The sequence below is a fragment of the Phyllopteryx taeniolatus genome, chromosome 4, assembly GCF_024500385.1.
Source record: "Phyllopteryx taeniolatus isolate TA_2022b chromosome 4, UOR_Ptae_1.2, whole genome shotgun sequence".
Taxonomy (NCBI): Eukaryota; Metazoa; Chordata; class Actinopteri; order Syngnathiformes; family Syngnathidae; genus Phyllopteryx; species Phyllopteryx taeniolatus.
Window position 1 is genome coordinate 24,705,874 of NC_084505.1, and position 72,089 is coordinate 24,777,962.

At 39.5% G+C, this 72,089-nt stretch overlaps 3 protein-coding genes across 9 annotated transcripts in view; all 3 read right to left on the minus strand.

Moving 5' to 3' along the window:
* Positions 1 to 636: 636 nt before the first annotated feature.
* coro2aa (coronin 2Aa) lies at positions 637 to 40,879 on the minus strand. 2 transcript variants are annotated; one of them, XM_061770828.1, is made up of 12 exons: positions 40,722 to 40,879; positions 17,097 to 17,297; positions 16,346 to 16,462; positions 14,468 to 14,617; positions 13,009 to 13,188; positions 11,992 to 12,108; positions 7,824 to 7,928; positions 6,690 to 6,786; positions 5,351 to 5,463; positions 5,185 to 5,275; positions 3,623 to 3,852; positions 637 to 1,080 (listed from the first exon to the last, which is right to left on the minus strand). In XM_061770828.1, the coding sequence occupies exons 1-12, from the start codon at positions 40,734 to 40,736 to the stop codon at positions 946 to 948; spliced, it is 1,551 nt and encodes a 516-aa protein (XP_061626812.1). In that variant the 5' UTR covers positions 40,737 to 40,879; the 3' UTR covers positions 637 to 945. The 2 variants fall into 2 exon arrangements, with proteins under 2 accessions (XP_061626812.1, XP_061626814.1); XM_061770830.1 differs by lacking the exon at positions 40,722 to 40,879 and adding an exon at positions 28,313 to 28,497.
* A 2,218-nt stretch (positions 40,880 to 43,097) lies between these two features.
* uso1 (USO1 vesicle transport factor) lies at positions 43,098 to 67,358 on the minus strand. 5 transcript variants are annotated; one of them, XM_061770842.1, is made up of 26 exons: positions 67,095 to 67,358; positions 65,485 to 65,571; positions 63,241 to 63,305; positions 62,862 to 62,938; positions 62,642 to 62,653; positions 61,511 to 61,611; positions 58,164 to 58,266; positions 58,030 to 58,085; positions 57,826 to 57,946; positions 57,059 to 57,237; positions 55,977 to 56,117; positions 55,808 to 55,896; positions 54,927 to 55,081; positions 53,695 to 53,900; positions 52,971 to 52,991; positions 49,737 to 49,847; positions 49,244 to 49,362; positions 48,963 to 49,144; positions 48,274 to 48,395; positions 48,058 to 48,196; positions 46,699 to 46,868; positions 46,169 to 46,234; positions 45,988 to 46,086; positions 45,796 to 45,900; positions 45,051 to 45,266; positions 43,098 to 43,587 (listed from the first exon to the last, which is right to left on the minus strand). In XM_061770842.1, exons 1-26 carry the CDS (start codon positions 67,158 to 67,160, stop codon positions 43,513 to 43,515), a joined length of 2,883 nt encoding a protein of 960 aa, XP_061626826.1. In that variant the 5' UTR covers positions 67,161 to 67,358; the 3' UTR covers positions 43,098 to 43,512. The 5 variants fall into 5 exon arrangements, with proteins under 5 accessions (XP_061626826.1, XP_061626830.1, XP_061626827.1 ...); XM_061770846.1 differs by lacking the exon at positions 45,796 to 45,900; XM_061770843.1 differs by lacking the exon at positions 62,642 to 62,653 and having other exon boundaries at positions 67,095 to 67,357.
* A 1,323-nt stretch (positions 67,359 to 68,681) lies between these two features.
* g3bp2a (G3BP stress granule assembly factor 2a) overlaps positions 68,682 to 72,089 on the minus strand; it is a 16,914-nt gene continuing 13,506 nt past the window's right edge. For both annotated transcript variants that reach the window (XM_061770847.1, XM_061770849.1), the window contains exon 13: positions 68,682 to 71,518. In XM_061770847.1, coding sequence (XP_061626831.1) covers positions 71,243 to 71,518 — 276 coding nt within the window. In that variant the 3' untranslated portion in view covers positions 68,682 to 71,242. The remainder of the gene's footprint in view (positions 71,519 to 72,089) is intronic.

Consider the following 72,089-nt stretch of genomic DNA (forward strand, 5'->3'; position numbering starts at 1 on the left):
AAAAATGAAGACTATGACAAGAATGATTTCATAAACTTACTAAAATTACGAGAAAAAAGTACAAATATGACGTGAACAAATTTAAAATCTTAAGAAAATTCAACAAAAAAGTTGTATCATATGGAAAACAAAACTTTTGCAATCTTACATTTTTAAACTTCAAGGGAAAAAAGGAAATTATTTTCCATATTACTTTTTATTCTCTTACTATTCTGAGCTTAATTTCTTTTGAGGAAAAAAAGTATATTCTCATAATATTCTGACTATCTCATAAATTAAGTTTTTCCCCCCCAGCTTTATTCTTAAACTCTTGTGGGGGGGGATAATTACGAGATATATGAGATTTATTTATGTAAAAAAAAAAGTGTGAATATTACAAGAATTTAAACTTTTATGAGGATAGATATAATCCAAATGTGGACAATATAATGCACATTTTAAATATTGTCATATCAGAGAATTTATTTTCACAAGAATAGTTTTGGATTTTTCCAATTACTCATCAAAATTACAAGCTTAGGCTTTGAAATAGTCCACGTTTATTTTTAGAAACTTCACAACTTTTTGCATGCAAATTCTTTAAAAAAATTTTTTTTCCCAGTGTACTTTTTGGAACATTGAAGTCAACAAATAAAATGTTTTTGGGTACAATCACGCATTTTATTTATTTATTTTTTTTTTTAAAGCAGAAAGCATTCCATCATTTTTTTTCCTGCCTTTCCGCTCATAAAAATCATTACAAAAACAAACAAAAAAAAAAGCTTAAAAAGTTGCATAGCTGCGATACAAAATAAATGTGTGCAAAGTTCTTAAAAGCGTATGGGTAAGAATCACTGAGTGTATTTACATCAACAATATGTGCACCTCGTGTGTGTGTGTGTGTGTGAGTCGGCTACAGGAAGAGTGTGGTTGTATTTGGAAAAAAAAAAGATGCCGCTAAAAGTGTTAAAGTGAGTTCTGCTGAGAGTTTTTCATGTTGTTGATCTCCAGCTCCAGCTGCTTGATGTGCACGTCCCTCTGGTGGAGCTTCTCCACCAGCCGCCGGATCTCGTCCTGCTGCTTGTGGAACTTCACGCGAAGCTGCAGACCACATCAACATCGGGGGGGATTACGTCGCGTTCCAGGGGACGTGCCGCGGTACCTCGACAGACGAGTAGCCATTGACCGATATGTTGTTTTTCAGGGCCGATGCCGATTATCGGTAGTCGAAGAGGCCGATAACCGATATTTGGAGCCGATATTCAGTTGCAGTAAAAAATCAAAAGTAAAGATATTGGTGTTAAATGTTTGAATAATACCAACTCCAACACTTTGTTTAAATACTTTTATGAATATACTTATTAAACTTTTTTTTTTTTTTTTTTTTTTTTTTAAATGTTAGGCAATAGACATCTTTGTTTAAGAATTCTAAGAAAAAGTGCAGGGAGCTCCCAAAGTTAAATGAAAACCTAAAAGAAATAAATAGGTCCCTAAAGTTTTCCAAAATGTCAATATAACCAAAAGATTATTCTTTAAAGTTCAAACAACACAAAAGGTGCAGGGAATTCCCAGGGTCAACATGCTGCTGACATGCTCTTAGAAAGTTAACAGAGAATTCCAAAAAATAAATAAATAAAGGCTGATGCCGATATGCGTCAAAATTACAGATCGACCGATTATGGGGAAGCCCGATCATCGGTACCGATATTTGGAATTTTGACATATATCGGCAACTGTATTTTATTGTATTGATTGATTTAAATCTGACGTGCCGCTATCAAGAAATTAATTTCAAACTGGGTTATTTCGGCTCAGATGCAGCCACGCCTCTCTCTCTCTCTCTCTCTCTCTCTCTCTCCTGCCATTTCTGTCCCCAACATGTATCCACCCACGGCGCCATCTGATTGGTTAAGCAGCCGCAGCACGGAGCCCATCTGAAGCCCTGGCTCGAAACACTCAGCAGAAGAGTGTGCGTTTACATGAAAAACTCTACAGCTCACGACTACCACAATAATGTAACGTTAAGGGAGGCGTAAACACAAGCGGCAGCTCTGCTAGCTCCGAGTACCTCCGACATTGCCGCGAATCACCTGAAATGTTGGTTTTGATGACATCGATGTGGAAACAGTCAGTGATTGTAGAAGCCTGTGTGTGTGTGTGTGTGATTGTGAGAGAGGAAGCAATTCAATTCAAGTTTGTTTTGTTGAAGTACGCTGAGATGAAGGCCGACTAGTTTTTAGCGTAACGTTAGCTCACCGGTCCTGCTTTAAATGCTGAGCAGACTCAACGGGGAGATTGTGTGTGATGTTGAGAATAACATGAGTTGCGTGAAAGACATTCAAAACTCTACAACTCGCGACTACTAACGATGCTTTGCGCTTTCTGATCCAATGATCTGAAAATTCAAGTGAAGATGAGATTCTACGGGCTATTTAGTGTTTAACAGTTGCTTTAATCTCTTGCAACAAGGCTGCTGATAAAATGGATCTAGAAATAGTGACAGTAGGAAGAAGTCTATATGTGAGAGAGTAAAATTCAGTGATTTATCTGAACAAAATGGTGGGACATTGTAAATACTGCGTGAGCTCATTAAAGCCCTAAAGGCGGTTTGTGTTCAGTCGGGAGTTTTATTGCACACGGCAACTATTATGCTTTTTATGTAGCTTTTGTCATATTAATCGTTAATAATCTAGCAGCATAGTTTTCAATGACAGGGTCCCTGTTATTGCATGTTCAAATATAACATTGAATAATGAAGTCAACTTCAGGCTACTCAAATGCTGTAATAAATTAAGCACGGTGAGTTGAGCATATGTCAGCATGTTTAACACTTTCCAAATATCGGTTATCGGCCTTCTTAACTACTAATTATCGGTATCAGTCCTGAAAAACCCATATCGATCGATCGCTAGTCAAAATACCGAATATTGGTGCCGATCATCGGTCCAGCTTGAGTTCCGAGCACTTAGATGGTGGCAGCAATTTCATTTTGGAAGATAGTGAACAATTCCTCAAAAAGGGCCCAAGTGTGCTTGCTTCAAACTGTATACTGCCACTTCCAGTTTAAGTTTACTTTAAAACTAAACATAAAACAAATATAATTGTGCATTGTATATTTAACCAAAACCACATAAGTTTAACTTACAAAAGTCTGTTAGCTAAATGCTAACACATAATGACCACATAATAGGAAACTCTAAAGATGAGCTAACAAAATTAGCATGAATATTTGGGGGGCTGGAACGGATTAAAGCCATTTATTTTGATGAGGAAAGATGATTTGAGAAGTGTTTTGAGTTACGAACGTGGTCACGGAACAAATTGAACTCATAAGTCAAGGGACCACTGTAGTTGGGGAAAAAATATTTTAGCATAGTAAAACAAAACCAGATGTCATGGAAGTAAAGTGGCAAAAAATGCCCACATTTTTGGGAGAATCACAATTTTGTAAAAAAACAAACAAAAATCATCATTAATATCTAAATCACTAAAGATAAAAATCCCCTCCAGCGGTAAAACTTGAAATGAATCTCCTGCAAAATGACAACAGTGGAGTTAGCCCATTCTCGAGCCCAGTGGCTCTATTGTCAATCAAACTCCGCGCCCATGTGACATCACCCGAAGAAAAAGAGTTTATCGCTACCTCATTTTCAGTCTTGGGCGGCGAGCAGAGCAGGAAGTCTTGTCCGTTGCTAACCGCCGTCCTGCCGTCCTCGGCCACGCCGTTGTTGTCTGTCTTGCCGCCGCCGCAGTCTTTGGCCATCGGCCGCTCCCTGATGTACGCCCGACTGCGAGGCCGGCCCGGACCCTTGAGGGACTCGCCGTCCGATTGGCCCACCGGATGGCCGGGCTTCAGCGACATCAGCACCGGGCCTGCACACCGGACGGGAGGAATTGAGGAACATTTTGGATTCGGGTATGATGACATTCAGTCACGTGCTATTTGTGCCACACGCAAAGTTGCAAAAATTGACAAAATTAAAAATGTTGAGAGAAAATGTTTTTAATATTAGCAGAAAAAAATTACAAAAATAATTTCTAATACCTGCAAAACGTCATGAATATAAACACATTTCTACAATTACAAAAAGTCAGTTTGTTATGAGTCCGAATCAATATATTAATAAATAGCAGAAAAAAGTTGAAATATTTGAAGAGGAAAAAAAAAACCACAAAATTTGAAAAGAAAAAAAAAATGCTACAAGAATAAACTTACTCGTAATAAAACCAGAAAAAAGAATGAAGAATGAAGCCTAAATAAGAGCGATTATGAAAACAAGACATTTACAAATGAAAAAAAGCGACTATTATATAAATAAACAACATTTTACAAGTACCCCCAAAAATATTACCAGAAACATATAGGAATATTGCGAGAATACACTAAAATGTTTACAAGAAAAAGCAATAATTTACAAGACAAAAGTCAGCATTTCTGAAAGAAAATTGTAATATTACCAGAAATAGAAAAGATGAAAAAGAAAAAAATTGAAAAAGTCAGAAATATTACGAGAATAAAATCACATTTTTACCAGAAAAAAGTTGTAATTTTACAAGAAACTCATATGAGGAAAACAAAAATGTACTTTACAAAATTTACAAGATACTTTAAAATGTTACCAGAAAAAAAGGAAATATTACGATAAGAAACTCCAAATGTTATGGGCAATTTAAAAATGAAGTATTATCAGTAAAAAACAATGCGAGAATAAACAAAGTTTGAGAAGAAAATTATTGTTTAAAAAAACAAAACCCTAAAAACGTCCCATCTTAAAAGAACTAACTTTACAGAAAAATACTGTAAAATGATGAGAAAAAATGTGTATTATCAGAAAGAAAGTTAATATCTCAGTATAAACAGAATTTAAGAAGAAAAAAACATTGTAACATTTTCCAGCTCAAAATTTGAGAAGAAAATGTACTGTAAAACTATGACAATAAAAATGTGCAGTATCAGAAAAAAAGCTACAAATTTACAATAAACCCAAAATTTTAGAAGAAAAAAAAAAATCATTAAAATGACTAGAATTTATTTTAATAATTTCACGAGAATAAAAAAAAAAGTAACATGAGAAAAATGTACAACATTACCAATATTTTTTTTTTACAAGAAGAAAACAAAACAATTCACGAGGCACGATATTGTAATATTATGAAAGAGTCATACAATATGGGCCTAAAAAGAATTCCTAAAATGACTGTGACCTCTGTCGATGCCGCTGAGCCACTCGTCCGCAGTCAAGGCAGCCTTGTTGCCCGCCGTCATCGGATAGATGTCCTCCTGGTACGACTCCGACTGTATGCGAGAAAATATAACGCCACTTACAAAAATGTTTGCTTGTAGTGAGACGGCCAAGCCCTCTTTATTTACCCTGCGAGGTACGATCATGGACAGAGGCTCAATCAGAGTCTTGATGGTCACCAGTTTGTAGAACCGAAACACTTCGCATGAACTCACGTCCAGACCTCTCTTTGGCATCACACCTGACAACAGGAAATGAAAGTTAGTATTATTGTTATTATTTTTCTCGTGAAATTATCAGCGCATGGGTCTGTGTCCTGGCTGCTCAGTACAATATAGTCAACACTAGCTTCAGAATAGTAATAACAATAATAATAGGGCAAATGCCTGTTTTTGACGTAAAAGTCGACAACCATAATAATATTACTGCGTTTATTTAAATTTTAAAAAAAGATTGTAAATGTATAAGAATGAAGTGGGAATATGAAGAGAAATTTTTTTTTTTTGTAAGAATACATTCAGAATATTTTGTTATTATTTAAAAATAAGACAAGAAAAAATATGGTAAAAAAAAGGGTGAACATTACAAGAATTATCTCAAACTATTTTAGAGATTTCTTTATAACTCCATGCAAAAAGTCAAAATCTTACAAGAATAAGAATTTTTTAGATTATAATTTACGAGAATGAACTCAAAACGTTACAAGAAAAAAAGACGGAACATTACCAGACTGAACATAAATTCCATATTTCATCGCAGCATTACCAGAAAGAAGTCAAAATTTAAGTATTTCAAGAACGGACCCAAAATGCTGCAAGAAAAAAAGTCAGAATATTACGCTAATCAACTTTACAAGAAAAATCCTTATATTATCTGAGAAAAAAAATAAAAAGGCAATTACAAAAAGACACAAACTTTAATGGATTCAAAAATGTTATTACTCCAAAAATGTAATAATCCAAGAATAAAAATACTAAACATTATCATTAAAAAAAAAACTTAAACATGTACAAAAAGAAACTACAAATTGTACAAGAATAAATATCTTAATGTTGCTTGAAAATAATTCAGAATATTACAAGAATAAACAAAAAATGTCACGGTCAAAAAATCTTAACATAAAAAATTTTATTTCACAAGAATAAAAACCTTAATACTATCAGAAAGAAAAGCTGGCATTAACTCAAAATCTTACGGGAAAAAGTCACGACAATGAATCCAAACTATTGGGAGGAAAACAAATTCTGATTATTACAATAACAACAAATAAATACAAAATACAACAAAAATCATATCAGAATAAGGTTGGAGTGATGCGTCATTTCCAAAATGTTGATCTGCTTTGAATATCCAAACACTGCTGGCTATTTGCACAGCATATTTACCTGCAGGTGCATTGGAGTCGATATAGCAGGCATATATATCTTCAATGGTGTTCAGACAACAGGAGGGCGGTGTGTTCCTTACCCATCCCTTTCTGAGGTAAACTGGAGCGGTACTCCGTCAGGTAGTGGATGTACGGCTTTTCCGAGGTGATCTCATAGTACCTGATGTTCCCGTCCCCCTGAAGGAGACACGAGTGCCTCTTAGCCAACTCAAAGTGTTTGCTTATACAGCGGTACCTTGACTTACTAGTACCCCAATTTACGACTTTTTCGCGTGATGAGCCGTCGCGCGATTGATTTGTTGTTGGTTTGTGTTGCGAGCAAAAATTCGGCATATGAGTGAGCTTCTGGAACGCCACCGCTAGAGGCCGGCAGTGGACTTCACAACAAAGTGTAACATGACAGGTAAACGTTATCTTGTATTTAAAAATAAAAAGGTTGAGTGTGCTTGCTTCAAGTTGTTTTTTGCCACACCTGGTTGAAGTTTACTTTAGAACTCAACAAGGAGGCGCTTCGAGGTCATATTTGGAAAAATATGTCACGTTTCAGACTAGGGCAGAGCGGCACATGACCAGACAGAGACAATCATAAGCTTCAGCTTTAGAAGAAGGAAGTGACAAAAAAAAAAAAAAGAAAAATCACAGCTTTTGTGGCTATTTTTCAAATGGTACTCAAGTTGTAATCATGGAAATTTCCAAAAGCAACTGAAATATAATTACTCATTTTCTTCCAGTAATGTGATGGATTACAATTAGATACAATTTGTAATTAAATTACATATTCTCGTTCCATGTAATGAGTTACTCCCATCACTGGTTTAGTTAACTGTTAGCTTATGTGGCTGTGGCCTTTTCCATTCTATGCTTGATGGAGGCTGTTTGTGGTGGTTGTTTCAAAAACACAACATGTAATTCTTTTAGTTTTATAGTTAGTTTTCGAGTAAACTCCATCTGGTAGGGGTAATCAACAGAGTATTTAGTAATTATGTCAGCCAAGCTGCCGCTTGTTGTGAAGTGAGTGGCGCCACCTGCCGCCATAAAGCCCTCGTATCTTGAGTTTGGGCTATTAAAAAAAACAAAAACAAAAACAAAAAAAACTCGGCTGATCGATGGCTCGTATCGCATAAAACTTGTATAGCTGGTCACTTGTATCTCAAGACACCACTGTACCACTTTTTATATTGTAGAGAGCGTCAACGATCCTGCGGGATGCCCACCTTCCCAGCCAGGTAAAGCATGTGCGTGTCGGGGTCGTAGAACGGAAAGAGGAACCCCGACGAACCATCCAGGTTTTCCTCTAACAAAGGCACTGAGAGGTCGTCCTGAAAAAACGCAAAAATACTTTATTTGCATACAACTTTTCATACGACACAGAATATGAAAACTGTGACAGTTATGGTAAACACAGTTACATGAATACAATATTTTATAGCCATAGGAAAGCCGGTAAAATTAAGTCAAATAAAACAAAGTAATGCGCAAAAAATAAAAATAAAGTAACATGGTAAAATAAAACAAAAGTTTTGAAAAAAGTAAATTAAAACAAAGGTGGGAAATAAAACAAAGTCATGTTTTTTTTAATGCAGTAAAATAAAACAATAAGGTGGTAAAATCAAGTACTAAAGTAAATTAAAGCCAAATAAAACAAAGTTAAGTGGTTAAGAAAATTAAAACAAAGTACAAGGATAAAAAGGTGGAAAAATAAACTAAAACAAACTAAGTTGGTAAAACAAAGTAAAATAAAACAAAAAGTCAGTTAAAAATAAAATACAACAAAGTAAGGTGGTAAACTCAAATAAAACAAAGTAAGGCAGCATGTGCTAAAATAAAATCAAGTAAAACAAAGTACAGTGTGGTTATAAAAGTGAAATAAAACAAAGGGGGATATAAAGTGAAATAACACAGAAGGGTTGTAAAATAAAACAAAATATGGTGGAAAATTAAGTACAACAATATTGTTTTTAAAGTATGGGAGGTAAAAAAAGTAAAATAAAAAAACCCAGTTAAAAAGTAAAATGAAATCAAATCAGGTGGAAATAAAGTGAAATAAAAGTGAGGCAGTTAAAAAGTAAGGTGGTAAAATAAAATAGTATGGTGGGTAAAAAAGTAAAGACAGATGAAAGTAAACCCACACACACCCCTGCACACATACACACAAACCATATTTACAATGAAGTGTAGTGGGTAAATGATGGTCTGATATAAAAAGAGAAAAAGCAAAAGCAAACGCTAAATCCATAATCCTTCACTTGGGACATAATCCTCCTTGCGCATCAAAACACCAACTGACCCCTACTACACTATCCTGTACTGTGCTGTAATACAGTGGTGCTTTGAGATACAAGTTTAATTTGTTCCATGCCGCTTGTAACTCAAAACACTTGCATCTGAAATCATTTTACCACGTTGAAATGAATGGAAATGCCATTAATATGTTCCAGACCCTCCCCCCACAAAAAAAAATATGTTTTTTTTAATCAGGAACAATATCATTCTCTAAAGGTGTGCTTTATAAAAACATAGACAAATAACGATATTCAATAAAAATTAAGAAATTAAACAGTTTAAACAGCATGTGTAAGCGTGTTGCTCCATCGTTTGGATTCAAATATCTGTTGCTTCTAAAACTATCAATGCTAACTGTTAGCATGTCAGCATTTTGCATTGTTGGTTAGCAGTAAACTAAGCAGACTTTCCCTTAGGCAAAGCCATGTTGTTTTAAATACACAATGCGAAATTCTCTTTGTTTTATGATTAGTTTTATGGTAAACTTCACCTTGGAGTGGCACTAAAGAGCTTGAAGCCTCTTTTTTTGACAAATTGTTCACTATTTGCCAAACAGCTGCTATTGTGAAGTCTCAAAGCAACGCTGTATAATACTGGATTCTCAAATGGTGTTTTGTTGTAGTTACTTGTGTGAGTGTCCTTGAATGTGTCCACTAGATGTCAGAGTTGTGTTACTAAAGTACTTAACCTTCTCTTCTTCGTACTGGAGTCGGATGTGACTTTAATGAGACGGTACATCAAGGTGTGTACTGACTCAGGGTGCCGATTCGACACTTGGTTCCCTTGCTAAGCATAAATCTGGATTATTATTTTCATTATTGTTGTTGTTTTAGTAGTACTGGGACGTGATGTCACTGGACACAGAGGCAAAATTAGGTCAGAGGAATATAATCTGCAGTGGACACTGAATACATGTGACAGACGTCCTCATCAGTACAAATTGCTGAAAAACATTTCTCCTAGAGTCAAAAGCATACATTTAGGCATACTGTGGCGCAAGTAAAATACAACTGAATAATAAGGTGGTAAAATGAAGCCAATAATACAAGGATGTACTATAAAATTACATTATTGTATTTCCCCTTTAGAGATCATGATAATGTATGATAATTTTCTTTAAAAAAAAAAAAAAAAAAAGTTAGGTGGTTAAATAAAAAAATATAAAGTTGTCAACTTAAGTTAAATAAAACAAAGGTCGTAAAATTGAGTGACATACAATGAATTATGGTGTTAAAATAAAACCAAATAAGGTATTCAAATTAAGTGGAAAATAAAACAAGGTACAGTGGTAAAATCAAGTTAAAAAAAACAGCACAATACGATAAAATAATGTGGTCAAAAGAGGTAAAATAAAGGTTCTTGTGGAGGTAAAATTAAGCAAAACTAAATGAACGCCGTAGTAAAAGTAAAAAAAGCAAACAAAGGTGGTGAAATTACCGTAATTTCCAGAGTATAATGCGCCCCCCCCCCCCAAAAAAAAATCTATGGTGTGCATTATACATTATACAAGTATAGGGGAAAATGAAAAAAACTTTCCCATTTTATAAATGTATGCCGCCATCTAGAGGTTATGAAGAAGTGGTACACGTTCATTTCAATATGCCACTGCCACCTAGAGGTTATGAGAAAGGTGTAAACTTTCATTCTAATATGCCAGCGCCACCTACAGGCAATGATAAAGGTTTAGCCTACACTTTGATTCCAATATGACAGCATATATGTACAGTTGTACTCATGTTTGCATACCCTGGCAGAATTGGTGAAATCTTTATTTTTTAAAATGTATTTAATTATTATTTTTTTTTAATACGACAGATGACTGAATAACAACCATCATTATTTCTTTATGGTTAAGTTTTGTTTGATGATAATGCTTTTCTGAAATGCTTGACAGTTTATTTTGAATCCCATTAAAATAAAACTAAATGTTTTTCGCCTGGCCCTTCATGTTTTCTTTAAAGAATTGTACCCATCTTACAAATTCTGCTCGGGTAATCAAACATATGAGCACAACTGTGTGTGTGTGTGTGTTTTTTCTCATTTACTAAATAAAAGTAGGGCTGTGAATTTCAAAATAAGAACAAGCAAATTAAAAGAAATTATTACATATTCAAATAATGTGCTTAACATGAATTATTATTTGAAAAAAGAAAAAAATACAGTTAATGCTTCATGTTTTGATCATACGGGTAGAAGCAAAATCATGCGTTGTAAAAATGCATTATACATGGATAGAAGGGTTTTCCAGAATTTTTAGGTCAACTTTGGGGGTGCGTATTATACATGGGTGTGCATTACACACGAGAAATTACGGATAAGTAAAATGTTAAATGAATGGTGGTAAAATCAACTTTAAAAAACACATTAAGGTGGTAAAGCAAAAGATGAAGGTGAGTAAAAAGGAAAATAAAACCCTGCACAGTGGTAAAGTACAATAAAATAAAACAAACTGTAAAAAAGTAAAACAGAGTAAGGTGGTAAAAAAAAGGGAAGTACGATGGGCTGAATAAAAAAGGAAAGGAATTTTAAAAAGGAAAATACAACAAGGCAAGGTGTTGAAATTAAGTAGAAGAAAACAGTGGTAAAATATAGTAAGGGTGTAAAAGTAAAAAAAAAAAAAAAAGGACATTAAGGTAGCAAAATTAAGTCATAAAAAAACAAGGTTAAGAAGTTAAGTAAAATAAAACCAAGAATGGTGGTAAATAAAATAAGTGTTAAAAAGTACAATGTAACAAGGTAAGATGGTAAAATAAAATAAAGGCAGTTAAAAAATTAAAATAAGACAAAAAGGTAAAACAAAATATAGGCATAGCAAAAGTTTTTTCGTCTGTTTGTTTCAAGTTAAGGTAGTAAGAAAGGTAAACTAAAAAAGGAAAGTTGATAAAATAAAGTAAAATAAAACAAATTAGGGGGGTAAAATAAACTAAAAGCAACATGACAAAACAAAGTAAAATATAACATGATAGTAAAAAAAAAGTAAGATGAACCAAAGTAACACAAAAATTGAACAAGAAATTACAAGCCCAACCAGTGTACCGGTACAATTACAATACCTCACCCTTATAAGAAATAATGGAACAGAAGCACGTTGGTCCTTACCAGATCCCAGAGTGCAATCTGTCTGTCATTCCATCTGGACGTGCCTGATGTGAGCAGCTTGTTCACGTTGTCCAGGATCAGCACCTTGCTGGCCTTGTGCGTCTTACAGTTGGCTTCCTGACAACGAGCACAGCACAGACGCGCTTCATCTCCACAAATAAAACTTACGTCACAGCGTTTCATCCACGTTGTCGGAAGAAAGTAAAAAGTGAGTGTGCAGTCCAAATGTTTGACTGGAGAAGTGTGTCTCGCGTCTTAAACATATCCCGCCCTACAGTGTCGAAAGCACTGACGTTCTGTGTAGCTGGCACTGACAAGGAATCAGAGGAATTACTGCACTGTTGTGTCGAAAGCAATATATGTTCTGCATAAATGACACTTACCGTAAACTAAATGTGGGGATGAAGTTGGGAAGTCCTCCTCCCTCTTCTGAGGAGTTAACAGCGCCGTAACATAGTTGGGATGGAGTTAATTTTAACACTTGACAGCCACTTCTTCCACCATGTTGTGTCGAAAGCAATTTATGCTCTTAATAAACACCACATCACTTAAACTGAATGTGGGGATGAAGTCTGGAAATATTCGGCTTTGTGAGGTAGGCAGTATGAGAAATGTAACGAAGAAGAATGGTAGAAAATTCAACACCCGACATGGACTCCTCCTAACCTGTTGTACGGAAAGTAAAATCGACATTCTATATTAATGGACACAAAATGAGGGGGATGACGTCAGGAAATATTTTGCTTCCAAAGGTAGTATTAGAGCCAAAATTGAATCTGGAAGGTGTGAAGTTTAACCACTGATTGACTCACTTCTTCCGGCGAGTTGTGTTGAAAGCAATTTATATTCTGTACTAATGGACACGGAAAGATGGGGGATGAAATTAGGGAAGATTCAAAGGTAGTATCACAGTTGTAACTGAGGTGGGACGAAAGTAATTAACGTTCTGCATAAAACTATAACTACGGTGGCCAGGAAGGTTCAAGAAGATTGGATTCCCATAGATTCCAAGATTACCTGCAGCAGAGTCCCTGAGCGTGGCTCTATGAGCCGCACTTTCCTGTCCTTGCACGTGGTGGCCATGAGACTGGCGTCCGTGTTGAAGGACATGGACAGCACCACATCTGTGTGGTGGCTGATGGTCCGCACAGGATTCTTGATCACCTGGTCCGGATAGTCCAGGTTCCAGATCATCACCTGGAGGTGAGAGGAGAGATCGAATGAAGCATGGTAAAGCAGCTAAACCTTCACCTTTGGCTTGTTTTGTGACACGCGGCAAGCACCGTAAAATTTGGAAAGAATTTTAATGTGACAGGTCAAATAAAAGCCATCATACGATGCAGTTCACTTCACAGTCGAGAGAGTCAGGCATTGAAGATTGTGTGATGCAATGTTCCACAATCCACAGATAGTAGGTCAGGAAAGCTCAAATCTGACTTAATCCACGATGCACAGCAAGCAGAGTGGGAAAACTCACACTTCTAGGGGAATCTCCAACAGCCTTGGGGACAGGAACAGGCAAATGTGATAAGGCCGAATTCTTACTGGGTCGTGTTGCAGGGTCTTCCTTGTATCAGAGTCAAACACTATGACACTGATTGATCAACAAGGCCTTAAATAGGCTGTGCATCACTGTGGCTGGTAGAACTAGATTGGCTAACATATTGGCTGTCTGTCATGGCAGACTGTAACAGTTTTGTGTGTCTTACCTTTAAATGGGACAGGGAATTTAAATTTGATAGGCAAAATTGGTGCGGTAGTTCAGTCCAGCTTTTTTCACCTCAGGCAGCTGGCAAAGGGGTAGCCTTTTCTAACACAGCAGCACTTTGAATCAGCAATCCATCCTCTCTTCACATCTCGGCTGGATTACTGTTATGTAATTTATGTAAATGTACTTTACTTTGGAGTCAGCCAGTCCTCCCTCATATGTCTCCAGTTGGTTCAAAATGGTGCCGCTCGCCTCTTAACTGGAACATGTTACTAGGGAGCACATAACTCCTATTTTGGCCTCCCTCCTATGGCTGCCACCGCTATTTGTTTTCAAATCTCCAAGTGGTCTTGCCTCATCTTACCTCATTGAGCTGCTCCATACCCGGTGCCTCACGTTAGCTGACCGTACCGAAGTCGAAGTGGATCCATAGAACGGAAAGGGCTTTTTCTGTCACTGGTCCCGAACTATGGAATGAATGACCTCCCGATGCACATTAGACAAGCCCCTTTGTTTCAGCTGCGGTTGTTTTGAAAGTGTTCTATAAATGAAATTTAATTTATTTTTGTTGAAGTTCTGTGGGTTCTAAATAAATGATACAGATTGACAACCGTATTCAATTCGAGTCTATTTTGTGAAGCTGGGGGCGATCTTTATCATGAGATTGCGTCTCCAGTAAAATAGTTAAGACCTGTTCATCTGCATTGCGATACACTCCAGTACGTGCTTGTAGTGTTTGAAACAGAGCGTCAAGTGGTAGCTTGTTACCTTGTAGTCGTATGCCGTGCTGAAGAGGATGTTGTTGGCGGTGGGGTGCCACTCGATGAGGCCCACCCGGCGGCTGTGGCCCTGTAGCTCCTTGAAGGCCACAGTCATGTTCTTGAGCAGACCGTGAGGGGGGATCTCCCACACCTTCACCTTTAGATATACATTAAACACCACAACAAAGAGATTTGAGCTATTAAACATCCTATTACATATTTGTAGTATGTGTTTTAGTATTTGCTATATACAGTGGCTTTTAGCCATCGTTCTGATCTTTTGTTTTTGTCTTGAGTCACAAGCAGAAAATTTGAGTTATGAGTGCTAAATGGTGGCAACGAATTTAGTGAACAATTCAATACAGAGTGCTTGCTTCAAGCTGTTTATAGAAACCCCAGTTAAAGTTTTAACATAAAACAAAGAGAATTACACATTGTGTATTTAACCAAATCCCATTACTTACAAAAGTCTGCTAGCTTAATGCTAACACTCAATAAAAAACGCCGTAGACAGTTTGCAAAAAGTCTTGGCATGGCAGTTGTGCTTTTTCTCACGCTGCATCACACTTTGAAATTAAGGTACTGTTCTCAATCAGCCCTCAGAATGGATTCAACGGAGCAAAAACCGAGCAATAGTGTTATTAGGAAGCTAATTACTATTTAAAAAAGAAGCAAGTCATCGTGGGGCACGAGAATGCCATTCCGGTTTATGATCCCACTCACCCGGTTTGGTTTGGCAAAATCAACCATCAGCACTATCAGTACGATTGTAATAATAATTAATCAAATCAGGCTCCCCTGAAATCCCCTTCACTTTCTTCCATTTTAACATGCTGTATTATATGCGGTCTCTGCCCATGGATAAATTGTGCCGACAGCTTTGTTTACCTTCACCTTAAAAACAGGTAGCCCAGAATGCAACGCGAAAGCTGCACAGCATTTTGGGCGACCATTTTCTCTGATGAACATAAACAATGCTAATGCGCTGGTCATTTAGGTCCAGAATGTAAACAGTACTGTATGCTAAAAGTGATTTGCTGTTGGTTATTGCGTGATAATGAAGTGTTTTTTCACTTATTTAAACGACTTACTCAAATTACTGCAAACAGGTTTTTAAAAATGAACCGCTTTTTGATTCCCCCTCGTAGCTATAACGCGGTATGCATCATAACACAAATGGTGAAGCAACACATTTAGACAGACATTAAAACAATACTTAAAGGCACATATTCTTTATTTTCCGCAAAATACGACTAATATTACTGCAGCTTACTCAGTCATTTAGTTGTGAAACTCTTCTTAGTCATGTGTCCATTATACTGCCCCCTGGTGGCCAAGGCACACACACAACAAGCAGCATAATGTCAATAGGCATTGAAGCATGAACTCATGATGCACACTGTTTAATTCTTTACATTCTATTTAACTATGTTATTACTGTCTGCTTTATTTTAAAAAGTACATTTTAGAGTGCTATTTTTCCAATTATAAAACTTTCTTGTGGGGCTGGAATGGATAAATGGCATTTCCATTCATTTCAACAGGGAAAGACGATTTGAGATGTTTTTAAAAAAGTGTTAGACTCATAAGCCAAAGCACCACTAAGGCAACCATGGAACTGACTTTCCCCCCTATTATTTGTCCAAAATGGTAAAAAAAAAAATTCATAATTGGAACTGCATTTGGAAGTCAACCAACGTAATGCAAACGTCATTTCAGAGGAGGTAAAACACGTTCTGAGGAATGTGTGGGATGATTCCTGGTTCCTCTTGAAGCCTTCTGTGAGGCACCAGAAAAATATCTTGCCTCTACTCCCTCGTATTCAAGGGAATGACGCCTCAGTAGAGCATGTATTCTGTGTGCACATCTGTGTGCAATTCCAAACCGTGGCATCCTCGGAGCTTGAGGCGATGCAGTAGTCGTCGAAGGGATTCCATTTGACGTCCAACACGTTGCCCCTGTGGCCCGACACTCGTGGGTGGTGAGGGTCCACTTTACCCGTCTGAGGAATAAACATCATAAAAAAAGTAACACAATGCACAAGTCAATTCATCATATTACTACTACTTACCCTGTCATTTAGGTCCACTATATGCCCAAAATTGTCTATGATTTACATTTAAAGTGACATTGCTAGATCAAAACACCGTTTGGAGACTGGTGAAAATTAGTGTATTTAAATATTTTACTGATAAAGAAACATTTTCAACATATTTAATACTTTCATCTCAAATATTTTAAATATAAAGCGTGTATAAAACAAACATCCAGTCTGTGAAGAGGATTATGAACATAACAGCAGTAATAATACATGTGAAAATAAATGTAAAATCTAAATACATTTAAATAATGTTGGTATTAAAAAAAAATATTTGAGGGCTCTGCTTCTGAATATGAATGTATTTCCTCACAAAGTTTTATCATAGTCCCTCAGTACCAAGAAAAGCAAGTAGAATTTATTAGTACCGTATTAGTAGTAAGCCTTTTGCTAATGCTGTGGATATTAATAAAGGTATACTATTTATATATTAGTAAAGGTTTTCAGGCTTAATGATGACCCCACAGAGTGTATCATGTACAGCAAATGCCCAATCTTATATACATAAAATACGACATCTTGTGGTACGAACACTCACATGATGAACAGAGAGGACCAGGAAGGCTCCGCCCCCCGCACACTCTGTGATGACGGCAACGAAGCGAGGGTTGACAGCACAGAAGTTGTTGTCCTGGACGCTGCGCGTGATGGGCACGCCGTCGTAGCAGCTCTCCTTGGCGGCCGCCTTGCCGTACACGTGCCGGAACTTGGAGCTGCGGTACTGAGGACGCCATGACATCTGACAACAAAATGGAAGACACTCTATTTATAGACACTGCGGCCAAGAGGAAACAAAGATTACACAACAAATAAAAATCTCCACTACTTGAATACCTCCACCAAGGAAGCACAATAAAACGACTAGGAAAATCAGGATGATATTTTAACATTGCAAGAAATAAAATCAAAATGGAAATAATACACAAATGCAATTTAAATGTTTTGATTTAATGTAAAGTCTTCGTTTCTGAGAATGAAAATATTAGATCACTGTGGGACTTTAATAATAATGTATTGTTAGCATCTCAATACCCAGAAAAATGCTATATGAGCTAAAAAGAAATAGTAGAAACAATAGTAATATCGATCCATCCATCCATTTTCTGAGCCGCTTATCCTCACAAGTGTCGCGGGACTGCTGGAGCCCATCCCAGCTATCTTTGGGCAGGAGGCAGGGTACACCCTGAACTGGTTGCCGGCCAATCGCGTAATAAAAGTAGGTGTAGTAATAGTAGTAATGGAAGTAGTCAGAGTAATTGTAGTCGTAGTAGAAAATATCTGCCAAGGTGACTGCAGCCTAACCAGACAGATCCAATGTAGCAACAAAGTGCTAGGTGTGTGGTGTTCCACAGGGTAGTGTTTTTGATCCCACTTTATTTCATACAGATATTTAATCTCTTCATCATACAAAACCACAACCTTTCCAATGACTGTTTTTCATTTACATAATATATTCACCAGTCCAGTATGACAACTCAAGCACAGCTGATTGGAAAAAACATTATTGTGGGGGAGGGGGTTGAATCATCAAACATCAGCACTTTTGCAACCTTTCAGTGGTTTCCTTCATTCTCGCTAATTAATTTTTTACGTGACATTCATAGTTTTTCTACTAATTCAATCAGTCAGGCAAAGGCCAATCATGACAAGACATTTCCAAGAACAGCAGTACATTAGGAATTTTTTTTGCGTGAGCTCCCCCTCCTGATAGTCGATGCATATGTCATTATGGCACAAGATAAATGAGTCTGGTCCACTGGGACTAAGGCTAGCCAGCCAGCATGTCTGCTTGGCTACTCTTCCTGCATGCCTGCTGCCTGCAGCATGCTCATTACTTATGAATAAAGAGTGGAGGAGCTTTAGCTGGACAAGACGTTGCGAATAAGCAGCTGCTTACACGGAAACTTAAGTCCTGACAGGGAGAAACCTGTCAAACCATACGACTGCCTCCAAGTCACCTTAAACACTTATCGTACTGTCAATTGATGACTTCCTCATTTATGCAAGTGGCCTACAAAACCTTCGGAACATACAGTACCATGCAAAAATCACCACTATGGTTTACTTAGACCATCAGTCATTTTCACATTGTGAACTAGCTAAAAGTTGGCCCTCCCAGAATGTTTGTCATCCTCCATGAACCAAGAAGTACAGCGGCATGACTCAAAATATTTTTTTTTTTGTAACGGCATCATCATTCTGACGATTCTTAGCTAGTTTTACATTGTATTTCTAGTGCCCTCGCCCCTAGCATGAGGTGGTTATGTGCCGAGAGCATGGATACATGCCCGTACACCAGGTGAGATGCAGGGGGGCACAGGAGGGCAACAACGCAGTAGAAGATATACAATCTGACCCTTTCTCTTCCAGTACAATGTCGAGTGGATAGGAGATAGCAGGAGACAGGCCAGTACACTAAGTGGAGGTCATATGAGGGTGGTCAGCAGCAGAGGAGATACCAGGAGACAGGAAAGTACACTACGATGTTGGTTAAGGAGGGCAAACACCAAGCATCTGCTCCTTTGTCTCCCACAGTGTTAAGAGCTTGGAGGATTTGCCAAGAGACAGAAGACTACACCATGAGGTGGTCATAGGATGGCTACAACCCAGCAATAGGACCACAATCTACTCCTTTGTCTTGCAGCACAGCATCAAGAGCGCAGAGGAGATACCAAGAGACAGGCGATTACGCTAAAAAGTGGTCAGAGGTGGACAAAAATCTGGTAGTAGGACGGCGATCTGCTCCCCCCCCCCAGTAGTGTCAAGAGCGTAAAGGAGATATCAGGAGACAGGCCAGGTGGTGGTCATAGGAGGGCGGTAACCAGCGTAGGAGATTCCAGGAGACAGAACAGTACAGAAGTGGGTGGGGGCAACAACCTAGCAGCAGGACCACTATCTGTTCCTTGGTCTCCAAGCACAGTCAACAGAGCGGAAGAGATACCAGGAGACAGGCCAGTCCATGAGGTGGTGGTCCTAAGATGTCAAAAACATAGCAGTAGGACCACAATATGCTCCTTTGTCCCCCAGCACAGTGTCAAGAGTGTAGAAGGGATAACAGGAGGCGGGGCAGCACACCAGAACAGGTGCAATGCAACCCAGCAGCAGAACCACTATGCTCCTTTGAGTTCAGTGTCAAGTGCATGGAAGAGATACTAAGAGGTGGTCAGAGGAAGGCAAATATGCAGCAGTAGGACCATGATCTGCCACTTTAGCCCCCCCCAAGGAGATGGTCAAAAGCGTGGTAGCGATACCAAAAGACATGCCAGTACAAGAGGAGCTGGTCAGAGAAGGGCAAAAATCCAGCAGCAGGACCACTCGCTTCTCCTTTTCCCCCCAGGACAGTGTCAAACACTTGGAGTAGATACCTGGAGACAAGGCAATACACAAGGAGGTGGGTATATACGAGTAATAACCTAATAAGAAGACTACTATCTGCTCCTTTCACTCCAAGCACCAAGTCATGAATGCAAAGGTGCCAGTACACAACGTGGTGGTCCTAGCAGTAGAACAACCAAACCGAACCACAATCTGTTCCTCGGTGCCCCAGCACAGTGCCATATTTGTGGAAGGGGTAACAAGAGGCAGGCCACTAGACCAGCAGAGGTGCCAGCAGCAGCACCACTATCTGCTCCTTCAAGAGTGGGTCTTGAGCTTGAAAGAGAGAGACCAAGAGCCAGGCCAGTATGTCAGGAGATGGTCGGAGGAGGGCAAAAACCCAGCAGCAGGAAGACTATCTGCTCAATTGTCTCCCAGCACATTGTCAAGAGTGTGAAATATATACGAAGAAACAGGCCAGCACACCAGAGAAGGTGCAGCGAGTTGCTAAATTCCAAAGACGAGAAATCTAATTGTGCGCAAGCGCTACTGTAGATAAGAAAGTTAATGGTGATACTTTCAGCTCGAATTAAGCGTGCCACAAAAAGTAAGAAAGAGAGTAGTGACGCTCCGCATCTCAGTTTACGCTCTCCTCTATCTCCTTCCGCCCTCGGGCCGCCATTGAGAAGCTGGAATGTCTCCTCTCGATGCTGAGGGGATTTGTTAGGCCTCCCAGGTAAAAGCGATCCTGGCCGTTGCAACCTACTGAATCAAGTGGAGTGATAGTTTTATTTCTCTCTTCCCGAGCGCAAGTATCAACATACTGGACTTTGTTCCACGCAATCCTTTGTGGAGGTAAATAAGTAGTCTCTCTTGTAAAAAGAGACGCCACCTGCTCCGCTCCACAATAAAAAAAACAACACAATTATTTGAATATGGCCAACGGTCAATCAGGCCTCCTAGTGACTCCACTCCTTTTTCAACTGTGTCATGAAAGCTTGCCCTGACAGAGATTTGTTTACACTTAGCTACGTGAGATAATCCATGGCAGCGTTTAGGTCATACTACAAGCAGCCAGGTCTTTATGCAGAGATGCTGCCAAGGTAGAACACCAAGACGCTTCTTGGCACATCCTGACGTCCAACTGGAATCACATTAATCAGCTCTTCCAATGTTTGAGCGCCGTGTTGTGTTTACTGACATAAAATAAAGAAAAGGGGTCGGTGGGAAGTTATGAAGACCATACAAGCATGGGATTGGCTGAAGAGACGGGCGCAGGAACACGATTTTGAATGTTCCGCACCTGATCATCGTGTTCACTGCTTTTACCGTGAGTGTGCGTATTAGACGCTGTTCTGAATAAAAGGCACCGACACAGAATTGCGGTAATGAGTCGAACCTGGCAATTTTTTTAGCTTGTGTGATGCATTTCTATTTTGTATTAAAAGCACCGACACGGAATGGGGGTAGAAGCCTCTCTTTTCTGCGTTGTTGGTCTGTATACAAAACTGACTCAAAATGGGGGGAACGAAGTCGACCTGGCTATTTGCAGGCTTGCTGTTCTGTATAAACGGCACAGACACGAAATGGGGGTAATTAGTCAATCAGGCAATCTCCCAATGTTTTCCCGTGTCATTGTTCCGTATAAATGGCACGACACAAAATGGGAGGATGAAGTAGACACGATTCTTTTGCCTTTTGTCCGTGTTGCTGTTCTGTATGAACAGACATGGAATTGAGGCAAGTCGTCGACCAAACAATTTTCTAGCTTTTTAATGCACTGCTGTTCTGTATAAATGGCACCATAATGGAATAGGGGGGGAGAATTCGACTATTTTCCGTTTTCTTTATAAGCAACACAGACACGGACAGCTTTTTTTCATGTGCTGCTGTGCTGTATAAACGGCATGAGACGGGAAAGAGGGAGGAAGACGACCGGCAAATTTTCAGCTTTTTCCTATGTCGGTGTTCAGAACGAAAGGCACTTACACAGAATGAAGATAATTAGTCAATCTCCTAACCTTTTTTCACCTTCACGGTTACAGACAATTTTCTTGCGTTTTTCATTTCTTCTTGTTCTGTATAAACAGTAATGACACAAATATGGGAAGATGAGGAAGACCCGAAAGAAATGTCTGGCTTTTTACAGTGACACTGTAAATGGCACTGACAAGGGAAAGGGGGAAAAAGTTGACTGGGGAATTTTCAGGATTTTTCCCGTGCTACCGTTTTGTGTAATTGGCATTGAATTTTTCTTATCCATCTTGTTCTGTATATAACCAAAAAGAGGAATAAGTGGAATCAGTCAGCCCAGCAATTTTCTGCATTTCTTCCATGATATTATTTTGTATAAATGGGTAAAGACAAAAAAAAGCAGGAAAAACGACAATTTTCCATCTTTTTAAACAAAACTGTATTGCCACCGTTTCAGACCTCTTTTCAAATATTTCCATTTGTCGTGTAAACAAACTGTCAAATCAAGTTTTTATCTTCTTTTCCATTAAAACGTAAGTACACCATAGCGAGCAATACCAATATGCATTTTAAGATGCCATTTTAAAAAGCAGGTCGGTATGAGGCAATAGTAGCTGGGATGTTGCAGTCTCAGCAGTGGGCGGGCAGCCCATCTGAGATCCTGATGACGAAAAACACCAACGAGGCTATTTTTACACGCGGCTCCTCGCTGATCCAAAAAAGACCCAAAATAATCCTTGGTGTATTCATTTATTCCAGTACGTTTTGACCACATCTGGTTCTGAAAACGCAAAGAAGAAAAGGACTGTACAATACATCTGCATCTATGTAGGTTAACGCTGCAGTACTATATGGAGCACACCCCATTTAAAGCAAGTGATAATCTAGTACACAGGCGGCCACTCCTCTCTTGGCCAAACAGTTGTGGGGAGTTCAAAGTTTACATGTGATGTCAACACAGGGCTAAATCAGGCGGGGCTATACACATAGTACACTTCCATTCCACTAACCCACATCAATAAGACAAATCCAATTGTCGGCCAGGACTCCCAATCCAAACAACGGTGACCTTTTGCAGCCTTTAATCCAAAAAGCCAACTTCCCCTCCCTTGTCCTTTCACCTTGTGTTTTTGTCAAAACCCCCAAGACGCAGAATGTACAGGTGCTAAACCTTGTGCCTGCCTCAAATTTACTACTCTTCACCCTCGTCAATGTACTTGCACAAAAGCAACTACTATAAAGTCATCAAATCAATATTTTTTTTCAATTTGTTTTCAATAAATCACTTAAAATCAGTCTAGCTCAAAACTACCAAATAATAAATTTTTTTTTTAGGATTTTAGCCCTTTCAACACCAGTTTTACTATTTGAATGATCTAATTTAAAATTTCTTCAGGTGTGTTGTGGGAAATTATAAAATTTAATGTAATTGCTCAAATAATGTACAAGAAATAATGTATCTTTGTTCATCTATTTATGTCAGTGAGGCATAGTACAGACAGAACCAATAAATGCTCTTCTCCAACCCCAATTCCAGTGAGGTTGGGACGTTATGTAAAACATAAATAAAAACAGAATACAATGATTTGCAAATCATGTTCCACCTATATTTAATTGAATACAATACAAAGACAATATATTTAATGTTCAAACTGATAAACTTTATTTCATTTCTGAGCTGCTTCTCCTCACTTGGGTCGCGGGCGTGCTGGAGCCTATCCCAGCTGTCATCGGGCAGGAGGCGGGGTACACCCTCAACTGGTTGCCAGCCAATCGCAGGGCACATACAAACAGACAACCATTCGCACTCACAGTCACACCTACGGGCAATTTAGAGTCTCCAATTAATGCATGTTTTTGGGATGTGGGAGGAAAACGGAGTGCCCGGAGAAAACCCACGCAGGCACGGGGAGAACATGCAAACTCCAGACAGGCGGGGCCGGGGATTGAACCCGGGTCCTCAGAACTGTGAGGCTGACGCTCTAACCAGTCAGCCCACCGTGCCGCCATAAACTTTATTGTTTTTAGCAAATAATGATTAACTTAGAATTTTATGGCTGCAACACGTTCCAAAAAAGCTGGGACAGGGTCATGTTTATCACTGTGTTACATCATCTTTTCTTTTAACAATAAACGTTTGGGAACTGAGGACACTAATTGTTGACGCTTTGTAGGTGGAATTCTTTCCCATTCTTACTTGATGTACAGCTTCAGCTGCTCAACAGTCTGGGGTCTCCGTTGTCATATTTCACGCTTCATAACGCGCCACACATTTTCAATGGGAGACAGGTTTGGACTGCAGGCAGGCCAGTCTAGTTCCCGCACTCTTTTACTACGAAGCCACGCTGCTGTAACACGTGCAGAATGTGCTTTGGCATTGTCTTGCTGAAATAAGCAGGGGTGTCCATGAAAAAGATGTTTTTGGATGGCAGCATTTGTTTCTCCAAAACCTGGATGTACCTTTCAGCATTAAAGGTCCCTTCACAGATGTGTAAGTTACCCATGCCATTGGCACTAACACAGGCCCATACCATCATAAATGCTGGCTTTTGAACTTTGCGTCCATAACAGTCCGGACGGTTCTTTTCCTCTTTGGCCCGGAGGACACGACGTCCACAATTTCCAAAAACAATTTGAAATGTGGACTCGTCGGACCACAGAACACTTTTCATCAGTCCATCTTAGATTAGCTCGGGCCCAGAGAAGCCGGCGGCGTTTCTGGGTGTTGTTGATAAATGGCTTTTGTTTTGCGTAGTAGAGTTTCAAGTTGCACTTATGGATGTAACGGCGAACTGTATTTACTGACACTGGTGTTCAAGTGTTCCTGAGCCCCTGTGGTGATATCCTTTACACATTGATGTCGGTCTTTGATGCAGTGCCGCCTGAGGGATTGAAGGTCACGGGCATTCAATTGCCGCTTACATGCAGCGATTTCGCCAGATTCTCTGAACCTTTTGATGATGATATGGACCGTAGATGATGAAATCCCTAAATTCCTTGCAACTGTACGTTGAGGAACATTGTCCTTAAACTGTTCGGCTATTTTCCCACGCACTTGTTCACAAAGAGGTGACCCTCGCCCCATCTTTGCTTGTGAATGACTGAGCAATTCAGGGAAGCTCCTTTTATACCCAATCATGGCACCCACCTGTGCCCAATTAGCCTATTTATGTTTAACACAACGTCCCAACTTCATTGGAATTGGGGTTGTATTAGATGACAGGAAGTACATACAGAAATTAATGTATCCACTTTTTGTGACAGTTTTGTTCGTTGGTGTGTCGTGAGATTTTTCAATTGTAAAATATGTGCCTTGGCTCCATAAAGGTTGGAAATCACTCATCGAGAGGGTGCAAAATGCATCAACTCAGTATAAATGACATTTTTTTTTAAATCACTAAAAATAATATTTCTGGAAGAGTTTCATGACACGAGCTGCAAAAATGATCACCAAATTAAATAATAATAATAAAACAAGAATAAAAAAGAAAAACACACTCTCACCTACGTTCAAGATGGTTGGACGACACAAGGCACTGATGAAGTGTCAGGGTCACATGAAGGTCATTGGTCGAGACGAGTTTACTCTACGAGTGCTAGCGAGAGTCCTGACCTTTTGTAATAGGATAACTGACAAGCTAATCCAACAGCTGCTTCGAGGAGTACGACTGAATAAATAGACTTACGCGATTTCCCCACTTTTACACGTATTGCTGTTCTGTATAAATGACACAGACACGATTCGGGGGACCAAGTCACCCTGTCAATTTTGCTGTTTTTCCCCTGCATTGTACTTTTATATAAATAGCACTAACAAAAAATACAGTAACTCGACCTGGCACTCTGCAGCTTTTTCTACCCTCATTTGTGATCTTGATAAGTAGCACACAATTAAAGTAATTAGACAACCCGGAAAATGTTCCATCTTTTTCCGATGTACAGTGGTCATTGAAATGAATAGAAAATGCCATTAATGCGTTACAGTCCCCCACAAAACTTGTGCATCATGATTTCATGCTTTAATGAATTGTGTGTTCCTTCTGGTGTTGCACCTTGGCCACCATGGGGCAGTATAAGATATACATGCGCATATACAAGAAGAACACGGTCTCAACTGCTCAGTAAGCTGCAGTAATATCCGTAATTTTTTTCATAGGATAAAGTTGTGTTTGAATACAGTGGTCCCCCACATACTCGCGGTTCAGCACCAGCAGTCATTTACTTGCACAGTTTTTTCTAAATGTCCTTCCTTTTTTGTTTTTTCTTTTCTTCGGGGGGAACCAACCCTGAAAATAGTCATTGGTTGTTCATCCCTGCTTATTCAAGAGTTTTTTTTTTACCAATGCAATTATAACGGATGTCAATTATCTGCAGATCCAGCAATTTTGTATCTTATTCTGTATAAACAACACAGACGGATTTGTATCTAGTGTGTTGTAGTTTCTGTTACTATGTTGAATTGGATGAACGCAACCATGTCTACGTCAGTGTGAAAGACTGTAATTTTTCAATTTGCATTTTTCATAAAAGCTTCCACTTGTGACTGTTTTGAGCCTGTCAGATGGTGTTTGGTTATAAATGAATAACTGGTGGCGTCTACCTTTATCCATGATCAGATAAGTCCGTTTTACAAGCGTACGGCTAAGAGAACATACTGAAAGATGTAATGATTAACACGTACAGGATTGAGCACGGCGGGCGGGGTGTGGGCAGCTTGATTGGCAGAAGTCGTGTTTTAGGCAGTGAATGACAGACAGTCTAGAACGGACAACATTTTTTTATATATTTAAAATATGTCAAGTGAAAATGGAGTTTAAACAAAGCAAAAAGAATGCAGTTTCTGTAGAAATTCCGTGTGAATGATGAAGAGCTGAAATGAAATGCTGTGGAATTGACTGAATTTTACAAATGTCGAATGTGGGACTGAACGTTGAAATAGCTTGAATTAGGCAAGAAATGTGGAAGGAGGTGAATGTGTCAAATATCTCTTGATTAGGGAATTTTATTGTGAAAATTTTGGGAATAGTTCCCAAGATGTCCTCAATGAGTTGAACAGTTTGAATTTGGAATGGTTTGAATTGGTCCATAAATGAGGAAGGGGGAGGTAAATATCGTCGCTGTTGGTTGGAATCCTCGCATAGCATCTCCAAAACCATAATTTTTCAGGAAATGAAAAAAAATAAAAAATAAAAAATAAATAAAAAAAGCAGCATATTTTGTAGTTATTAAAACTGTATCATGAAAGAGAGTGAACCGTTTTTAAAACTTTAGATTGGTCAATAATTTATAAAACTAATAGACCGGCTGATTTTTGCATTGCCTTGCAAGCACAAACTTGAGATAAGAGTGCTGTATGGTGGCAGTAAACTCAATGTAACTCACTTCACAATATGCAGCAGTTTGGCAAATAGTGAACAATGCATCCCAAAAAAAGATGCTTCCAGCTATGTCAAGCCACTCCCAGTTGAAGTTCACTGTCAAACTTAAAACAAAGAGAACTATACCTTGTGTATGTAAAAAAATAAATAATAATAATTAAAAAAAAAGAAAACACCTGCCTAAACAAATGGCCCCACTAGCTTCATCCTAACATAGAAGGGAAAATGCCATTGACATGCTAACTATTAGCATCGATAGTTGCGATTTTGGAAGCCACGGATATTTGAACACAAACGGTGAACCAACACGTAGAATAATCATCTACATCTACGAATAATGATTACTATTACTAATATTATTAAGTTGTGAAACTATTCTTCGTTTGTGTCTCTATAGCATATAGACACAAACTATACTGCCCCTGGTGGTCAAGGTGGGCGCACCAGAAGAAGCAGTACAATGAATTAAATTGCAGCATTAAATCATGATGCTCAAACAGTTTCATTCTTTAAATTCTATTTTATTGTGTTACTACTGTATGCTTTTTTTTTTAATATATAGTACAATATTACAGAGTGCTATGGTCCTTATTAAAAAACACAAACAAACATTTGGGGTTTTTGTGTGGGTGTGTGCGGGGTGGGGGCCTGCAACGGATTTATGGCATTTCCATCCATTTCAATGGGGACAGAGGAGTTGAGAAAATTCACACGAGTACATGTAAAAATAAAACGTCCCAAGCCAATCCAAGCCACGGACCATCGTGGCTGGAGACCACCGGTGATGTCATTGTCATTGATGTGGACAGCGTTCCAGCTTCAGTGTCAACTTCAGGAAGAAGCCGGGACAAAAGTGTGCCTGCGGCTCTACATTTTGAGGACTACACAACCAAAAGTTGGCATGACTGAATTGCGTTTCATCTTGTCCAAGCCCGTCTGGAGTTTCACTCCAGGAGGAAAAAAAGTGCAGCAATGGACTCGCCAGCCAGTAGAGTTAAAAGATCAATAAGCCGACACCAAATTCCATGCAGTGACCTGTCACACCAGGACATGAAAGCACTCACTCGGGAAGGAGAATGAGACTCACCCTGACCGAAGGAGGGGGACCAGCGGCAAGGGGTCCTTGAGGCACGATCTGTTATGTCTCCGGGGCAAAGCGGATCGGCACGGGGCAGAAGAAACATTGACTTTATCTCCACTACATCCACTGCCGCCGCCTTTTTCTAGACACACTCGGCGTCAAGGCAAATGCGTGTGTGGACAAGCAGAGGGAAGACGAGTGCGTACACTCCCTTTGAGAGACAGGGAGGGGGGGAGAGAGAGAGAGAGAGAGAGAGAGAGAGAGAGAGAGAGAGGCAGGTAGTGAAGGCTCCCTCTCCTTGTATAATAAAGTTGTAATAATATGGGAATAAAGTTGTAATAGTACTTGATTAAAGTTGTCAAAATATGAGAATAAAGTTGCAACACTACTGGAATAAAGTTGTAATACTGTGGGAATAAAGTCATAATTCTACAAGAATAAAATTGCAATACTATGAAAAAAAGTCACAATATTATAGAAAATAAGTTGTAATACTACGAGAGCAAAGTTGTAATACTACAAGCATAAAGTTGTAAAACAATGGGAATACAATCGTAATAATATAGGAATGAAGTCATAACACTAAAGGAAGAATGTTGTAACAGTATAGGAATAAAGTCGTGATATAATGGGAATAATTTCGTAATAATATGGGAATAAGGCCGTAATACTAGAGGAATAAAGTTGTAATACTATGGGAATAAAGTCACAATATTGCAAAAATCAAATCGTAATACTATGGGAATAAAGCTGTAATATTTGCGGATTTAAGTTAGAATGTTTAGGGAATAAAGTCATAATATTATGGGAACAAAGTTATAAAAGTACAAAATTAAAGTTGTAATCCTATAAGAATAAAGTTGTAATATCACAGGAATAAAACCGTAATACTACATGATTAAAAACGTAAAACTACGGGATTAAAGCCATAATACTGAGGGAAAAAAAGTAGTAACACTATTGGAATAGAGTCGGAATATTGAAGGAATAACGTTGTATTACTATGAGAATAAAGTCATAATACCACAGGAATAAAGTTGTAATACTACAGGAAGAAAATTTTATACGACAGGAATAAAATCGTAATATGAGAATAAAGTTGTAATATTATGATAATGAAGTCAAAATATGAGAATAAAGTCTATGCTAGGATAATGAAATAATATTACAGGAATTAGGTCAAAATATTATCAGAATAAAGTCTTATACTACGGGTATAAAGTACTACATAATAATATGGATAATGTCATAATACCACGCAGATAAAATAATCATCATACTGGAATAAAGTCCTAGTGTTGTGGGAAAAATTGTCGTAATTTCAAGAGAACAATTTACACTTGTGATATTACGGCGTTATTCTCGCCGTACCTTTCCTCCTAATTGTACTATTAGTTCCAAAGTGTCCGAACCAGTGTCTTTGCAGAGTCACAAACGGACACTCGCCAGGCTACAACGGCCGCCAGTCAAAGCCAGAGGTTACGCAAGAGGCCATTAGGAGAGCGAGCGGAGAAACGACGACATCTGATTGGTCCATACGAGGGCAGTAGAAAAAAAAAAAAAACAACAACAAAGTGGCCTTCACACGGTCAAACAAGGGAGGAGCGCAGTTATGGGGCTGATCAATAGCTGTTGCACTAAAGTCAACGGCATAGTCATAATCAGAATATGGATTATATATCAATTATTGGAAAATGTGCATAACTGACAAACTTCAACCCATATTGCTTTGCAGACAACAAACTCCAAAGGTCACTCCAGATGAACAGCCTCCTTGAGAAGAAGAAAAATAAAATAAAAGGGAGGTTACCATTTTTACGAGGAGGACAATGTTAAACCAAAGTATGACAAATAGCATTGGAATTTTGAAGACAATAAAGTCAGTTGAAGACAACAAAGTAAAATAATACTCAAATAAAGTTCTACCAGTCCAATAATAAAGTTAAAAATGTAACCACAATATTAGAAAAAATATAGCAATACTGTTATGAAAATACAGGCAACATTTTTTTTAAATTAAATCATACTTGTATGGGAATAAAGTTGTAACCTTGCGATAATAAAATGGTAATATTATGAGAATAAAGTTGTGATTTTTATTAAAGTTGTAGTGTTATGATACATTAGTGTTCTTTTGTCATTCACCATGAATCAGATGATAAACTGACAAACAAATACTGTAAATTATGTAAATTATGACAATTTCCTTTGTGATTTTTTTTTTTTTTTGGCATTTAAGTTACAATGGCACAGTTCCTCCTGTCTCTGAAAAAAATGGAACGGTCCTGTGAACTGTTCCTCTGTACACAAAAATATGACTTTGTCCATTTTTTTTCCCACTTTTCACACAGTGATGTAAATGTATTGCGTATGTAGAGAAGGTGCGTCTCCCCATTTGCATAGAAACCAACTTGCAAATTAAGTGTGATGGGGTATATAGCTTGACTTTGACTTATGTTAGCTTCATTAGCCTTGCTTGGAAATGAATTGATTGTTAATTGTTAATTCAACTCCATGTGTACACTTCACGGAAGATGCTGTAGCATGACGGGACCATACTATTTTGGATTCTGGGGTGGAGGAAGCAGAAAATTGCGCCTCCAAAAACAAAAGTTGAACAGTTTCTCCAGATGTGACGCCACTGTAAGAACACCGTTGTTCACCTGATCGCCAAGGAATTCCAGACTTGTAATAAAAGGCTCCGTTTCATCATTTTGACGGCTAAAGTACAGCATGTCAGCGTGATCTCACCACTCCGCCACCCACGCCCCCCCCCCCCCCCCCCCCCAACGGCAGTCACGTACGCTTAGCGTGCCCGTGCAGCACAGGCCATTCCATTGGCACCACGAATATCTTAACATGCACGTGGCGTGATCTCACTGAATGGCTAACACGTTAGCAGCCAGCTAACAGCCATCAAGTCTCTGGATGCACATCAGAGGAAACTAGCGGACACGCTACAGTTTGTTTCATCCAACAATGAAGATGAATGATGACTACACACCAGAAGAATGGTACATCAGGTTGTTGGTAGCTTTTGATTTTTCATGAGACGCCAATTTCAAAAGAAAGAGGGGCAAAAGTTGAATACACAGGAAATTAGCCAGTATTATTTGAAATGAGCCTGTCTTGAGGGGGGGATCCTGTCTCACTACTCACCCCCTCTCCCTCTACTTCAAGGCAAATGAGAACAGCATTATTTACCATGATGACCTGGTGCATATGACGCTAGAGGGTTGGGACCAGGTGAGTTACTTCTACTTATTTAGGCCATATTGCACAGCCCTAGCGTAGACGGCAACAACGGCACTTGAAGCAGGTGTTTGCTAGTCAAAACACAGTCAGATTGCTAATCACAAGCGACAATGCGAGGCCCCTCAGAAGGTCAGCATCAAAAGTCAATCTCCAGACTCAAACCCTATAGAGAATGCAGTTTACTTACTAAAAGAGGAAACTTGAAGGGAGCAAACCCCCAAAACAATCCACACATCCATTTTTTATAGTGCTTGCCCTTATTAGGTTCATGAGTGAGCTGGAGCCTATCCTCGCTGACTTTTGGTAAACCCTGGACTGATGGCCAGCCAGTGGTCGCCATTGACACTCACATTCACATTCACAGCTACTGTATGAATAAACTACAGTCTTCAATGAATCTAATATGCATTGTTTCGGAATACGGAAGGAAGCTGAGGAGAACACGCCAACTTGAAACTGTGAGGCAAACATGATAACCACTTCTACACTGTGCTGTCCCACGACAAGCATCCTTCACACTTGAATTCACAGAGTCTGCTGTAGGCTAACCATAGCGACGGTCGTCAAGGTGAGTTTCACTTTCTGCGGCTCAAGTGTGGGGGGAGTGGCGGTGAGGGGGGAGATTATCTTCCCTGGTCTTTACACTGGGTTGAGCCTCGCTGGTAAACAACAGACCGCTAATCAGATCTCCTCCATCAGCTAAACGTATTAAAACTTTGCGATACTCAACAGGAAGCAGCGGCTAGCAGCTGTGCTAATAGCACTTGGAGATCTGCTGTATGTAATGTATACAGGGTGGGTGGGACAAAAGTCAGCATGAATTAAAAAAAAAAAAAAAGTATTTTTGTTATATGTATGGGTCATTTTCATATAATTTGATCAGTAAAGACAGTTGACTGAATATCCTTTTGAAAATGTATTTGAATTATTGACAGTTTTTATCGATCAACAGGTCATAATTGTTTCTATGAAAGAAAGAAAAAAACATTTGAATGGCAAAATGTCTACCGTTATGCGTCTGAAATGAAGTTCCATGATTTGCGACATGTTTTCTGAAGATGCTAATTATATGTTTGGATACATAGGATTTTTCTCCTATTGCTTAATATGACTTTTCCATGAAAACACACACAAATGCATCTTACTGTCTTCAGAGTTCCTCCGTCAATGATGATTGCCTTTACTATGAATGCCTAAAATTTTAAATCATCAAAACATTTTGAAAATAGAGTGGCTGTTTCAGCATGGGAGACTTTTACCCATATAAAACTAAGGCGGCATTAAAAAAATAATAAAAAATTGCAAAATGAGAATATTTCATTTTACAAGTATCTTTACTGTTATTGATCAAATTATATGAAAATGACCCTTACAGTTTTTTTTGGCTTTTCTGGCATATTTTCCTTCCTGACCTGTTTCCTTCCTTGGCTGAAAACTACTTCCTTCCTTCCTTTGTTTTTCCTGGCACCTTTTCCTTCCTGACCTTTCTTAATTTCTTCCCTCTTTCCTTCCTTTTAGCAGTCTTTCCCCATTCCTGCTTTTTATTCGTGCATCAGTACACCCGTCCTTCATTCCCTTTCAGCCTTCCACTATTCATTCCTTCAGAGCCACTTTGATTCTTGCATCCTTACATCCATCCTTCCTTCACGTCAATGTACTTTTCTGCCTTCCATCCTTAATTCCGTCCTTCCTTCCACCATACCCGTTTTTTATTCATGCATCCTTCCATCACTTAAAACAGCTTTTCTGCCTGCCTTTCTTCCCTCAGTTGCTTTTTATACTTTCATCCCTACTTCTATCCTTACTCACTGAAGCCTACTTTGCTGCCTTCTTACCTGCATTCCCTCCTTCTGTTATACTTGTTCTTTATTCATGCATCTTTACACCCTTCTTTCGCTTCAGCTTACTTTGCTGCCTTCCTTCCTTTATCTCCTTCCACCCACCTGAGGCCGGCTTTTTTCTTTTCTCCTTCCTTTCCTCATTTTTTCCTCCCTTTCTTCCCTCTGACCCCCATTGTATTTAGGATTCTTACTTTTTTTTGCTTAAAACAACTTTTCTAATTTCTTTCCTTTGTCCCTACCTTCCTGCCTTCCTTTCCCTCAGACCAGTTTTTTTCCCGGCATCTTTTCCTTCTCGACTTCCTTCCTTCCCTTCCATCCCTCAGACTCGCATTTTGATTTCTTCATTCCGTGCATCCTTCTGTCCTTCGCGTTCAGCAGGTGCGCTTTTCTGCCTTCCTTTCTTCCACCTCAAACTCCGTCTTTCCTTCCTTTCCTACTACCATGCAATGTGCCTTCTTTCATGTAGTACAACATAGCATATGGGCTACTACTTTCTTGAATCAATATGGTGGACAAACGCAAACAACAGCCAATCTTTGTTTTTCTCCTCATGAATAATGAATCACACTCCGATGAGCCATCTGCTGCAAAACAGCAGGAAAAGTTTTAATAAATAATAACAAGTAGGGTGTGGCACGTTGAACGACTGGTTAGAGCGTCTGCCTCACAGTTCTGAGGTTCTGAGGGTTCAATCCCTGGGCCCGCCTGTGTGGAGTTTGCATGTTCTCCCCGTGCCTGCGTGGGTTTTCTCCGGGCACTCCGGTTCCCTCCCACATCCCAAAAACATGCATGGTAGGTTAATTGACCACTCTAAATTGCCCGTAGGTGTGACTGTGAGTGCGAATGGTTGTTTGTTTGTATGTGCCCTGCGATTGGCTGGCAACCAGTTCAGGGTGTACCCCGCCTCCTGCCCGATGACAGCCGGGATAGGCTCCAGCACTCCCGCCACCCTAGTGAGGAGAAGCGGCTCAGAAAATGGATGGATGGATAATAAGTAGGACAATAGCGTTAAATGTTCATCATATATCAAATTCAAACATTTATTCCATTATATTTTTCATGACGTTAGTATGGTCTTATTTTTGGAGAACTTGATTAAAACTGAAATGCCCCCTGATAGGAAAAGGGATTGCCATTGATATTAATAAAGTCAAATAATCATTGTGAATATGTACATTCGTGTAAAGACAGTCAATTCCCTTCCAGGAGGCTGTTTGACCTTCCATTTGTTCGGACTTTGCATTACGATTTCCCCATTAGAAATAATGGAAATAGCAGAAGTTGAAACCATGGATTGGATTAATTTTTAAAACATTTAAATACTATATAGTTGTTTGTTGTTGTTTTTTTAATCTAGTGTCTGCTTTATATTATTTAATGAAATAATCAATTGTTATTTAATATTTTTTTTTAAATTATATAGTTTTTATTGTTTATTCATTCTATTTATTATATGTTTAATACATTAATTTTGATTATTTTTATATCAATGCTGTACAATGAGAATTATGCAACTACACAGAGAAAATATTTATTACAATATTCATTCATCTTCCGTTCCGCTTCTCCTCACTAGGGTCGTGGGCGTGCTGGAGCCTATCCCAGCTATCTTCGGGCGAGAGGCGGGGTACACCCTGAAGTGGTCGCCAGCCAATCGCATGACACATATAAACAAACAACCATTTGCGCACACATTCACACCTAAGGGCAATTTAGAGTCCTCAATCAACCTACCACCAATGTTTTTGGAATGTGGGAAGAAACCGCAGTACCCGGAGAAAACCCACCCAGGCACGGGGAGAACATGTAAAAAAAAGTTTGCTAATTAAAATCACAAGTAAAATTATTGCTTTTTTTTTGTTGTTTTTCTGACAATTTTTTTTGCCTGTGTTGCATCAAGACAATTAAATAAGGAATATATTAATAAACCCATCCCTAGCTGAAACAAATTAACAAATAATCATTAAAATACTTTGGGGTTGGCATGAAAAGGATAAACGAAAAACTTTGTCCACCATTTTGATGATCAACGTCTGAGGATCTGATCCGATTATAGTGCTCTTTTCCGCCCCCAAAAAACCAAAACCCCAATGTGCGACATGGAACTAATCCAAACACAAACACACGCGCGCACACACACTATTTTATGATTTGAGGTAATCCTCTGGCTGTGTGGGCCACGTGGGAGTAGCAGCAGATAATCCGCAAACGCACTGGCGCAGCTGTCATGTCGACCTCACGAGTGGCGGCGATGTTAAAGACGAGAGACCAAGCGGACCAGTGTGAAAATAATGTCATACTTTGGTCAAAATGGTAGATGGCGATACCATTTTTGGCCTGTGGTAAGATACAGTATATAAAAAAAATTGGCTGATGATCCCCCCCCCCACACCCCCCAAAAAAAACCAACAACAAAAAAAATTATGACTAGAAGTACCAGTATTACAAGTTTGCTTCATACAGTGACCAAGCTCGTAACGCAGTTTAGTTGTACAGTATATCAAATTAATTTTCCCCATTGAAATCAATAATGTCATTAATCTGATGCAGCCCCCCACAAAAAAGCAAAAACATTTTGTAGCGTGTTTTTAATTAAGAAAAATAGAATGTTGTATAAAAAAAGAAGTAAAAGAAGGGAATGTCAACAAATAACCTGTTTGTATAATGTTTAATTACTGTATTAAGTAGGGCCCGACTGATATGGTTTGTTGCCGATTCCGATATTTCGCAGAATAAAATTCCGATAACTGATTAATCGGCCAATTAATTTACAAAATATACAATGAAAAGAATAACTTCTTTTTTTTGGTGTCCTAACGCCTACAACAATAAAGATATGAATTACAGGCAGAGCAATTTACCGTTTTACAATACTTTGTCCTTTAATATTTGTGTAACTTTACAACAGACAGAAGAATCAGTTGATTTTTTTTTTACCGATTTTTTTTAATGTTTGTTTGAATGCCATTATCTTTGTCTTATGCTGTAATGAATTACTGTGTGTGAATTTTTTGGGGCCACAAAATCAATAATTTAATCATTTGTTTTGTATTGTTGTTTTAAAAATACACAACATGTAAATCTCTTTGTTTTATGTTTAATTTGACAGTCAACCTCAACTGTGAGTGGCATTAAACAACTTGAAGACTCTTTTTGGATGAATTGTTCACTGCCACCACACAGCGCTCCTACTGTATCTCAAGTTTGCAGCTGCAAGTCAAAGCACAAAAACCTCCAAATGACGGCTCGTATCTTGAAAAACGTGATTCGGGTCACTCGTATCTCAAGGCACCACTGTATTTTACTTATGCACTTAAATACATTTAAGACTAGTCTGTACTTTAAAAAAAAAATCACTTAAGAAATCAGTTCAACCTTTTTCACAAAAGTATTCGTACTTCTACTGTGAGTACTTTTTTGCCTTTACAGTCCGAAATGGAGCATCTACCATTTTGTCATGGGGGGGGTCTCTATAGCGGTGGGTTTTCGTTACATAGCTAAAGATGCAAGTCATCGCTTGGACAAAGTGTGAGAATGTCAGGTATGTGTTAACACCCTGCAAGATAACACGCCTCACGTATCAACTTTTACGAACCCACATGAAACCATGTGGTACAATTCGGCTACTCATTTCTCAGGTTGAAATTACTGAGTCATTATTTCCTGTCCGGTTGGGATATGACATGCTTTTGCCACACACACAAACACACGCTGTAAATGTAACGCTGCGCGTTGTCAGCCCAGGCTGGCATAACACCCTTGACTCATTTATTGCAACGGGACATGTCTGCGCCGGTCTTTAAAAAAATGTTCTGACTCAGGCTGAAGATAATCGAACAGTGTTTGACTAACATGTTCAAACTGATGCCCGCGTATGAGTTTTTTTATAAGGAGGCTCATCGGAGTTTACACAAAGATTAGTGTCTTTCGCAGAGAGAGTCTACAAAATTGGTGCATCGGAGCCATACCGGAGGAGTTGGCGTTTATCGGCCTTTGGCTTTCACAAAGAACCGACTTTTGGATTTGACAGGCAGTGTGAAAGGGGAATATGTTTTGCCACTTTCACAAGGAGATCTGTGAAATAGTCGCATCAGAGCCATACCAGTAGATCTGGAATTTGTCTATCCATGCCTTTTACGCACAATCCAGCGAAGTCAGATGATGTCATTTGGCTTTTACAAGCAACGTGAGACGTGGCTGCTATGACCTCCAGTATTCTACTGCCTGCAGTGCTGTTCTCACAAATAAAGTTCAATTTCAACTACTGTACTGCACATAGAAAAGCCTGTTTTTGCCTCTGTAGGTGCTGCCGTTTTGGTTAACGAGAGACTTCAAATTGGCCAAAACGCAGCACGTGTGTGAGTGTGCGTACGCAACTGGGCTCCTCCCACCGCTGGCTGTAGCATTAGCACCGGGTCATTACACGCTCATACCGCTTAGTCTTTTGTCTTTAAGTTTGTTTACGTGGGCGCAAGAGGAGAGAGCGAGGACGCACAATGCGGATCCCCAAGCATCTGCCCCACTGGTGGTCTGAAAACAACCCCCCCGCGGGGAGCAGAGAATGGATGACATGAACATACCATCAGTACAAGCGTAGCGAGCAAAGCGCTCCTTAAAATGTAAACAAACAACTCTTCTCGTGAAACAAAAAATTTTTTTCGTGGGTTTACATTGGTCAACGAGTATTTTATATTTAACACAGAGCAATTTGGAACATTTGTGAAACAGATGTGTAGATAAATGTGTGAGTAGTGATGATTTCTTGAAGTAATTCCTTGTTTAGTCAGTCAACTACTATTAATCAAACAGCATCGTTCTCAGGGTTTCTGTAGTAACATAGTATCAAAAGTATTTATTTTTTTGTCAAAATGAAATTCTGCCTGACAACCAAGGTTATACAGATACACTACATCGGGCATTCACAACAAGTGTGCTGTGGGAAATTATCCAATTTTACTTGGTGGAAAAATTATGATTGATTTACTACAAATAATGTATCTTTATTCATCTATTAACGCCAGCAACATTTTGTGACAGGCAGCACAATTAAATCCTCCTCCACTAGATGGAAGAAGTTACAATTCTCACAGTTACTTTGAGCCTCTGAGTGAAAGCTCGACTCCGTCTCTGTCATTTTGCAGGAGAGTGATTTCAATTTTATGGCGGCAATCAAATCTGGAGGAATTATATCTTGGTGATTTATATGGCAATATGGGGCTTTTCCTCAGATTTTAGTTTTCACCAAACATCTGTCAAATCTATGTATCAATCTATCTATCAATATTTCATAAAAGATGATAAATAAAAGTTTTTGGAGGCTTCTATCAATCTCTAAACCTCACGTTTAGAGATGTTTTTGCATGAGGTGAAGCTTGGTGTCATGGGTGCGGCCATCTTGGAAATGGGAGTTGGTTCCAGTTGTTGCACTGATGAATCAAGAAAAGAGCTGAGTGCAACAGTGGACTGCTCCCTAGATGTCAAAATTGGAACTAAACCTTGATTTCGACTGGTATTCATCTAAAAGATTTCTGCATGTACAAATGACAAACAAAACCTGCGGCCGTGGGATTTGCAGGTACTCCCAAACGACTCATAAAAACTGATTAATAAAGAGTTCTTCCAGTTATTAGTGATTTAGTTGTAATTCACAGGCTTAAAAACATACAAAAATGCTTAATCTGTCATGATTGTTTCGACTGCCCCCAGCCCCTTCTCATGCAATGGACTATTCCATCTCCCTGTTACGCATGTACAGACTTTATTCAGCAAAACAAACTTGTTGGCGCATTGTGAGGAAAATTAAGCAGTATTATCCCAGTGAAGCAGAATGCGCGAGAAAAACTGTTTTTAATCAAAACTAACAATGTACTGTATGTAACTGACAACAGCAAAAGGCCGACGCTCTTGCCAGTAACTGTTGCGCTGCCATCAGCCGAGGATGCAAGTAGAGATGAACTGGAGAGTGAAAAGAGTGACACTTTTCTTCACCAAGATGTGACTATTAAAGTGGTCGAGATGGTTTCGAGTTCCCAAATAGTCAAAAATACAGCATCCCCTTTCCTCAAAAACAAACAAAAAAACATGTCGGCGGTGTGGAACAGACAACACGTAATGCCCGGATCAAACTGCAAGACAAATTTGCTCTTTCACGATTGCGCTGTCAAGACTACTGCAATAAAATCTGGTATTCCAATACCACCACATTCTGTTTTTTACGGAAAAGAAAAAAAAAAAAAAAAAGAAAAAAAACTTTATGGAGCCAAGGAACATATTTTACAATTGTAAAAATCTCACGGAACACCAACAAACAAAAATGTCACAAAAAGTGGATACATTAATTACTGTATGTACTTCCTGCCATCTAATAGAAGACCTGTCACTATGCCTCACTGGCATAAATAGATGAACAAAGATATATTTATTGTAAATATAATTTTCTGAGGAATTAAGTACACAAGTATATACAGTAAATGAACAGCTCATTTAAATAGACACATTCCTCCATCTTGTGATCAGATCAGTAATAATTTTTTTTTTCAACTCGTCGATCGGCCCCAAAATTCGTGATCGTGTAAAGCCTAATATTAAAGTCAAGGTACTACTGACAAGCTCACAGACTGGATTTCCATTAACAATACAACTCCCATTAGGATCAAGAAAAGGCACAAAGAGAGGATTTTATATATGAATATTCAAAGTCTTTACAAAAAGTCCATTTCTGTTCATATGTTTTACATGCTGTGCATTGCATTTCATGTAAATGTCCAAATAAGTCCAAAGTCCTTTTTTGGCATTTTTAGCACTCACTGTCTCTATAGGGGGCTGGTTTACACCAGAAAAAAAAAAAAAATCCATCCTGTTAACATGTCTGTAGAGGTGCAGCTTTATCAAAACGAGTTTCCCCCAGAAATTAGTAGGGTTACAATATGCTTGTTTTGCACTTCATGACTCAAGTGTTGATGTGAAAATTCATGCCAGTGTAGCACACGGACGTGGGTTGAACGGCCCATTAGTGGGGTTGTCTTAGCCCCAAAATAATAAACACGCACCTGCATAGAATACGGAAAAAGTGAAGTGTTCTTTCAAACGAAAAAAAAATGGTAGGCAAATGACTAACACTTTGTTTTTTGTTTTGTCTTATTCTAAGCGTTCGCGCAGCTTGAGCTAGTTTGTCTTCGTATTTTGAAGTTCTATAAATATAACGGGCTCCATTTGAAGTTAGCAGGTGCACGTGTTACGGTTCTTGTGGGCGAAAGTGCTGACTTAAAACACCCGTCAAGATGTCTTCGACACGACACACAAGGCGGAGGAGTACTCACCTTTGGGACGGTCATGCGGCGGCGGTGGAGGGCGGTTCCCACCTCCCGCGGAATGGCACCGTTGGAAAGCGGATTCCCAGTTAGCGAAAAGCCGGTGTCATCTTGGAGCTCGGCGGTGATGAGTCCGGGAGCTTAGAGCGGCAGGAGGGGGTGGGAAAGGAGGAAGAGCACGCGGGCAAGGAAGTACGTCGGGCGGGAGGGAGGGATGGAGGAAGAAGAGCTCGAAGACGCTTCTCTTGGACCCCAACAATCACGATTAATAATTAAAACGTACTTTTTTTAAATAGGCACTTTGTGTTTAAATAAAAACAGCAGGTAAAGCTTCATAAAAACTAATATACACACAATTAAAATCAAATATGTAATTAAAATAGATTAATAAAAAAAATCTCAGCATGTTATAACATTTAGATAGGATACCTATATATATATATAAAAATAAAAAAACTCAAAAATCAAGTTATCTTTTAGTCATGTAATAAAATAACACCAATTAATCATGAAAGGTACAGCCTTGAAATAAAAGTTGAATTTACTCCTTGATAACACTAGCAATTCATAACACTATCTCAAATCATCTGTCCCAATTAAAATGAATGAAAATGCTATTATCTGCTTCAATCTCCCCACCCAAAAAAAAAAAAAAAAAAAAAAATCCAACAAAATGTTTTTGTAATTTTAAAAGTAACTATTATTTTATAAAAACATACAGTACTGTATTGACAAGTATAAAACATTTTTTTCACACTTCATCCTTCAGTGCTGCTCATTCTGGTGTTTGCGCCTTGGCCCCCCCGGGGGAAGTGCAAGACAGACAGTTCGGATATACTGTACAGGAGTCTTCGCTCATCTCTCAGCGTGTAAGTACGGCAGTAATATTAGTCGTTCTTTGCAGAAGATAAATAATATATGCCTGTAATTATTATATTTTTCTACGTACGCTACCATTTTTGTTCAGATAGCCGTTGCTTAAAGGCAGGGTATGCAAGTTTCCAAATGCTAGCAAGATTAGAATCCAGCCTCATTTCATGTCCCCGTCACTGTCTTGTGTGTCTGCATAAACAAAGACCCCCAGCTCACTTAACAAAAAAGAACCAGGAAGAAAGTGGCTTGTCGTGCTTTGCTGGCTGTCTCAGGAGTGCTTCTCGGTCGGTCAGGCGCACGACGAGCCGCTGGGGGAACGAGGATGGGACCTGTGGTCCCGCTAACCTGCGGTTGCCCCACTCAGAATGCACCGCGAGGGCCAGCGTTACACAAAATTTGGCCAGTTTGATATTGTATATTTTGGAATGTACAATCAATTAAAAATAGGTGATTAACTTTCTTGACAACCCGGTGAGAATGTTGACGCCATTGTTCGTGTGTACGTCGGCGCCGTAGGGTTTCCAATAAACCAAGGATTTTAAGAACAAACTCCATCTTAAAATGGTAACAACACTGCCACATCGTTGCTAATTGTTAACCCATGAACCTATGGTGTTTCCCATTATATGCTAGGGGAGGCTAAATGATTTCTATACATATACATATTAGGCTATGTGATTTACTGTTTTGTACACACGTGTGATTCTCTTTTATGTTTAGTTTGACAGTAACCATCTTGGACTGGCTATTAGCAGCTTGCCTTTTATGAAGTATATTTACTAATCATATCTGCCAAACTCCTGCTTGTTGCGAAGTGAGATGAGTCAGCTGTCACCATAGAGCACTCATGTCAAGTTTGCGCTCACGATCGACGGCTCGTATCTCAAAAAACTCGCAAATCGTGTCACTTGTTTATCTAGGCACTACTGTACAGGAAAAGGTTTAACCAAATATAAAAATACAATAAAATAGTTTTCAAAAACATTTTATTACATGTATAGGGCAGCACTGTACCCTAGTGGTAAGCCTGTTTGCCCCACTGTTTGGGGAGTTGGGATCAAATCTCCGGTCTTCCTGAGTGGAGTTTGCGTGTTCTCTCCATTCGTTCTATTCCATTCCTTTCACATGCCAAAAACATGCATTTTAAGCCCATTTAAAAATATAGATATATACTTATTCTAATAATTATATATATTTTTTAAATAACTGTTCTCATTTTTTTTAAATTAAAAGGGGCAAAAATGTAGCTCTGTCCAGCCTCTTTGTCAAAAACAATAACAGTACATTGGAGCCACGTTGGTAGACGGCAAGCTGGATGTGTATTTTTAGAAAATACTGCAATGCTTGGTGCATTTTTTTGTTTTTTCTTTTTTAAAATTGGCAGGTGTTTTTGCCCCTCTCTAGTGTTGAACAAGAGAGACTGCAATGTAAAGTGAAGGGCACACCCATCAGCAAAAACACATATCTGTGAAAATGTGATTATAATGATAAGAAATGCAAACAAGCAACATGTTAACTTAGTAAAATTTTATTTACCAACAATTATAATTCTTCCATAATCTTGTTTTCAAGTTGGCTCATAAATGTTTACACAGTATAGTTTGATGACAAAAATAATGTTTTCCCCCCGTTTTTACATCTTGTGTCAGTTTATGCAGCATATCGTAGAGCAATTGAACATATTTATGCTTCTTTTTTAATGTGTCTAAATGTGTCAGGTGAGTTAAATGAACTTTTGTTGTTGCTGTTTTGAAGCGTGTTAACTCTAGGAAATGAACGCACTCACTTGCTCCTTTGACTCAAGATGCTAAAAAAAGGTGAACACATTGTCATGTGGGGCGTGAAGAGCAAACGTGGCAATCGCCGGAGACAGAGAGCGAGTGACACCTGCTTCGATATCAAAGTCCAAGTTCCTCTCGCTGGTCCTCTAGTCTTCTAAATCCTCGTCTTCGTCGTCCTCATCAGCCTGTTCCCTGGTGTCCAGCTCATCCTCGTCGTCCACCTGCGGGTACAAAATGTCTTCCGTGGTTACATTTTGTTCATAAACGTAGTATGCAGGTCAACTAAAATGGCCCCCAGCCTTGTTGTAAAGGAAATAGTAGCCAGGGGGCTTGTATTTAGATGGCCGAGACCAACATACACTAAAACTCTTTGGAACTTCGGCAGGTGCTGCTGACTTGGTTAACAACAGAATTTAAACAGGTTCAGAAGTTGCCTTGTTAATACTGTCTGCGAACTAAAGTAATTATATATTTTCATCGCAGATGGCGAAAGGGAGGCGTCTATTTTAGGAAGGAGCCATTACACGTGGTGTCAGGTGTCGGTCAACGGTTGAGTAGCTTTACTTTATTTTAGTTTTACAGTGGTACCTTAACTTACGAGTGAGCCAACTTATGATTCTTTCCAGATATGAGCCATCACTCGGACGATTTGTTTGCTTTGAGTAGAGAGCAAAAACATGAGACGCCCGCTAGATGACAACAAGCTATGACTGCAGCTTTGTTGCGGTGTTATTGGTATCGTTATTGCGACGGTGTTATTATGCGTTTCATCGTTAAATCTGTGTGGTGTGTCTGTATTATACTACCCCCTGATGGCCAAGGCACACACGCACACACACACACACACACACACACACACACACACACACACACACACACACACACACGACACAATGCCCATTGAATGAACGCAAAAGTATCAAACTAATTTTGTCATGGGCCACAGCGTGGTTCCGGTTTCCCTCAGAGGGCTGTTATGACTGAAAATATATAAATGTTTAATCGCCTCATCATATTACTACATAGATAACGAATTGATGGATAACTAGTTTTGAAATCAATTCTTTACATTCTACTTACGTTATTATGCTACATTTGAGATATGAGACTTGAGGTATGAGTGTTTTGAGATACGAGCTTGGCTATGGAACAAATTCAACTCTTAAGTCTTTATTTAGTTTTAAAACCAAGAGATACAGTCACCTGGCGGTGTTCTACGTGTATTGTTGTAATTAAGCATTGCCAGATCCTTTCAGTGTCATATGGCGTCTTCAAAGCACAAGTACTGCAGTTTTACTTTCAGTTTGATTCAGTAACATAATCATCGTCAACAGGAATCTTTGAACGGAAGTAGTTTTATTTTATTTTAGTTTTAAAACAGAGCAGTACCGTCACCTAGTTGCATTTTGTGGGTATGTCAGGCATTAATAAGTGATGTGATATTGCTCATAATGTAGCCAGACTCCTTGCTACTTCACAGTAAGGTCAATTTCTGGTTTTATGGTTATCATCATCAGGTATCTTCAAAAGTTGTCTTCTATTTCAGCATTAACCGAGTGATACAGTCACCAAGTGGCGTTTTATAAATATTGCTGGAATTACCAAGTGTTGACAGGCCCTTTCCTACGTCACACTAAGCTCCATTTCCAGGACTAAGGTTATCATCATCAGTTCTACTGTATACCGTCTGTCCGAGGCCTTTGAGTCTCTGCCTGAGGTTGTGGATCTTCTGGTCCTGGTCGGCCAGCAGCATGAGCAAGTCGTCCTGCTCCTTCTTGGACTCGAGGACGTCCGCTTCAAGCTTGGCCGTCTCCGTCTGCAGGATGGCCGCCGAGCTGGTGGCTGAGGCCGCCTGCTGTTCCAGCTGCGCCCGCCCCTCTGTCAGGCCCCGGACCTCCTCCTGAGGAGTGGACGACGACATAGGAAAGAGTTTGAGCCCTGCCTCAATCTTTAATCACATTTAAACATATTAAAAAAACATTTTTAAACAAATTGCAAACATACTTTAACACAAACAAATTGCAAGCATAGAATGAATAGAAAATACTGTGCATATTGTACTTTCTTTGTGTTACATATATGCCTTTAAGGGGCTGGGCCTGGTGGGGTGGTGTCAGGTCAGACTCTGCAGTTCTCATTTTGTTGATGTGTTTTACTGTTTCCCAGCATTCAATAAACAGCTGAAAAGTGCATCAGTGTGGGTCTCCTTTATCACATGCCAGGATATTACAGTAAGTATACTGTAAAACCCCATAAAGAAAATATTTATTGTCAACCGCAATATAGCCGGGATTTCCGCGACACACAAAAAAAATATATATACACTGTATAGCAAGTGCGCAAACGAGGAACCCCAATATAGCAGGTGAAAACTGTAACCAATTTAAATAATTAATTTAAGTTCCAGCGAGAGATATTTTTCCACACACTTTCAGTCTCTCCGTTTCTGACGTCTGCGCCGCTAGTCTGCTCTCCAGTTCGGCCACCTTGGCGGCGTCTGCTGAGGTGTCTCCGCTCGGGGAAGCACCTGAAGACTGAGGAGTTCCAGTTTGATTATGAACTACATCAAGTGTGTGTGTGTGTGTGTGGGGGGGGGAAGTCCTAAATTTGCCTGTCTTTACCTCAGTTTCAGCTCCTCTAAGCAGGCCTTCGTTTTTCGTCTTCAGCTGGCTGATCTCGGCCGCCTGCGACTGGACCTGACTCCTCAGAAGCTCCAACTCCTGGAAGCGACACCAAGTGATGATGCTGATGAATAACACAAGCACGGTGTATCATCATCATCAGTGGTGATGTGACGGTCACCTTGAGGAGTTCTGTGTTGTCTGAGCCAACTGTGGCACCCTCGGTTGGCTGAGACCCCTCGGACCGCTAAGAGAACAAACACAAGCATAGAAAATTAATGCACAGTATGCATTTGTGGTGTAGAGTGAAGCCCCGCTATTCACGGGGACCGAGCCCTGCCACAAATAGTGAAAATCTGCGAATAGGGTAAACGGGCTGCATAAGGTGTGCTGAAAATTCTTGATCTTCGGGGTACTTCGACAAAAACATGTCACTAACATGTTATTAAGACACCTGAGAACTGTTTTGAATTCCGGGAAAAAAAGCACAATATGGCTCCTTTGAGGCAGTGAAGCTTCCAAGGTTTCCTTCATAATTTTGAACACCTGAAAATGGAGGTCCTCTGCATAAAACGGCTTTCATTCCTAAATGGTAATTGTAATATTTATGTGAAACCTCTGAAATGAAAGCCGAAAGTCAACATTTTAGTCATGTTAAATTTGACTGAAAATCCAATGTGGTGGTGTACAAAGACAAAAGTCACCACTAACCAGGGCGTTAATGATGGCGTCTTTTTCACTGAGCTGTGTCTGGAGGAGGGCGTGTTGACTGCGCAGCTCCTCCATCTCCTCTCGAAGCTGCGCCACCTCTTCGGTCTGCATGCCATTGAAGTGGGCGCCGTCTCCCAGCGTGTTGTTGGCGTGACTCGGGTTTTCCTTACCTATATACACACACACGTAAAATCCATATGATCAGGGGTGGGCTAACTTTAGTGCTCGAGGTCCACGTTTGATTTTTTAAAACGGACAGATGGGCCAGGTCATTCATAGTGGGGGTATGAGGTTAAAAAAGTTACAAGTGTATGTTAAATATGTAAACTACTTTATTTTAATAAAAATAATGTTTTATTGTATTATTTATAATTAATCAGAACTAATCAATTATTTCATACAACAAAAATAGAAAAGTTATATATATTTGTAAAATACCCACTATTTCGCTTATAATAGGTGACAACGGAAAATTGGCTTGCTAAAAAAGCCGTTCCAGCCTATCTTGAGCTTGTCTTTGTCTACAAATGCGCAGTGTAAAAAAATAAAATAAAATAAAAAATGTAAACAAATGAGATCCCTAACTTTTTTTCCTCATAACTCTTAGAATAGACTATCACATAAAGAAAATTCCAATAAAGATTTGTAAAAATACAAAAGATATTAGTAAAAGTGTTTGTTTTATAATTATTACCATTTCATTATATATAATGAATCAATTGACTATTATTAAATGGGATTAGGAAAGCTATCAAATATTTTTAGAATTGAGTATTCTACCGATTATCCCATCGATTAATCTGACAAAAATAGACTTCGTATGATTAAACGCAGTATCATTTGCATATAAGATGCAGGTTATTTTAAATTTGCTAACATCGACGTTACCTTGTGTTGGCGATCGTAGACGGGCTGTTGTGGTACACATCACACTTCATCTTAAATGTGTAATGTTCCCAACCTCTGAACATTCAGTCTTTAACAGACTCTTTCCTCCTGACTCGCTGCCATCGCGCCAACTTATTTCTACATAGAGTAATATGTGCAACTGATGTAAGAGTCTGTGGGAAAAAACGATCCTGTGAAACTTTGAGGCAAAGATATTGCTTTGACCTTTTCCTGTAATCGAATTATTTGATCAATTATTGATGAATGAATGAAAAAAAGAAATACATTTTAATTAACCAATTTTAAGTAAAAAAAAAAAATGCAATAAATATTACACGACTCATGATAATGCAAATGCTCAGTGGGTCGGAAGAAAGAACGGAGCGGACAACATGGGGCCATAGTTTGCGCATCCAAAGCATTCGATGGTGGTGGCATTATTCAGCTATGCAGTGAGGTAGGTGAACGCACCCAGCTTGAGCTTGAGGAGGTTGTACTGGTCCTTGTGCTGCTGGATCTGGCTCAGCTGCTGGCCCATGGCGGTCTGCATCTGTTCAGTCTGGGTGGTCATGGAGGATACCTGCTCCTTCAGCTCCTGTATCTTGGAGTCCTGACCACAGACGGAAAATCAGTTGCAGAAGTACTTCAGGGCACAGCGCGAGTTTTCCTCAAGAAGGGGGGGCTTACTTGTTCTCTGATCAGCTCTTTGTACTGCGTGACGATGTTGTCGTGCTGCTCCAACGTCTTCTTGACCTCCTCTTCCTTCTTCTCATCCTCGCTGGACTTGTGCACCGCTTTGGTTATCACACCTGTTTACATCAGAGGGGAAAATCAGTTTTGAAGTATTCTGGAAAATACGCTTCAAAAGTCAGACAAAACTTGACGAAACAGAACGTTTGAGTTTTTCTTTGGCTTTTTTTTGGGGGGGGGTACAAAAAGAAGGAACAAATGATAACATATCTCCCGAGTATCAAAGGATGAACTCCACATGCTTTTTCTTTGGCTCAATTTTCAAATAGATTGGCTGTCATCACAACTCACACAAGACTTTACAAGTAACTTACATGAGCTCAGTCCAGCCAGCATAAAATGTTCAACTATGCACATTTTGCTTTTTTCTCCATATTCAAACTGATTGACTCCCCTTACAAATGCCTTTTCACAAGACCTCAGCATACCTCTCAAGGCTTTTAATATCAATTATTATTACAAGCCCTGTTCGCTTTTACTCTTCTATGGAATGTCAAATCTAACTTAAAACCTCACCTAGACAGTTATCATAAAGGTTTTATGATGGGGAAGTTTGAAAGCAATTATTTCTATTTGCATCATTTCCTATGGGTGAAAAGTAAAACTCAGGTTTCCCGTGTACTGACCCTCCAGTTCTTTGACCAGCTTGGTGAACTCGTGGTCAAAGAGCATCTGGTCCGGTGATGGGAAAACCGGCTGCGGCTTCTGGGCGGCGCGCGAGTACAGCTCGTGTTTTGTGACAAAGCCCAGCTTCTCCACAAAGTTCTCCTTGCCGATACGCTTCTCGATCAGCTGCTTTAACTTCTCTCTGAGGAGGAAGAGAAGCACCCCCCCCAAAAAAAAGAAACAAATCTTGGGCCGCAAGTAAACAAGTGATCTTGTAGCATGGCAGAGGCGAGGAGCTCACTTAGTGTAGTTTTCAAGTGAGTTGTCATTGTAGTAAATGCAGATGCCCAGCAGCAGCGCACACAGGCCCTGCACCAGACGTTCATCCTCTCCCAGGTTCTCAGAGATCTGTGCTGTGAGCTTTTGCAGCCAAAGAGTCAAGGAAAATTACAGAAAACTATTTACATTAGCAGTGAAGACAACCATTATAAATGTGTGCATATGTTTTGGTTGACTAACTGTGGGGGCTAGGAAGCTAACTTAGGTTTACTAATGCTCATTTACCAAACTTCCTGGTCACAGAAACAATCAAATATTTGAATCAAACTCAGTCCTCTGGCGTATTTTGCAATTTCATATTTTTGATCCGAGCTTAAAATTGAATTACGAAAATTCCCCCCCAAACATTTAATTACAAAATAATCATTCATTCTATTTTTATTTTGGATGGCCAATTGAAAACAGAGAGAACGTATGAAACACGGATTGAGCATGACTCCCCACTCCAAGGATACAAAGGGGACATTTTCCTGATTGTGGAGAAAGTGTGTGACGGCGATGGGGCAGTTGTTGATCCACGTGCACAGCAGCATGAGGAGACCCACCCTGGTTTGCACCCTGCTGCCCTGTGAAACACAACACAGACATCTTGAATAATATTATATAAATCAGAATTACTGCAGGAAGCAGCCACGGGAGATGACGTACATGTTAATCAAATTCAACGGTGACTGCATAAAATTGTCTTAATAAGATTTATGAGGGTGCTACATGGAAGCTAAATCTAAACAAAAGGCAAACGATTAAATTTGTAATGTTCAGTCAAATTTTTGCAGCTTAAAAGAAAACGACAACAAAAATTAATAAAATGACTTCCCACAATTAGTTACAAGCATCATTTACACTGCTTGAAAATGCTTTAAAAAGTAATGGTTTTTTGTACCTTTTAAAATTAAAAAGAAAAATATTCATTTTCCATACCGCTAATCCTCACTAGGGGTCACAGGTGTGCTGGAGCCTATCCCAGCTATCTTCGGGAGGCGAGAGGCGGGGTACACCCTGAACTGATTGTTATTTTATATTTAAATCAAACAGTTTGTTATTTAAAATGTTTTCTTTCTGAAAAATGTTTTTTTTTTTTTTAAATGTTATTTTTCAAACATTTTGAATTTAAATATTTTGTAAAACAATGTTTTTACTATGAGTTGTTATATTTTGTTATAAAATTTCCCTTTTAAAATGTTTTTAATTATATACTTTAATCACAATAAATATAAATAAAAAGTTTACATTTTAAAATTGCTTGAAACATTTTACAATCAAAATATTTAACAATAAATGTTTAAATAAAAAAATGTAAACTTAAAAAATTACATTCACTCAAAATTCTGCATTTATCCATCTTTTTTCATTTTCACTGTTCTATATTGATGACACGGAATCTGAATCAGAGAGCCTTCACGCTATTAATAGGGTTAGGACAAAAAAAATAAAATAAATAACAGCAACAGCGGATGTGGTTAGGTTGAGCAATACATGCATATCTTACAACATAATCTTGGAATATAGGGGAGAGAAGACATTTCTCAAATGAATATTACACAACACGACAGGGTTTTGAATACAGACTAAATATTTAACTGTCCAAATGATTTTCTTTCATCCATAATGAATCATTCCACCTCTTGCAGGGAACAAAAAGTATTATGTTTTAAAACCACAGTGGCGAGGCAAGAAGCCGCAGTTGCAGGCTGCGAACCACATGCAACAAGCTAAAAACTGAACAGCATTTCAGAACCTATGCAGCTTAGAGCAGGGGGGGAGGTGGTTGGGAGAAGAAAAAAAAAGAAAATAAAATAATTTAAAAAAAAAAAAATCACCTTTTCAGAATTTGTCTCCAAGTAGGACGCAATGCACAAAAGTGAAACAAACAAATGGACTTATTGGACAAACAAAGCAGAATGAGCTTCTCTGTATGTGTGAATGTTGTCTTCATACTGTAGAAATATGCTCAGCACTCACTGAATAAGTACGAGTATTTGCACTGCAGGCCAACATGGGTAAAAATGGTGTACTACATTTGCACAAAAAGACACTGTGCTTAAAGTCCCCCCCCCCCCCCCCCCCCCCCCCCCCCCCCACACACACACACACACAAAGAGAAAAGATAATACATTGTGCCAGTATGGGCTTGTAGAACGCCTGCAGAGTAGACGCTGCATCTGTAAAGCTGGAATTTTTGGCGCTGGTTAATGAAGTAACTTTGCCGCTTGCGAATAATCATTTTAATGCTAATATTTTTGGCGTGTGGTAATTGATGATGATGCAAATGTTGTGAATCATTATAATTAGGCTTTACACGATCAGGTTTTTTGGGGACGATCAAAGTTGAAAAAAACGATAACCGATCACAAGATGGAGGAATGTGTCTATTTAAATGACCTGTTCATTTACTGTATATACTAGTGTACTTAATTGCTCAAAATAATTACATTTACAATAAATAATGTATCTTTGTTCATCTATTTATGCCAGTGAGGCATAGTGACAGACAGAACAAATGATAAATGGTCTTCTATTAGATGGCAGGAAGTACATAGAGTAATTAATGTATCCACTTTTTGTGAAATCTTTTGTTTGTTGGTGTTCCGTGAGATTTTTCAATTGTAAAATATGTTCCTTGGCTCCATAAAGTGTATCCGCTCGCATTTGAGTTGACAAGATAAAAGCCCAATGATCGTAAAAAACGGGATGCGGTGGTATCGGAATACAAGATTTTATTGCAGTAGTCTGACAGTACAATCGTGAAAGAGCAAATTTGTCTTGTAGTCTGATCCGGGCATTACGTGTTGTCTGTCTCAGATGTGTTGTCTGTTCCACACCGCCGACGATGTTTTTTTGTTGTTGTTTTTTTTAATAACTTTATTGGCCATCAGATATTTCCAATACTTTGTCAAAAGACGTACGACAAGGCTAAAAATAAACTAGCTTTTGGATTCTAATATACTGTGCACGATGGCGACGCGGAGTAAATGTCTTTTGCGGAGCCGATCCGGCGAACTAGCATAAAATGCTAAATATCGGCCGATAATGATCGGCCCGATAAAATCGGTGTAAAGTCTAATTATATTATAAATGGTAATAATACAAGTTATTCCAATTAAACATTGGGGGTGTCAATTCTTTTTTGTTAAGCGGGCAGTCAACCTGGCAATTATCCACCTTTGAAGGTAACATTATCAGATAGAATTCATATCATTCAATATCAGAATTATAAATTCTTATAATTATTTCAATATAATAAATTGATGATTGAATTGATGAAATAAATGATTAAAAAAAGACTTATCATTATAAAAATGAATATGTCCAAATAACGTCCGTCTCCCCAACAGAATACAATAACCGTTTAGTCCCGCAAATGCCAGTAGATGCCTGGCACTCTGCAGTTGAGTAAACAAATGCTAAGGAGGGCCCCTACATGAAGAAATACAGTAAATGAAAAGCCAAAAAGGGCCAATTGTGCACCAGTGCAGCCTGATTATAAGCCACAGGAAAGAAAGGGGAACCACGAGTTGCTAGTCACCATTATCCCTTTCACACACAAAGCGCCCCACCATTAAAAAAAAAAACAACTTCCTCCTACACAAGCCAGGCCGAGAAGCAGCAAAAAAAAAAATGTTTTTAAAAACACACACACACACACCCTCAAACAACACACAAACACATGTAACACACACTTTACTCACCCGCCGGCTGATCTTATCACCCTGAAAAACCACAACGTGACATCGCTCTAATCAATGAGGCTCCAACTTTGACTTCTCAAACGTTTGGGGTTGAGGGACCCCTTAACAGGAGAAAAATCTTTGCAAGGCCCCCTAACCATAATGCCAGTTAAACATCACTACCATGTGTACCCCTAAATGTCAAAGGTACGGTGATTATCAAAATGGAGTAGAGAAGAGGTGCGTGAGCTCCCTCTAGTGCTATGCGAGAGAAGCACTGCCTAAATGGAGTTCAGTTGCATTTAACTTTGAAATACAAAGCATTTGCATTCAATCTTTTTGGACGCTTTGTTGTTTACTACAATAGAGAAATTTGTTATTGTTATAAGAAAAAAAAACTTATTCCAGTAAACATTTTTTCTACTTATAGCTTGAAAAAAGTGGAAATTGTCTAAAGACGTAAATTTTTCAGGTGACTAGTTATTTTATCCGCAATCAAATTAGTTTAGACTAGAAATGGTAAGATGGAGTTTTGCAGTGAATAACATTTTTGAAAATGACACAAACAAAAAAAATACCTAATTGTATTTTGTATCATTAATTTAAGTTTTAATTATTTTGCGGACCCGCAGGCTACGGCTCGCAGATGCCCAGAGGGGTCCGGGGACCTGTTTGAGGACCACTGCACTCAAACACTATCCCCCACCCACAACACCTTAACAGCGTCTATTTCTCGCCTGTCTACCTGGGAGAGGATGTTGGTGCACTGCTGCAGCAAGGACACAGGAGGCTTGCCCAGGCTGGTGGCCAGCTGGACCCGCAGCAGCTGCTCCTTCTGGGTGAGGTTGTCCTGCAGGGCATGCGCCAGGGCCACCGATGCACACCAGTTGGACAGGGAGTCAGCCGAGAAGAGGCCGCCGCACAGCAGCTGGCCAGCTGAAATGGAATTGGCTGAGGGGCGCACGCAATACAATAGGTTGATCTTCACATTGGCGATAACACTGGAGAATAAACTCCATAACATTAAACAAACTGTAACAATAGGCTCCGCCTTTTAAATTAAAATCGTTTCTGCCATCATCGAGGCAGTAAAGGGCAACATTAATTTATTGTTTGGACAGCACGTGACCTATCATTTGCATTCTGGTGGGCCACATCATTCTGATTTACATCAAAACAAAAAATGGGTTCTTGGCACATATGTAAACCCTCCACAAACTTTCAGGGGCCTCTATCACACAGACCCCCAAAAATTTCCTATGCCTCCACAACTCATGGGGTGTCCGCCTCTCATATTCCGAGAGGGCGAAAAAGTAAGCTTGTTGTGAATGAACATCGCGGTTAGCCTTGTGTCGCTAGCTAATGAGACCGGTAGCACAGTCACTTAAAAAACATGCAAGTCTATCCTAAAATACATAAAAGCACAAGTGCAATAGCAACAGTGAAACAGAAGAATGTTATAAGACCCACTAAAGTCATTTTCGTGATTTGTTTCTAAATACATTTCATGCAGTGGCCATTCAACAGAATTGTCACTTCCAAATTTCAAATTTGTCCAGCTTGTTAACAATACTATTCTCTGTGGCGTGTTAAATTTACAGGACATTTTTTGGTCACTTTAGAGGGCCTTTATTTATTTTATTTTTTTTGCCTGGCTACGATGTCGCATCTTACAACGTGCTGTGCTATGTATGGAACACAAGACTGGCTCATTGGAGAGAAACAAGCGCAGGGCTCTTACTGTTTCCTACGATAACTACATTCAGCGTAATGCTGACTTGTATTTTAATCGTTTGTTTTGATTTGCTTCTATACTGGTCCGTTAAAATATGTCTTCCCATGAAACCAGTCTGTGGTGCAAAATTTTTATGGTTCTGACGCAGCATCTCTGTGTCAAAGAGCCTCAACATATAAAATGCCTCCCTGCTAACGAAGGGTTGCCTATAACAGCTGACTCATATGAAGAGTGTGACTGACCGTCGATAGTGGAGGGCAGCAGAGTGGCCACGATCTCCCCTTGCCCTTTCTGGTTCTTGTACAGGAAACACTGGAAGCAGTAGAGCACAGCGCAGCGCAGCACAAAGGGTTGCCTCTCGTTGACCATGGACATGAGCAGGACCACAATGGCAGGTCTACAGTCAATGACAAGAGCAGAGTTGAGGACATTGTTCAGATGTACAGTAAACCCCTTCGCTTTGCCTATGTAGGCTGAACCCAAGAGTGATTGACAACAGTGTGCGTCAACATTCACCTGCACTGAGAAAACTGTGTAACTTCCACTAACAACCCAGGCTAAACGTCACCCCACCTCCGACGTACAGAGATGTTAGTCTCTTCAACATACAGTGAACCCCCACATATTTGTGGTTTGGCCTTCCCAAATTCAACTATTTGGCTATTTTTTGGGGGGAAATTATCCGTATTTGCTGAAAAACTCACCCATTTAGTTTTTTTGGTCAGGTCAAATGCAAAAAATGCATTACTTTGGCACCATCTTGTGGTATGTTGGCATGGAACATCACTGTGTTGAAATGAGTTGAGGAATTTCATTTAGACAATTGAAGTGAGCTGAGGAATTTCGTTTCGACCAAATTAGTCCTTTGCCGCCATTTTGTGGCATCTATAGGCAATTACAAATTTTTCGGGTGGCATCTATTGCAGATTTTCCTGGTTCGTTGCGGGGCTTGGTCGCTACCCTCCACGAATAGCGGGGGATTACTACTTTGTTATTTAGCCAGGGCTTTACCGCCATCTTGTGGCATTTTAGGGATTTGCAAAAACAGTACAAAAACATTGATAGATGAGTTTTTCAGCAAATGAACGAGGGGATTACTGTACTTTATATTGCAGTGTTTTACCTGGGTGGGTTCGATGGCGCATTGACGGATGCAAAGTAGTCTTGGTTGACCTGTGACCCCCTGATGACTTCTGACACAGTGTTGATGGTCTGTAAGGAAGCGGCGACATACGGTTAGAAACACGGAACAAGCCTACTTCTCCAATTGTCTACTACCGATTGCGATATACCTCGGTGAGGATGTCTGCCGGCACGCCGGTGGCCATGAGGATGGTGCACAGCTGCTGTAGCAGGCCACACTGATACATGGACTTCTGACAGCTGGCCGTAGCTCCCGGCGAGTTCACCGGTGACACCATGACTCGCACCAGCTGGGATCAACCAACACAACACAGAGCATTTCGGTTGTGTCTCTATAAAACAGAGCGAGGGCTGAGCGATTACAGTTTTACTGATGAAGTAAAGTGTCTATGTCAGGAAAAAACTCATTTTTTTTTTTTTTTTTTTTTTTTTTTAAAGATTCATTTGTTGGCTTCCGTAGTTTAAAGCGCATTCCCGCTGACGTGCACTTCATACACTAACAACGTGGGTGTGAGCCGATTGACAAAGTAGTTCACAAAAGCACAGTGATTTGGCAATTTGATCGCTATAGTCAGCAACTTTTCCAACCCCTCTAGAGACTATTTTTCACAAAAATGGCTAGGCAGTTTAATTCCTAAGAAACAGAGAACACCAAGAGCAGAACCACTTTCACATCATTTTCCATATGGCAAGAAAGCAGCCCAGTGGAAGGCAATTGTATAGTCGTTGATGCTAAACTTTACCAAAGACAGTGCCCATTTATATGTTGCAAAAGCAGTGATTTATCCACATATTGGAACATTTTGACCCTAGCTATGTGCTTCCAATCAGCAAATACTTTGCGGAGGTCGCCGTGTCTCAGCTGTACAGCTCTACATGAGAAAACACCGTGGGAGAGCTAGCAACGGATAAATGCAACAGCTGAGCCATGCGGTTTGACAGCGCATTTTATGTTGTTCACTCATTAAAGGATTACGATCTTGACCAATGGGACATTTTTTCAAGGGGAAGCACTTATATTCAAATAATCTGTAAAAAAAAAAAAAACATCTATAATTCATGTGAAAGTTGATAGTTAATGCTGGGGGGGACGATCACAAGCAGAAATAGGATTTTTGTGAAAGAAAAGAGATTTTATGTTAAGGTCATATCACCCAGCCTTAAACAGTGTTTTATAAAAAAAAAAAAAAAAAAAATACAAAAAAAGCCCAACAATGATGCTGTATGGTACCTGCAGCATTAAGTGGAGGTTGGTGACCTTCTGTGCTGACCAGCCTGAGTTGTCATCGCCGACCTCGAACCACGGCCTCATGCGCTGAATGAAGGAGCCCTCCTTGAAGAAGTTCTGGTTGGAGCTGTTATTCTTGAGGAGGTTGCGCAGTAGCAGCAGGCAATCCTCGACCACAATGCCTGCGCACAGACGTGACACGCAATCTTTCGTGTAGCTTTATTGGAGGAAATACACCAGGGTGGATTGTATTTACAAGGGATTAAATCACTACAATAACATGTTAGGCACCAGCATAGACCCCCGCTATTATTGGGGGATAGGGACCAGGCCCGATCGTGAACAGCCAAAATCCGCAAATAACTGACGCCCATTATAATTGCATTGAAAAGCTCGCATCTAGAAGAACTCCTAAGTAGGGTCACTCATAGCTCAAGGCACCACTGTATTAGAGAACATTGCAGGATGAGAAAATTAAATCCTCTGCGCATTGTGTGGGTGGGAAAATGCCAATTGGTTTGATAAAGGGAGGGACACACACAACGATTTTTAACATTGTCACCGATTTTTTAAATGTGATCAAATGTGGCACTTGAGCACAAACGTTTGCCCACCCCTGCATTAAACACTACCTGTACAGGAAATGTTTTGTGAAGCTGGCTGTTTCGACCTAGAATAGATTCATGAACAATTCATTAATTTATTTATTAACAAATCAAAGATAGTGTCCACTTATATAGTAAGAATTCCTGCAGGGGAGCTCCTTGTACCTCCGTCGCTGCTGCCTTCTTCTGTGATGATATCCAGGAGGCGCTCAAAGGCGTTCTCAAAGGCCACAATCTTCTGGATGGCCGCGTTACCTTTGGTCAGTTGCTGGAGCAATAGCAAGCCCTGCGGGGATGGGAAATGGGTCAATTTGGTTGCCATAGTGTCCATAAATCGGTATTAAAAGAAACAAATCTGAAAGTTCTCACATCGTTGCGTATCACTTCTCTGGAATCGGCCAATAGGTCCATCAATCTGGAGACACCTGCAGGTGAAAATATATGCTCTATACATACCGGAGAAAGCTAGAGGACATGCGGCAAACAATGGATCACAAACGCACCCATGGGGCTGACCAGGATGATGCTCTGTAGCTGGACACACTGGTTCCTCAGGAGGGCCGTCAGCAGCTTCACAGCGGGCCAACGCACGTGGAAGTCAAACTCCTACAAGAAAAACGTGCAACGAAAAGACAGGTCAGAGCAGACGTGGTATCTGTAAAGCTGACGTTTACTGCAAAGTTGAAAGAGAAAGTACTGCAGCGGCGCACTTACAAAAAAAATTATTTCCGCAAATAGTGGCCAGAGACATTTATTATTCAACTGCAGATGAGGAAAAGCCAATTATTCAGCGTGTGGCATTTATTTATACGCATACATATTTTGGGAATAACATTACATATTACACCACCTGTCAAGCAAAGGGATGCATCAATAATATATTATTAAGTATTATAAACATTTATTTGTTAACTAATATCAGGGTATAATGAAAAAATACATGGAAAAATAATAATATTGTCTATTATAGAGAGAATTTGTTTTCCTTTTTTACTGATTAGTCAAGGGAGCGGTGGACTCACAGGAGGCGTATGTCTTTCGTGGATGACACACCCACTAACCAATTGGGCCTTCCCCCGCCAAACACAAAATCACTCTACCCGCCGTCCACAGTTGCACTCGCCCCAGCCCCTGACTTGCTCATCCAATCACATTCAGACACCTTCGCAGCCTCACAGACAGTCAGAACTTATAGAGTTTACCAATTCACGGAACACAACTGCGGGATTGCTACAATACTAAGAAGAAAAAAAAAAAAAAAAAAAAAATCAAAGGAGGAGGGACTTCTTTGCAATAATGTATTGTGGCGACCCTGTGGTTGTGTTACATGGATTGTTGCTAGAGTTCCAACAGTCTGTAAGACCGTGAAGGTGTCCAAATGTGATTGAGGATTAGATGACTAAATTGGTGAGGTCGTAGGACCAGTGGAAGGAGGAAGAGGCACGTGTATCTGTGGGATGAAGGCTGACACTTGAATGAAACACTCGTTATGTTTTGGGGGGCGTGGCTACAGCCTTTTCAGTTGGCCATGCAAAGTACTTGTGATTTTATTATATTTGAGGATCTTCTTTTCCTTTCGGCTTGTCCCAGTAGGGGTCGCCACAGCGTGTCATCCTTTTCCATGTAAGCTCTCCTGCATCCTCCTCTCGAACACCATCTGCCCCCATGTCTTCCCTCACGACGTCCATCAACCTTCTCTTTGGTCTTCCTCTAGCTCTCTTGCCTGGCAGCTGCATCCTCATCATCCTTCTACCAATATACTCACTATTTCTCCTCTGGACGTGTCCAAACCATAGAAGTCTGCTCTCTCTAACTTTGTCTCCAAAAGATCGAACCTTGGCTGTCCCTCTGATGAGCTCATTTCTAATTTTATCCAACCTGGTCACTCCGAGAGCGAACCTCAACATCTTCATTTTCCGCCACCTCCAGCTCTACTTCCTGTTCTCTTCAGTGCCACTGTCTCTAATCCGTACATCATGGCTGCCCTCACCACTGTTTTATAAACTTTGCCCTTCATCCTAGCAGAGACTCTTCTGTCACCTTCCTCCACCCGTTCCAACCTGCTTGGACCCGTTTCTTCACTTCCTGACCACACTCACCATTGCTCTGGACGGTTGACCCCAAGTATTTAAAGTCCTCCACCTTTTCTATCTCTTCTCCCTATAGCCTCACTCTTCCCCCACCACCCCTCTCATTCATGTCCATATATTCTGTTTTACTTCGGCTAATCTTCATTCCTCTGCTTTTCCAGTGCATGCCTCCATCTTTCTAACTGTTCCTCCACCTGCTCCCTGCTTTCACTACAGCACACCTCACCACTGTTCTGCTGCCCTCGTACATGTCCTGTATTATTCTAACATACTTCTCTGCCACTCCAGACTTCCGCATGCAGTACCACAGTTCCTTTCTGGGTACTCTGTCATAGGCTTTCTCTTGATCTACAAAGACACAATGTAGCTCCTTCTGACCTTCTCTGTACTGTTCCATCAACATCCTCAAGTCAAATAATGTATTCCTTTCGTCTCTCCTCGGTCCTCAGTGTCCCACTTCTTCTTAGCCAACCTTTTTCCTTGTATGATTTCCTGTGATGTGAGGTTCCACCACCAAGTCTCCTTCTCTCCTTTCCTGCCAGAAGATACACCAAGTACTCTCCTGCCTGCCTCTCTGATCACCTAGACTGTAGTGGTCCAGTCTTCTGGAAGCTTCTCCTGTCCACCGAGAGCCAGTCTCATCTCTTCCCGAAAGCTGCACAACACTCGTCCTGTCTCAGCTTCCACCACCTGGTTCTCTGCTCTGCCTTTGTCTTCCTAATCTTCCTCCCCACCACCCGAGTCATCTTACACACCACCATCCTATGCTGTCTAGCCACACTCTCCCCTACCACTACTTTACAATCTGCACCAATCATGACTCTCTCTCTGTCTGGGATGCTCAGAACTACTTCGTCTAGCTCCTTCCAGAATTTCTCTTTCACCTCTAGGTCACATCCTACCTGTGGGGCATAGCCGCTAATCACATTATACATAACACCCTCAATTTCAAGTTTCAGCTTCATCACTCGATCTGATACTCTTTTCACCTCCAAGACATTCTTAGCCAACTCTTCTTTTAAAATAACCCCGACTTCATTTCTCTTCCCATCTACACCATGGTCAAATAATTTAAACCCTGCCCCTAAACTTCTAGCCTTACTGCCTTTTCACCTGGTCTCCTGGACACACAATAGATCAACCTTTCTCCTAATCATCATGTCAACCAACTCCCGAGATTTTCCTGTCATAGTCCCAACATTCAAAGTCCCCACATTAAGTTCTAGGCTTTGTGCTTTCCTCTTCTCTTTCTGCCGAAGAACCCGCTTTCCACCTCTTCTTCGACTTCCTGATGCAACCCTCTGCATTTATCCAGGCTTGGGACCGGCCTACAGTTTGCACTGGCTTGTGTCCCCCATAGACTTGTAAATTTGGCAAGTGACCGTGCTCCCGGTCGCTTTTAAAAACAAATAAATAAAAAATTTGTATTCCACACATTTGAGGTAAAGCTACTTGTTTTCTGTGAACCGTCCATGTTGTTAATGCCAAAATGTGATTGGCAATTAGTTCACTTAAAGCTCTGTCATTGCAGAGAGGTAAAGTCAATGCTTCGATTAATCCATTCAACCCCTAATATATATCATCAAATAATATAAAAACACATTTATATAAGTAAAGCCCTCCTCTCTTGAATAAATGCCTGGTACTCAATGTAGTAGACTAAATAAAGGCCCCCCGGCTACTATGTGAGGATAGTAGGTGGTAGTATTACCCCTAATGGTAAGGCCATTCCCCCCCCCCCATCTCACAGAGAGCAGTACCTCCAGCATGGTGAGGAGCAGCGTGATGTGTTCGGAGTCCTGGATGAAGGCCTCTGTGAACTTGGCGCCCAGGTCATCTGCCTGCTTCTGGGAAGTTTCATCTGTACAAAAAAAAAAACAAAAAGAGGCGGAAATAACAGGTGAGGTTGTGCCAGAAGCACAAGGAAACACAGGAAGAAATTTGCCTTCTTCAGCCACAGTTAGTTGTCGGCTATACTACAACACTGTGAAAGCTCCTTCATTCGATCAGTAGTTTAACTATAGCCTTCTTCACACAGGGATCCAGCAAAATTAACGCCTAACAGAAGTGAAGTGGGATATTGCACTGGTTCAAGTTATACAAATCGATATATAATCGCACACCCCTTAAAATATCATTTTTTACTAAATAAATTGATTATTCATCTACTTTTAGTAACGATGCTCTATTTTCTTTATTTAGAATGCTGTTAATATGAGGTCTGGCCGCACAGGTGCTTTCTGGGTTTTTCGGGAAACCATGCAGCCGCACGCAATACTAAAGGCTTCGTTATACTCACGCGGAGGGCGACCCTGCCAACGTCACTGCGGCCGTCCCTCGCTTAGTTTGCCTTTATACTCGAGCGCAACCCACGTGCGCCGTTTTGAAAGTGTGCTGCAGTTCCCCAAGTCGGGGGTGTCGCTACGGCTAGCTTTGGATAGGACACCACAGGGTGCAGTTTCCGCCAATGCCGGATCAGGATTTCAAAATCCTGCTCGAGTCTGCCTCTATTCTGTACTGGTTCTCTCACCGACCAAAGATGTGCATTCAGAATTGTTTTCAGATTCATTTCTTTCCCCCCCCCCCCCACATCAGACGCTGACATCATCTAATTATCTGATTGTGGGATGTTGTGTTGCTGGATGAATGAAAGTGCACACCATTGTGGGCCGATTTTGGCTGGGTTCCATTTAAAAGGCAAAGCCGTACAGCTCCTTTGAAGCCCTCTAGCTTCAGGAGAGTAGCAATGGCAACACAAGTGTCTTGAAATGCATTACTAATGATTGCCTTTTTCAACAATGAGCTATGACTCGTGTGGTAGCTGGTGTATGGTAATGGTAAAAAAAAAAAAAGGGGGGGAACAATCATGCACAGCATGCAAAAAGTTTTACCTTCTGATTCGTCTGTGAGGTTAAGACATGGAAGAGAAGAAGAGAGAGACGACACACTTTACATTTAAAACAGACACTGTCGGCGTACAGGACGAGGGGAAATGCACAAGGTGATTGTTCACATGAAGAACAGCAAATGTCAAAGTTGACAACTAAGTTGCCTTTTTTAATCATTACTATTAAATTGAATATTTCTAATCAGTCACGACGTGTTCACTACCTTGCTCTTCTTCCTCGTCGTTGCAGATGATGTTGTACAGCGTGTCCAAAGCATAGCCAAGAATTTCAGAGTCAGACCTAAGTCAAGGAGACAAGAAATTTTTTTTTTTGACAAAAGCATGTCACAGTCATGTTCATAAGACACCTGGGAACTGTTTTAAATTGCGAATTGTGACCATATATCATCATATATTTAGTTTTATTTTCGTTTCGTTTTGACACTCGCAAGCCAGCTTTGTAAAAAACATTGCTTGTACAATTAATAAAAGGTGTTAAGGCAGTGAAAGTTTCAGTGTGAAACTGATTATTTCTTTTTCCTGAGAATTTTTTTTTTTTTTTCCCCGGATGACAAAACGAGTCTCAAACGCATTGATACGTACCTGTCAGTTTGCAGGATGTTTATCAAGTGATCCATCGCTTGTGTGCCAACCTCCATGCGATATTTCTACAAAACAAAAAGTTAACTCTTTTAAGACACACAGGTGCAAGACATTAAAAGCTAAATTATTCAGAGCGCCATTTGTCCTGATAAACTCATGGAAATACAACTCAACACACAACTCTTGGCAATATTTTGGTCATGTTTCATATATGATCATTTTATTGCTGGCATGAAGCGTGACAGAGCAGTGAAAATTTAAGTGCCTCCAAAATTAGAACAGTATTTCGTTAATAGCCATAATTCTACTAAACGGCGGGTCTGTCATCCACTTGAAAAATTAAAAACAGCACGTAAAATACATGCCTTTTTACCTTTATGACCATAACAACCGCATAAGGCGATAGACATCTTTAGCGCAACATAGAGCAGGAGAAGCATCGGTAAAGCTGACATTTAGAGTGGAAGTTAAAATTAATTACTAAATGATATATATATATATATAAAAGAGAGAGAGAGAGAGAGAGAGAGAGAGAGAGAGAGAGAGCTGAAGCTATTGAACATTTTAGTATTCAAGTATTATACTAAAAATCTTATCGGGTAATCGAGTATTCGCATAAATGAGATTTTTTTTTAATTTAAATATATTTTTTAATTTCTGCTTGGTTAAAGAGGAATTATGAATACACAAGAAAAAAAATAAGCCATTTCACTTAATAATTTGCGACCAATTAGTTTTCTTTTTTGATAATCAACTGTTTCAGTATAAAAAACAAGGCTTTAATTAAAAAAGGCATACACAGTCTATGTGTTACCTTCACTTGAGCAGCTAGCATTTTAGCATGTGATATAATACAGTATAGGGTCATGGCTGTGCATTTATGAGCTTATAGACCAGCTGACTAAAGTCAAATGAAGACACCTCAAGAGGAAGCACAAATACATACAAATTACACAATGGCACAACGTGAACCAATACTTTAATAGTCATGCGTAACGTGAAACAATCTTAATTGTTGGCCAACTACTGCTGCAGGCGTCAAATAATGCCATGGAACACGCAGGGCCAAGCTTATGGTACTCAAACATGTACATAAGCGCGCCATTTCTAAAGCATGCTTCTCCACAGGCTCCAAACAGACGAAATGTAAAACCATATTATTAACCAAAGCTACGCTTAAGAACTTTCATTAAGTACCTAACGGACATCAAAGAAATGAGCCACAGCTGTCAATCAAATCGTTGAGGAGCCGAAAATAGTCACCGAAAAAGGCAGCTGACAGAGCGATGCGACAAATGAGCACAATTTAAACTTATAAGTCACTAAATAATGTACTCGCTGTGGTTCAAAGATGCACATGATCCCTGCAATGTTGTACAAATCCAAATACGGCAGCATGAAAAGTCAATTGCAGTCACTGCTCCGTGATAGATAAGCGCAATTTGGTGTTCACCTTTCTGCTCAGTCTGAAATGCACTTTTGGTCTTATTTCCCGCCCGCATTTATCTCCTCTGATGTCATCACCATCTTCTTCTTTGTTGTGTTTAACGCGGTTTGCAAACTATAATAGTGCATTTGACATTTTCCCCGCTCCTTGAATCAAATATGTGCGCCTCGTATTGATGGCGTAAGCACGTTGTCGTCGTGCCTTTCCTCTGCGGAGTCTCACAATGAACTCCTTCCTGCCATTAACAGGCAGCTACTGTATACACACATAGTATCAAACTGAGAGGGCTGGCAGTGAATGAGTTAAATATGCGGATCCCAAAGCCTTTTTATTTTTTGTCCTCGAAGTACTTGAGTATTTGTTGCAGCCCTTTTTTACATTATTTCATTTACTATGATGACTCAATAATATTTTGAATTCCTACACATACTAAATATTCTAAGTTCCGCATTTTGTCTTTCCACTGCTACTCGTGATGTTTTAGTTTAGTTCCATTTGGCAGCACCATCGTTGATTTATGATTTATTTTAGGGCTTTCTAAAATGCTAGGCTAGCCAAAAGCTAAACGAAAGATGTCTACTTGTCTGCCTTTGATAATGTTGTGAACTGTAGTCACAAGTCCAAGTGGATGTCGTGCAGGTGGCTGAAAGAGTATCGGTATCAAGGTAGTTTATGCAGTTATACTACCAAGATTGCAGTTTTGGTAACACTACTAAAAACTGTGAGACAGATGTGCTTACCAGTAGTTCACCTTGCTGCCCAAAAACTGTTTACAATTTGGCAACTTGATACATTACCTTTGAGAGGGATTTAAGCGCACGGACCGCATCCCTGCGATCTTCTAGGAGAGTCGACGAGGCAACTCTGTCGCACAATTTCTGGATCTGTCACCAGAGGAAGTTTTATTAGTTATAAAGCTAATGTTTCTGCCCTAAAAATGAGAAACACCAATTCTGGTGTTATTTTACATGGCATAAAAAAGACACAAACCACCCAATTAATGCAAATAAAGCAACTATGTGTTTGGATCAATACTTTGCCTGTTCGGCAAGGCTTGCATTTTATACTTAAATGTTGCAGGTGAATGAATAACACTCAATCGTTGATAATGTCTTCCTATGAAACATTCAATATTATACTTAAACAAATAAATTACATCTGTCCAAGAATAATAAAACAGATGACTGAACAGCTGTCAATATCAAATATGTTTAGAATCAATTATTCCATCAATTGATCAAGTAAAAATGTTTTTTGCAAAATAAATGCAAAATATGTTTTCCAATTATTGTTTATTTGGTAGTGTTTAATGATCAAACAATTATCTAAATAAACAACAACTAAGCAATATCACATGAGAGGGAGTAACCTTTTTGAAACTGAGAGCTACTTCTTGGGTATTGATTAATGCAAAAGTTAACCTTCTAGTTTGATATACATTTGTGAGGCTGCTTCAGGTGCAACTAAATGTCAATTACAGATTATTCATACCATGGCTGAAAATAACTATATATATTTTTTTTTAATTAAATTGACTTATTTGTTTCCATAAATTGACTATGATTCAGTTACTGGTTTGGTCTCTAACATGCTAGAAAATAAGGAAAAATATTGATCAATGCTTTCCAAAGTAAAAGCAGGTGTTTGTAAATGTCTTACTTTGATTTAAAAAAATAAAATAAAAAAAAAGATAATCTTTCAGGACTACAGAAATCTGAGAATATTTACTGTTTAGAGGCTGAAATCTGAGGATTTGGACCATTTTAAGTTAAGCAATGCCTTTAAACAATCAATTATAAAAATAGTTGATGTTTAATCGATAATTGTTGCACCTCTGATAGAAAGGAAACAAACAAACCAGAAATCAAAGAATGCAGCGAAAGCAACTATGTGATTGGATCAATATGTGACCGAGCCTGTTAAGCAAGACTTGTATTTTGTACTTGAATGTTGCTGATAAACGAATAACACTCAATTGTAGACAATGTTTCAATGAAACATTCAATATTACTTATTTTTTAGTAGAATCCTTGATTTATATTAAAAAATAACATTATATCAAAGAATAAGACATACATGAGAGCTGTATTGAGAAAACGATATAAAATTCATTACAATTACACTGGTTAATAATCGCTTAATATATTCAATACAAAGAAAAAAACAATAATAATAAGCTGGAGGTAACAACGCCAGTAAATGACAGGTTAGCAAAATTAGCCTATTAGCATCCACGAAGCTAATTAATTCATACTATGGGGAGACACCACATATATGGTATCGTAAAGGTTCTAAATGATGATGATAGGCATCTTTAAGTGGAGTTTAAAGGCACTTTAAAACCGTCTTTGGAGTGTTTAGGAGCAAATGCTAAGCTAATCGCAGTCAGCCGGGGTTAGCTTCCTACCGTCTCCGCTCCAGTCGGCTGCGGCCCGGCTGCCTGGCCGCCCATCACTCCTCGGAAGAAGTTCATCTTTTCAGACGTCCCCTTGGGTAAGTACGACACTCCAGAATCTCCTCTAAATGATTTGGGTGAGAAAAAATATATCAAGAAAAGTTTACACAATCGTGTATGTGTTTGTTTTTTAAAATTATTATTATTTTTTTTTGTTTGTGAGGTGACAGAGCGACCCCGGAACTCCTCGCGGGAGAAGGAGAATGCGCATGCGCGAGGACGTGGCGCTACGTGGCCCATCAGTGGCACATTTAAAGGGCCAGGACCACAGATGTGAAATTATGTATTGGTAGATACGACACGTCCATTTTGAGCTTCGTGCCGACGGCTACGCTAAGATAGGGAGGTCAAAGTCGGCAGCGGATTTCAAGTGTTGGACGGCAAGAAAATAAGATCAAGGAAGCTTTTACATTGTGGTGCATCCGGTTCCATAAAATGCCGTACAATAAAGACAAGGAAACCCATCAAAGGCAATGCATGGACATTGAAATCAAGTCATAACTTTGTCAATGCCAAAGCGTATGCTATCAATACAAAACAACTTGAAACAAAGCCCAAATTATATTTTTACCTGTGAAAGGTTATTCCTCGTTCCTTTGTCGCAATTGTACGGCCTTGTACGCAACTGTATGCAGCACAATGTGCTAGCATCCCTGTTCTTTAGGGCCCCTTGCCGTCTACACACGGAGTGCGGTGACTACTTTGCCCCTACTAGCTTAGCGTTTCTGTAGTCACGCACCTCAAAAGATGTGTGTCTTATCTATAACCAGGACAAAAAATAAATAAAAAATAAACCCATCAGGTACAATGTAGAATGAGCATTTTGGGACAAAATCAATAAATATATATAAAAAAATATTAAACATGAACAAATGTGTTGAAATTGACTGTTCAATGAATTAGTTAACTACCTCTATTTACAGTATAATTTTTTTTACTGTGTAATCTTCAGGTAAATAAAAATGTACAAATATAATATTCATATAGCCTGAATGGAACTCCAATGTATTTGTTTAATTTTGTCAATGAAATAGCTTTAAATGACAAATTTTAACCCCAGAAAAATTTAACCTTTTTTTAAAATGTATAGTAAAAATTGTCAATGTATTTTAAATTTTTCTAATTTATTTCCTTGTGGTGGAACAGTGGTCAAATAGCACATCTGCCTCACAGTTCTGAGGTTGGGGATGCAAATCCAGGCTCAAATCCTTCCTCTGTGGAGTATAAATGTTCTCCCCCGTGCTTTTCTCTGGCTATCTGGAGTGAAAGTGAATGAATGTGAATGCTTGTTTGCCTGTATGTGCCCTACAATGGGCTGGCGACCAGTCCAGGGTGTAATTTACCTCTCGCCCAGTCAGCTGGGATAGGCTCCAGCCCACCCACGGACCTAGTGTAGAGAAGTACTGTAGAAAATGGATGGATAACTATTTTGTTGTCACAAAGTGGGATAACCATAGAAACAGAAATGGAATTTGAGAGAAGTCTGGCTGAAATTCCAGAAACAATACCTTCTACGAGCCACTAGGTAACAGTCACAGATGCTCATGAGATTTGGTTTAATACTTTTGAGACTTTTTTGTTTTTTCCCCACACAAAACAATGCACTTGCGACACGTTTAACTTTGGATGATCCACTGTACAAATAAAAATAGGCCTCCTTAAAGTAATGGCAAAGTTGCACAACACATGAGCAATGTTATGAGTGGTGCTGATATCAGTAGTTTATTAAGTCTAACACATTCAAAATGAAAATGAAAATCAAACCAAGAGGAAACTACAAAAAAATGTATTGTAGCAACAAGGGTAAACACAGTAAAAGATTGCTGTCAATTTTTTATTTTTTTTTAAAGTCTATTTTCATTCCAAATGGACTTGCATGATTTACTGTGGCTATCCAGTCTACTTGCAACCAGAGAGGAAAATCATGACAATAACAATTTACACATTTGTCTGCTTTTGAGGATCTATGAGGGGTGGATCGTCATTCTTGCTTTAAAAAAAAAAAAAAAACAGGAAAAATATAAAGCATTAATGAAAAGTACTTCTCTGAAAATAGGTTGCACCAATTCAGTTGAATTTTGGAGAGGCCACGCTCAAAACCGACAGATTGCCCCTGGGAATGTTGTCCCCCCCCCCCCGCCCAAAAAAAAAAACAAATAATTGTGCAATACTCTCTGGACAAGGAAAACCTCATTAGCATATTTAGTTGCTACATCACTTTTCCCCTTTTCAGTGCAAGATTATCAAATAAAAATCTTTTCCTTTCCAGCTGAAACTAAGAAAGACAAAAAAAGAGGACCTCCTGTAGGACACATGAATATATTAAGCACAATGACTAAGTGGCATTATTTATATATATATTTAAAAAAAATTATAACGCGGCTCGAAAAGGTGATCTCAGGTTGTTGCTAGGTGGTCTATAAAATTGTGAGTAAGTGGAGTTTTTTTTTTTTTTTTTTTTTTTTAAAGAAACGAATTAACAATCAAGAAAACCTGAGAGCAAAAAAAGAATAGTGGAACCTCAAAAAGTTGGCCTCCAACCTAATTTTTGGTGATGAAACAGAAGTTGCTTTTTGGAATTTTGTCATGCCACAGAAAGGTACCATAGAGCAGGAAATGAAATCGTTCAATATGAGCAATCAAATTATCTAAACATGACATACACACTAGTTACCAAGGGGATGCTAACAAAACTGCTAGGTGACAATTTGCCTTATGTCCAATGGTGAGTAGTTTTATTTAGTTTGCGTTAACTATTGCACTTGTATAGCATTAGGTGATTTAATTTTACTGATCATAATCCCTAAATTGCCTGTACAGATTTGACATTGTTTTATGCTTTTCACTTTACTTTTTTTTTTTTTTTTTTTTTGCATTAGAACCTGTTGTTGGGGCAGCTCCACTATGTCAAAATGAAACCAACGTGTGTTGGTTGGCGCTATGAAGAAATAAAAATTTACCTTTTCTCCTCTGTATTAAAGCACACCCCCTTCAAAAAAATCTGACAAACGCAAATAAAATGTACAAAAAGTTACATCTTAAAGCAAGCAATGATCCCTAAGCATTAACCTCAATCCGAACAAAGTCCAAAAATGGCATCGCTTTAGTAAGAGCGAGGAAGGTGAAAGCAGAAGGCACCGTTTTTTTTTTGTTTTCTTTTATATATATCAAGAGAAAAGAATTCAATACACTAAACGATGACTTTTGCTGTACATTTATTCTGTCACTTTTTGACGACAGTGAAGGCGTCCTTCATCCTTAGCTGGCGGGGAAGAAAACAAACAAAAAAAAAAAAAAAAAAAAAAAAAAGTTTGAATGAAAAGAAACCAGAGCACCACTCGTCCATTCTTTATCCTTTGTCACCCACCCACCCCCATCCAAACATACTGTCATTTGGTGGATTGGATTATTTATACTTAGAAATGAGGCAAAAATAGGTCATCTTGTCCATCCAGCAGTAAAATGGAAATTTTCGGTATACATTGGTCACAGCAGCGAGGCCTGCCCCGTTTGTGTCGTGTTGCTTCGGTGGCTTTCCGAGCGAGAATATCGACATAAGGGGGGGTAAGAGAGAGAAGAGGGGGGGAGGGAAAAAAAAAAAAAAAAAAAAGTATCCATGAGTGCATATTGGCGAATACGTAATACAAATTTTAAGCAGTGGTCTCTCGAAAAGAGGGGGCGTGAGGGGGGTAGGCCTTTCCCCCCAGAACAGCACAACTTCTGCATCTTCCAACAGTAACTACCATAGAAAATGTGCAATGGAAGGTTAAGTCAAGGCAGATAATCTCTTTTATCCAGAATGACAGGCTGTCTTTTTCTTTTTAAACTGTAGTTATAGTCTTTCAGTCCGTCCAAATGTGGCACAAGATGACTCCTGGTTGCTTTCACCACACAAAATGTACAAATGATAAGTTTGTGATTTCTTGCCGAAGCAAAAATAAAAATAAAAAAAATCCTCGGCTCACAATTAAATAAGCGCGACAGCGTGTGTCAGATTCCAAAGCAAAGAGGGAACCCAAAAAAAAAAAAAAAAAAAAAAAAAGTTTAAGGACAACCAAAATATATATGTTTGAAGCCGGCGGTACGATTCCCCGCTCTCCTCAACGGCGCTGGGTCGTGAAGCGACCTTCACCGAGGCCTACCGAGCCCCTTCCAGACCCCATGCCCGGTTTGAGCGGCATGCCGCCTCGGGGTGGCGGTCCCCTGCCGTCGCGCTCCCGCATCATGCCGCTCCCCATGATGCCCCGCGGGCCTCCAGGCCCTCGGTCATTGCGCCTCATGTCCCGACGGTCGTCGCCCCGGATCTCTCGCTCGCGCGCAGCCCTCGTCTTCTTCTCCTCCACATTGAGACGCACCTCGCCTCGGAACATGATGGGCTGCAGGAGGAAGGGCAAAGTCAGATTAGGATGGCGGAAGCACACCAAAACCCAAATACATTGTTTCCAAGTGTAAGATCTTATTTTCATATAACCTGAGTATTGTTGATGCTGATGAGTAACTTGTTGATGCAAGTTAGTGCTTGGGAAAAAAGGTGGTTGGGGGCGGGACAGTTTAATTGTCATTTAAAAACATACAGTAATAATTAAACAGAATTAAAATTAATTAAACAGTTTATGTCACACTTTCTTCAGTTGTGCTGCTCATTCTAGTGTATGTACCTTTGGCACCTGGGGGCAGTGTAAGACAGACAAATGGACAGATATACTGCTCAATGAGAAGTCAAGTCCTCTCAACTCATCACTACGACACTAATATTAGTTTTTCTTCGCAAACCCCAACCCTTGTTAAATGGCACGTCTACGTGTGTTCTAGCAAGGTTTTGTGTTCAGATATCTGTTGCTTCAAGTGTAATAAAACCGCCACATAGATGCTAAGTGTTAGCCCAGGTTTCTGTAGTGTTTCCGATTGTATGTTAGCATACAAGTAGTGGAGGCTGCGTGGGGTTGC

What these genes read in the sequence shown, in the direction of transcription:
- uso1 (XM_061770842.1), bottom strand. Translation starts at nt 67,160, where the DNA reads ATGAACTTCTTCCGAGGAGTGATGGGCGGCCAGGCAGCCGGGCCGCAG. An exon ending in AGAAGGCAGCAGCGACGGAG is followed by an intron (nt 57,238 to 57,825) that starts GTACAAGGAGCT and finishes GTCTGTGCGCAG; the next exon opens with GCATTGTGGTCGAGGATTGC. An exon ending in CGGCAGACATCCTCACCGAG is followed by an intron (nt 55,897 to 55,976) that starts GTATATCGCAAT and finishes GCTTCCTTACAG; the next exon opens with ACCATCAACACTGTGTCAGA.
- coro2aa (XM_061770828.1), bottom strand. An exon ending in GCTCAGGGACTCTGCTGCAG is followed by an intron (nt 12,109 to 13,008) that starts GTAATCTTGGAA and finishes GCTCGTTGTCAG; the next exon opens with GAAGCCAACTGTAAGACGCA. An exon ending in TTTACCTCAGAAAGGGATGG is followed by an intron (nt 5,464 to 6,689) that starts GTAAGGAACACA and finishes TCCTGTTGTCAG; the next exon opens with GTGTGATGCCAAAGAGAGGT.